Here is a 72,089-nt window from a genome sequence, read left to right as displayed (position 1 = left end):
AGACGAAAGAAAAAAGGTGGAATAAAGATGGAGAGAAAGGAAATAGGGTAGGTAGAGAAAAAATGGTAAATGAAAGAAAAAACAGAGATGAAGGAAAGGAAACACAACAAACAAGAAAAAAGAGAGAAGTGACTCATTTTTAAAAAGAGGATGAAGAAGGAAAAAAGAGAAAAACAAAAATAAACATGGAAAAGCAGCCTTCTGTCTTAGGCCCTTAGGGATCTTCTCATGCTGCTGATGTTCAATCACCCTGCAGCTTGCCCTCTCAGGTTTTCAACAGGCTTTTACTGAGTAAAATAAGGAAAGAATTTTAAAAGGAACCTTTAAAAAAGAGAGAGATCCAAGAACAGCTAGTAAAAAGAGAATGTATGTTCCCTGTCAAAAAGTTGCAGCTGGATGCATGATAATCCAGTGGATCACTTCTTAAAGACTGGGCCTCAAACCAGGGACCTCGAATATGCTAGGCAGGAATTCATCCACTGAGATAAATCTGTATCCTTAAGTTAGTTAGCCTTTCAGAAGGCTGTCCACTCCTTTTCCCTTGAGCAGGTTAGATTTCCTGCAATCCCCGTACTGATCAGCTGCCTGTCTCTGCCTCCTCTCTGAGGTAATTCCTCTCTTTACCTGGGCAGCTGGGCATGAGAACCTGCCTGAGGAGATCCTCCCCTCTCCCTGTTGAGTCATGGTCCCTTCCAATGTTCAAGAGGGTACCAGCTGGCTACATTTACCACAAAAAATCATTCTTCACTCTCCCAGATTCCTCTTCCTTCCAGGGAATCTGCCACCACACTCCATTTGGAGTAGGGAGCCCACAGCTCCACCTAGGCTATCCTCCCTGAGAGCAGGATACATGTTCTGCTTCCAGCCACTGGGGCAAGCAACCCACCATCTCCCCTTGGCTTCCCTTCCTGTCCAGTTCCCTCCTAGGTGACTCAGAGCACCTTCCCATTTTCTATACAACCAGGGAGCTGGCAGGGTGGAACATGTCTGCTCTCTGCTCAGTTACATAAAGTTCTCTAGGAGTTTTACCCTCACTTAATATCTCTGGGGTTGGGGAGGAGAGCCCTTCCCAGCAGCCAGGAGGTTTAATGACTCACAGCTTGTTGTTTGAGCTTCTTCATCTATGTCCCTCACTCTTCTTGCAGTTATGAAGCAGTTTCCTAGTCTATACCCCAAAGCAGGTCCCCAAGTTAGCCTCTGGCTCTTTCTCCTTTGTTTTCGTGAGAGCTGAGCCTTATCTATTTAATCCATCCCCCATGTTCCCAAGGTGTCTTCCCATTTTTAATTAACTTTGACTAGAACATTTTTCATCTCCCTTCTTCTGACTGCTATCTGGTTCTTATTCTTTAAGGCTAATTATAAATATTAAAACTTCAAAAAAACACTTCCACACAATGATTTTCCTTAATATCACATATCTCAACTTTTCAGTGTACATATTTGATATAATTCTCTTGCACTAAATTTTAAGCTTTATAATAGCAGAGATGAAGTCTGTTTTGTCCACTTCTCTATAAATTAAGTATAGAGAATCTAAGAATAAGAATCTAAGAATGTCTATATTGCCTCATCTGTCTAGTTGCTGAAAGAGAGAAATTGCTTAGTAAGAGTTTAAGTAAGTGTATGTCCCTATGAAGCATATAAAAATCAAGATTTCCAACATTTATTTCTACTTGAGCATTTCTTATCATTGTTACATGTATCCCAGAAGCAAATAAAAATACAGGTCTCCCAATGTTTTTCCCTCCTCTTTATTGTCTTTTAGTCACCATGTCTTATGTGAAGCTGATAGAAATTTGTAGTAAGGAACAAAACACTGCAATGTTGAGAAATAAATGCTCAGTAGTATGGGAGAGTCAAACTCTGAGATTCGAATTTAGGGGATAAATAGAAGTCAGAAATTGTATCTTTCTGGGCATATCCTAGTGCTCATTTTTCTTAAATAAAATGTGACCTATGAGGTGATGTGTAATGAGGTTTTCTGTTGATTTTGAAAATAATTTCAATCTAGATAATATTATTTTGGGAAGTGGATTTGGCTCAAAGGATATAGCATCTGCCTACCACATGGTTCAAACCCATGGTTCAAACCCAGGGCCTCCTGACCCCTGTGGTGAGCTGGCACCCACACAGTGCTAATGCACACAAGGAGTGCCATGTCATCCAGGGGATTCCCCCGTGTAGGGGAGCCACATGCACAAAGAGCGCACCCTGTAAGGAGAGCTGCCCTGCACGAAAAAATGCGGCCTTCCTAGCAGTGGCATGACACACCCAGAGAGCTGACACAGAAAGATAATGCAACCGAAAAACACAGACACAGACTCCCAGTGCCACTGACAAAAATACAAGCAGACACAGCAGAACACACAGTGAATGGACACAGAGCAGACACTCTGGTGGTGGGGATGGGGAGAGAAATAAATAAAAAAATAAATCTTAAAAAAATTATACTATTTAACTATGCATGCCATATTATACTATTTTTACCTTTAATCTTTTGAAAGAATGCAGATTTTGTCACATAATATGAAATGTGTTATTGGCTAGTGTGCCACCCTATTCCTCAAAGCAAAGCGACCATTTAGGTGAGAAAGAGACATTGCCATTTATTTGCTTTGGAGGGAAAATGAACCTTACTGTAAGCAGGTAGGTGTGGCCCTGGCTTCTTTGTGCTTTGGGAACATCAAGCTCAGCAATTCTCAGGCACAGTGCCCAGGAATTGTTTCTTCCCTGTCCACTGAATTGGGATTACCTGTGAGCTCTTTGTCCTATTGCTGTTGCCAAAATGAGCTCACTGCCCAATGCACACAAAAAGTGTATCCTGTGACACCAGGTTTCAAAGAAAGAAAGAGCTTTATTACAGAACAGCTGGGGCAGGAAGCAGGAGATTCAAAGCCTTTGCTTAAACTGAAGAGATTCTGAGGGTCTTATAACATTCTGGTAGAGGCCTGATTATGATAATGAGGACAGTGGTCTGATATTGATGGATGTAGGATGACCAAAAATCTGAAAGTAACTTGTTTCTCCCTGTTGCTAGGATACAAAGGAAAGAATTATATGTAAATTAGAAGGTAATGAGATGCAACCCTCTCTTGGTCCCAAATTCCATTTCTTGTGGTCCAGAATATACTGTTGAAGCAATGCAGTATGAAAACCAGCTTCAACCGGTTGGTTAAACTGCACAGAAGAAAGCCCTGGCTGTCCTCACTCCAACTTGCTTAATTAACATAATAAAATTCCCACCTGGGGGTAGAGTTATCTGCCCCATTTTTGATCATGCAAGCATGATTTCCTGAACATAATAATCATACAATTATATAACTAGCTATGTATGTTCATCCATATGCATAAAAGGTAATGCATTATCAAAACAAATGTTAAGTAGTAACTTAGGTATGTGAAGAAGAATAAAACTACCACATGGGGAGTCAGGTCTGAGTTTCTTTATTGACCTTGGCTCCTGTTTTCAGTCATAACAAATGTCAGTTTTCCCTAAACTCTCTTGGTAAAGTTTTTTTTTTCCCTTTACATCTCTGGTTATCCCCAAAGGCCCAGCTTTGGGACCTAACATGTGGACCTCTGCAAGGAACTTGTTTGGAGCAACTTTCATGACCAGCTTAGAATAGGGTGTATTTTTTTTGCTTTTTTAAAATGTTTTTAACAAATCAGTTTTATTGATATATATTAATAAAGCATACAATTCATTCAAAGTATGCAATGCATGGTATTTGGTATATGTGCATAGATGTGCATACATTACCTCAGTCCTCATTAGAAGGTTTTCATTGTTTCAGTAATAAGAAAAATGAATAAATAAGACAATTCTCCACCTTGTGTCTGTTTGCCCTGCTGGAAACCACTTCTGTTTCTGTCTGTTCTAGCACAATTATTTATGTATTAAGCAGTTTTATTGAGATATATTCATATACCATACAATCTATCCAAAGTGTTTAATCAGTGGCTTTCAATATAATCACAATGTTGTGCATTCATCATCATAAAAGAATAGGATATGTTTTGATCACAGGGTGATCTTGTGCCCTCTCTAGACCCATCTTAGAGGCAAAATGTGGAGAAGGGGTAGGGAGCCCTGAGAATCCGTATCTCCATAATGGGGTGTAGGGCCCTTGAGGAAAGGAAAGGCAGGCAGGTAGAAGGGGATGGATGAGATAAGGATAAGGAGGCCAAGTAGATACACTGGGGCACCTAGGAGAGGGAAAATGATCCAAGATGATGGAGGAGAAAGGAGAAGGAAGAAGCAGTGAACAGAGGGCAGGGGCTTGAGTGCCTAAGAACTTAAAGGAGCAAGGGAGAAGCCAGGGGAGACAGTGAGAAGAGGGTCTGGGAGTAGCTTCCCTGTGGACTGGAGACAGGTAGTGATTAGAAGGCATATAGCTAGGAAGGGAGCACTGGGACAAGGATGGAGAACTGAAGGGTGGGAAAGGTCAGTGGCATTTCCTGAGAGATGAGGCATCAGGCTGTGTGATGAGACCCATGTAGACCATGGTGTAAACTGACACAGCTGAGGGGAAGAATACAGAGTTTAGGTTAAATTGAGGGGAACAGCAGTGTATGGAACATGAAGGCATGGAGATGGGAACCAGGTCACAGCATTTTAGGAAGGTGAGATCTAAGGGTCTTCATAGAAAGTGGCATGACCCATGAGAGGGGAGAGCTGTGGTGACCTGAAGCAGGGGACTTGACGCCAATTTGGGGAGAGGGGCAAGAGAGAAGGAAAACAGAACCCCAGTGAGGATATGAGGCCTCTCTGCATGTTTGTGGTGGGGAGGGTTCAAAGGTGGAGCTGGGAGGGGTCAGTGGCTGAGGGGCAGATGAACTGGGTGAGGCAGAAGGAGAAAGGTGAGAGGGCCTAGGAGGATGGGGCAATTAAAAGGGCTGTAGGGAGCTGAATGAAGAGTAGTGAATGGGTGGGGTCAATCTACAGAGGGGGGGGGGACTTGCAGAGGGTAAAACAAGGCAGGGGAGGAGCAGGTTCCTGGGCAGGATCAGGGAAGGGAAGTGGGTGTTGAATAAAGGACAGAAACCAAGGGATGCAGGCCAGGCTGAGGGGTCCTTGTGGGATGGGTCTGAGGTATAAGGTGAGAGGCAGGAAAGAGGAATTTTATAAGGAGAGGGACTGGGGTAAGCCTGCCTGGAAAGGAGTAGAAAATGAGAGAAACTGGTGACTGATGGGACAAAGCAAAGTGCCTGGAGTGAACTGATGTAAGTTTTGGGGAATGTGCAAGGAGAGTTGACAGGACCAGTGTGGTAGGAGCTATGAGGGGCCATGACTAACTGGGGCACACAGTGCACAAGAACTGAGGCAAGGCTCATGATAGGAAGCGGACAAGATAAAGGAGCTGAGTCCAGGACAGAGATGAGAAACCAACCAAATATAAATGAAACATTCAGAAATTAAAGGAAATAATTCTCTTTGTATTGATGAAGAGATATTTGTGCATATAGTATACAATCAAATGATGTTTCCACTTATATTCTTTAATATGCATCTTGTCATTTGAATAATAGTGGACATTCATTTTTAATAAATCTGCACATAAGTATTGTCACAGCCTTCATTGAGCCTTATTTTGCCATAAAAATATTTCATATAATGTCACTATGCTTCCCAAAAATGTATTAAAATTTGGGAAGTGGATGTGGCTAAAGTAATAGAACATCCACCTACCATACGGGAGGATCTCTGGAGCCTCCTGGTGAAAAAGAAAAGAAAGTATGCCTGTGTGGTGAGCCTATGACCACATGAGTGCCCGTGTGGTGAGCCAGTGCCCACGCAAGTGAGTCACACAGCAAGATGATGATGCATCGAGAGAGACAAAGGGAGACTCAAGGTGAAGTGCAGCAGAGACCAGGAACTGAGGTGGTGCAATTGACAGGGAAACTCTCTCCCCATTGGCAGTCTCCAGGATCGAATCCTGGTGAATCTGAGAGGACAGAAAATGAGAAAAGAAGACAATGCAGGCAGCAAAAACAGAAGGGCAGGAGGAGGGGAAGGGGATAAATGAATAAATCTTTGAAAATTTAGTAAGCTATTTGTCATTAAGATTGCATATGAAGCAATACATGACCAACTCTAACACTTAGTTTTAAAAGATTGTAAAATTTTTAGCCAAAATTTAGAAAACAGACATAAATTTTTATAAAAACTATAAATAGGTCACCTAAGCTCATTTGAGGCATTAAGTGTTCTTTTCAGAATGATTCAGACCAATATATCCATTTTCACTTCCATATATCTGGAGTTCAAAGAATATTCCATTTTAAAAAATAATGCCATATGTGCATGAGCTTTTAGTTTGGTGGGTAGGAGACAGAAATAACAGCCCTCAAATATGGCTATGCACTCATCTCCATGTAGAGACATGAAATGCCCACCTCTTCCTCCCACTAGTTATTTGTGTAGATTGCTGGAAAGTGTTGGGGGTGGAATTGACCAGCAATCCATCCTGGAAGTTACTGCTACAGTACATACAGGATCCAAGGCATAGTAATCATTAACCTTCAGATGTGCTGACCCTCACTGTTCTGGGGATCCACACAATTACCCTTATATGTATACACTCACAGTTAATTACTTACTAAACTACCTACACCCTTGAGCTACTCTGTGCATTAGCTAGATGCCCTCTTTGTGCTGTCTAGCCCTATATAATCTTTGTTTCCCTACTGTGCAGTATGGTTGCTGCCTGATCACCATCATTGGGACATGTGAGTAAATAAATGGTGTGAGTGTTGCTGGCCTCCCGATGTGCTTTCTTTGGAATATCAAAGTATTCTGTCGGCCTTTCTGGGCTCAACCTCCCTTCATTAAAATTGGCATAGTTGGCAGGATATTCCAGAGAATCCCTTCGGGGAAAAGGTGGGGGAAACATGTCAGCCATTCCAGATACTGTAGAGTAGACCCTGCAGTACACAGTGAATCTGTGTGTGTGGGAGGGGAATCCTGGGGCAGCCATGCATGTCTATGTGGTATGAGCTCTCCCAGCCAATAAATACTTAGGGACCCATGAGGGAGCTGGGGCATGCCCCACACACTCCTGCTGGATTAGTCAAGTTAGAGAAAAGAGTAGAGGGAAATTTTATTAAGAAAAATGAGCAATGTGCAGTGGCTGCAGCCATTGCATGGCCCTTCTTCCTTGCCTTTTGGAGTACTACTAACAAGCAGTTAGCAGCTGAAGCAAAGGCAAGGTGACTGGACGAGGACTTAAAAGTTGGAACAGAATCTCCAACTGATAAATAAATCAAAAGGAGTATTTAAGAAATCAGAGGAATCACAAGAACAGGTGCAAACAATGAACTGTCTATGCTCAGGCTAGAGAAAAGAATTACAACTAGAAAGGCATTTGCAGACTTCCACCTCTGCATTAGTGATAGGTCTCGCTGAACAACTAGATAAGGAGATACTGATTCAGATGTAGAAACTATAGAAGAACCTTTAAATCATGTCAAGCCACTTGTGCAAGGGAAGGCTAAATCACAGATACAAAATCCCATACAAGTAGAAGTGCAAAAGAAAGCACTTTTCCCTGAAACATGCTTGTAAGAAAACATTCTGCTAACTCATTACTTAAGATAAGGAAAACATTCCTGCAGCAACTCTGCAAACCTCCTGCCACCTGAATGTTGTGTCTGTGGGCTAGTGAAGGCTGACAATTAAACTGCTCAAAAAGTAGGAAAACATAGCAACATTAATGTTCTCTGTTTTGTTTCTATAATTCTAATTGGGCCAGGAGAGCCACACTGATAAAATGAGTGCTGTCAAAGTTTAGTAACTTTTGAACTGGAAAACCCTAAATAAATAGATAAATAAAAAATATTAGCAGCTTTTGTAAGCCTGCAATTAAAATATATTACAAACTAAAAGAAAATGAAAACTTTAACAATATTTTAATTTTAGTCACATTTTATTTTGATCAGAATTTTTATCAAGATGTGAAAAAGAGCTTTCAGTTTTAAATCACTATCTTATTCCTGAATTACAAATCTATCAAAACTGTACTACTGAAGAGTAACCCAGAATATATGTGTTAAATGTCTGTCAATCTAAACTGCTATATTAGTGCTTAACTACAGTGATACTGTGTTGGAGATTTGGACCGGAAGTGTATTGGAAATTAAAGAAAGAGTAAAGGGAGAAGGAAACAAAGAGAAAGAGTGAGAGAAAAAGAATGAGAGAGCTGGGATCAGGGGGTCTGTGAGTAATAACTCCTCAGACAACTTTATTGCTTACAAGGGGCTCTATGTATACACCAGTGTACATGACAAGAAGCAGGTGTATGTAGCCTATGCACCAATAAGCATAAACACATAGCATACATGACATCAAGCAGCAACACGTATTAGCTATCAGCATTACCCATAGTCTAAGGAATTTTTAAAAAATCTTATCTCAAGGTACAAAGCCTAAGTGTTCTACTCACTACAAAAGGTATGTGCTCATCTTTTCTTTCAGCCTTGAACAGCTTCATCCCATTTGCCAGGAACTCTTAATTACTGCATTCCTTAGGTTGCAAGAGTGAGAGATGATGATGGACAAAAGTATCCCAAAGAACATAGTCTGCAACTGCAAGCAAGATAGTCCTGTCCATCTGCACCATAGGATCTAAGTCCCCTCTCAAAAAGAGGTGGAGTAGGCATCACAATGCCAGATTCCTTAGGATTGGAGAATGAATGATGGACTAGAGTAGACTTCTTGGTATTCTAGTATAGTCTTATTGTGATTCTAACAATGGAATTACTTTTATCTTTGATGTGGAGGCAGTGGTTACTGGAGGTTGTGAGGGGAGGGAGAGGGAAAACCAAGTGTAGTATGGGGACATTTTCAGACCTTGGGAACTGTCCTGAATGATGCTGCAATGACAGATACAAGCCATTATATATCTTGTCAAACTTACAAAATTGTGCAGGAGAGAGTGTAAGCTACAATGTAAACTATAATCCATTCTTAGTGACAGTGCTCCAAAATGTGTTCATCAGTTGTATCAAATGTACCACACTAAGAAGAATGTTAATGTGGACTAATGTGGGAGGGGTTGGGAGAAGGGTATATGGGAATCCTTTATATTTTACATGTAACATTTATGTAATCCATGTATCTATTTAAAAAATTTAAAACTCTGTTTTAAAAAACCCAAAGGGATATTTGTTTAAAAAGGTGCCTTTGCCACAAATCTCACCCAAAGTCAATGTTGGTGCTAGCCACATCTAATTCATGGGATAAGTCAAGGTCCACCCCCTTTACTGCTTGAGACTGTATTATTGCCCTCTTTATTTCTTAAAAAGCAGCCCACTTGGGAGATTTTCTCATTTCCATGTACAACCCTTCCTGATTAGCACATACATTGGTTCTTAATATCTGAGCTAAATGAGGAATGAAGGGTTTCCTGTACCTCAACAACCATGAAAAGGCCATTAATTGTTTTGGTTTGTGGTGTGGGAAAACATTGTACTTTAACAACACGTAAGAGTTTACTGGCAGCAGGGACCTTGCAAGTTTGTCCCAACTGTTTCCCCATTCCAGGCCCTTAAGATAAGATACCATTGTTTCTGAGGCTTGTTTTAATTCTGAAAAAGAATTACTAGTTAAAATAATACCATCAGTATAAGGAAATAGAGTTACAGCCACAGCTTTCTTCTGCACAGCTGGATCCTTTGCCACCAGGCCAGGACAGATGGTGTGGGCTCTGCACATGGCCTTAGGATATACTGCAAGATCCACCACTGGTCCCCTACATGAAGGAGATTGGATGCTGGCTTAACTTCCCTAAGGAGATAGTTAAGAAAGCCTTAGATCTAAAGAAAGAGGATAGTGACATAACTGATATTTTCAGCAAAGCATCAGTATTTGGAACTTTTGTATACAGCATTGATGTTACATTAATTTATGATAACCAAGTGTCATGTGTCACTCCTGGCAACCCCCAATGGCCACTCTCTACAGCCAGAGAACTGCTTCTTCAGTGGAGGTGGGGCAAATCAGATGAATACAAGCCCAAGCATCTGCCTTTGATGACAAGGTAGAGAGGTGGATTTTGTGACACAAACCATTTTTTAAAATAATTAAAACCATGATTAACAACATTATGCTTTTATTTAATATTTTGCAGAATGCATTGTTTAATTTGGGGGAATTTTATACAATCTTTAAATATTCATATGAACATTTTACCAAACAACTTTGGTTAACAGAATGTTATAAAAGACCTTTAATTTTGTAATAATTTCTAAACAATTTTCATTCAACTTGTAACATGTCAAATGGTCTTAACTCTTTTATTACTTTACTTTTTGCTTTTACACCTTTACCATGATTATATTAATTAACTGGTATTTTATTTTAGCAGTACAGGAAAAACTACTTTCTTCATTATTTTATGAAAACCTAAAATTCCCAGTGGAATCAAGATTATCTTCTTCCTACCACCACTTTCACATGCAGATTGAAATGGCCTCTGACAGGTTTTCCTGTTATGAAGTTACTTTTTTTATCAGTACCAATTCACTATTTAATAATGGTTTCCTGGATATTTCCATTTAAACAATGCTTTTATAAATGTCTTATAACAATCCATAACCATATAGACTGGTTACTTCATCTCAAGACAATTTTCACCTTCACAGAACACATTCCCTTAATCTTACCTCCTATATTGTCTTCTACAACTTGCCTTATGTGTTCAAAATTTGTCTTACATACTTCCATCCTGATTTTATGAAAACCAGCCATCTTATGTTATGGACAAAACACACTCCCTTAAGTAAACTTATCAAATTTGAGTTGGCAATTCCACAAACCTTTACTTCTTTCTGTATCCCTTTAGGTCATATCCCTCATTCTGTTCTGTGAAGCAAACACATTCATTTCAATTTAGGCAAAATCAATTTTTTAAAATGAGGGTTATAATAATTTTATTAGTCAAAACTTACATTTTCATCATTTCAAAAATTTAACACATATAATGTTAATTTATCTTATTAGTATCCATACTTAGTTATCAATGTAAGCACTTAGTAAATTTTCAGTCATTTGAATAGAGGTCTTTTAAGAATTGTCATTTGTTAATTGAATATTGCCATTAGGAGGTATCAAAATATACAGTGAACAAGCAGAGAAATGCAAAAAGATTTAAAACACACCAACAGAAACATAAAGCTCACTAATTTGACTCATTATTCTTACTCCTTTGCCATGGCTGTTACCAACACATTTTGGAGCACTGTCACTAAGAATGGATTATAGTTTACATTGTAGCTTACACTCTCTCCTGCACAATTTTGTAAGTTTGACAAGATATATAGTGGCTTGTATCTGTCATTGCAGCATCATTCAGGACAATTCCCAAGGTCTGAAAATGTCCCCATGTACCTGGTTTTCCCTCTCCCTCCCCTCAGAACCTCCAGTAACCACTGCCTCCACATCAATGATAAATGTAATTCCATTGTTAGAATCACAATAAGACTATACTAGAATACCAAGAAGTCTACTCTAGTCCATCAATCATTCCCCAATCCTAAGGAATCTGGCATGCCTACTCCACCTCTATTTGAGAGGGGGCTTAGAGCCTGTGGTGCGGATGGATAGGACTATCTTGCTTGCAGTTGCAGACTATGTTCTTTGGGATGCTTGTTGTCCATCATCATCTCCTTGTTAGTTGTCCTAGGAGACCCTGATAAACTACAGAGTAGGGGTTGCAACTCTGTTGAGATTCAGGGCTGAGCCAGAAAATGAACAGACCAAAGATTTAAGTCTCTTGGACATACACCATCAACTCTAGCACTAAATATAGGCTCAAATAAATAAGGAAACCAAAACTGAGTCTAACTCTGTCACACTCGGGAGCATAAGTTCCCAGGTAGGGCCCACTGGCAGGGCACCAAACTCCTGAGCTGTCTGTCCTACCTGTGGTGTCTTAATGCCTCCACTCTTTGAGGCAATATCTACTTTGGCAGTCAATGAGATCCTGCTGGGGTGTGCATAAGCATAACCTCTGGAATGACACCCTGACTCAAATTGAAGTCTCTTAGCCATATAAACTCATTTGTCTTTACACTTTTGCCCTTTCAGTCCATGTCTTTTTCCAGTTGCCTTGCTAGTTGGTGCCTGGTAGTAATCCCTCAGTGCCAGGGAGGCTAATCTCCAGGAGCCATGTCCCATGCTGTGGGAAAACCATTTATATGCTGAGTCCCACTTGAAAAGAGGCCACATTTAAGCAACAAGGAGGCTCTAAGGAGGTAACTCTTAGGCACCCTATAATACAAGGCTAAGTTTCAATTTCAAAATTAGAGGTTCATAAGTTATCCATCAATATGAAGGGCCCATCAATATTCCTTCCTCCTTCACTAGTCGCTGCCCCTGTATTAGGGGGATTCTTGCTATCACATTAGAGAATGTGGGGACAGTGGACTTGGCCCAGTGGTTAGGACATCCTTCTACCACATGGGAGGTCCACGGTTTAAACTCCAGGCCTCCTTGACCCATGCAGGGCTTGCCCATGTGCAGTGCTGATGCACGCAAGGAGTGCAGTGCCATGCCATGCCGTGCAGTGGTGTCCCCCGTGGAGCAGAGCCCCACATGCAAGAAGTGCACCTCATAAGGAGAGCTGCCCAGTGCAAAGGAGGGTGCAGCCTGTCCAGGAATGGTGCCACACACATGGAGTACTGACACAACAAGATGACACAACAAAAAGAAACCCAAATTCCCATGCCGCTGACAACAGCAGAAGCGGACAAAGAAGACACAGCAAATAGACACAGTGAACAGACAACGGGGGTGGGGGGGTGAAGGGGAAATAAATAATAAATAAATAAATAAATAAATAAATCTTTAAAAAAAATTAGAGAATGTGGTAGTTTCCCAGGATGAGAATTTGATATTCTTTCAGTTATTGTGTGAATCTCCACCCACCATGACAATGCCCCATGAACATTTGAACAAATTTATGTGCCTTTTATGAAGGTTTGCCCCAGGTGAACCACCTTCCATACATCCCCCATCACCAACTCCCCACACCAGTGATCCTCCCTGCCACAGTTCTATCCCTTCTGTGATCCAAAACTTCTTCAGAAATGAAACTAAGAAAATAAGCAAATACAATTGCTAAAAAAATGAAATGATGGTTTGAAAAAAAAGCAAAATACAAAAAGTTGGGAAGCAGACTTGGCCCAGTGGATAGTGTGTCCACGTACCACATGAGAAGTCCACGGCTCAAACCCCGGGCCTCCTTGACCCATGTGGAGCTGGACCATGTGCAGCAATGATGCATGCAAGGAGTGCCGTGCCACGCAGGGGTGTCCCCCATATAGGGGAGCCCTATGTGCAAGGAGTGCACACCATAAGAAGAGCTGCCCAGCATGAAAGAAAGTGCAGCCCATCCAAGAATGGTGCCACACAGAGAGGTGACACAACAAGATGATGCAACAAAAAGAAACACAAATTCCTGGTGGCACTGATAAGGATAGAAGTGGTCACAGAAGAACACACAGCAAATGGACACAGAGAGCAGAGAACTCGGGGGTGGGAGATGGAAGGGGAGAGAAATAAAAATAAAAAATCTTAAAGAAATTTACAAAAAAATTGGAATAATAAAAAATAATTAAAAATATAAAATTAGAAAAAAATTTATGAACTTACTGTGATTTTTGGGGGGGGTGCATTTTATTCCCCACATTTTAAATTTTTAAAATATCTAATTTTTATTTATTTCTAAAAGATACTTAGATTATATAAAATGTTACATAAAAAAATATAAGGGATTCCCCTATGCACAATTCCCCACACCTCCCATGCTTCCCCACAACAACAAGTTCTTTCATTAGTGTGATACATTTATTGCCATTGATAAACACATTTTGGAGCATTGCCACTAAGCATGGATTGCAGTTTACATTGTAGTATACTATCCATCTCACTCAATTCTGTAGGTTATGGCCATATATATATAGGCCCATACCTGTCATTGTAATATCACTCAGGACAATTCCAAGTCCCGAAAATGCCCCCATATTACACTTCTTTGTCCTCCTCCCTGACTTCAGCACCTCCAGTGGCCACAGTCTCCACATCAATAATTTAGTTTCTTCCATTGTAAAAAAAAATTGTTGACATTATGTCTTTCATCACTGTAAGATCTGTTATCTTGTGTATACAGTGACATTTTCTTTTGTTTATTACTCAGTGTCTGGTTTTTTCATTTTGTCTTCAAAGAAGTTTTAGTTTACAGAAAAGCCATGTACAGAATATAGGGTATTCTGATATATCCAACATCCTTCACCTTTTCCCCTTTCCCCTATTAATATTTTCTAAGTGTATGGTACATTTGTTTCAAAAGATATATAAATATGGAAATATTGCTACTAAAAATGGTCAACTATTTACATTGTGGTTTACATTTTGGACCATTCCCTTTGTAAATTTTGATGAAATTTAACATGGCCTGTGTCCATCTTTGTAAGATCACGTAGAACACTTCCATCACTCCCCAAATGCCCAATGTTCCATCTGTTCTGTTCCTCCCTCCCCCTCCCCTTGAGAACTGGGCAACAATGAAGCTTCACTCTTGAAGAGCAAGATTCATAGTTACTTGCAAGAACTTGGAGGGCTTATCATACTGGCCTGTCTCCTCCTATTAGGCACTGCCTATGTTCTCGAGAGATTCTTGCCCCCCAATTTGAGAACACAGGAGGACTACCCAGGATGGGAACCCAACACCTGCCCACTTATGTGGACCTCCAGACACTGATAAAACACACTATGACAAGGTGAACACACACACTCCTTAGAAACCTGCCCCAGGTGTGCCCTGTCCTAAATACCCCAGAAACATAACACTAAACCAGTACTGCTCCCCTGTCACACTCCCAAAAAACATTCCCAACATTGTAGTTTCAACCACATACTGCAAAGCCTCAGTGTTCACTGGCCCCTCCCCCACTTCCATGGACAGTCCAACCCACCTTCACCACCATCCTCCCCAACAAGCCAGCACTGCCCAACCCAATAGCATCATGCACCACTGTCATGCCCATCCACTGCACAACTACACATTTCCACCTTATGAGAGATTTTGCTCATATGGGCATCGGCTCACAATCTTCTCATTTCTGTCTCATGTAAATCCACCTTCCAGAATCTAGCTCTGTCAGTCTAAATTTGCTTAATTCATATCACTGAGGTACTGTAATATTTGTCCTTAGTGCCAGGCTTGCTTCCTTCAACATAAAGTCTTCAAGATTCATCCATGTCATCCCATGTATTAATGATGCTTTCTTTCTTACAGCTGAGTAATATTCCATTGTATGTATATACCACCATTTGTTTATCTGCATATCTGTTTTTGGACATTTGTGTTCTTTCCAACTTTGAGCAATACTAAATAATGCCACTATGAACATTGGTGTGCATATATCTGTTCATGTCCCTGCTTTCAATTCTTATTTTTTGTCTTTATTTTTTTAATGTTACATTAAAAAAATATGAGGTCCTCAAATACCCCTCACCTCCCTCACCCCACTTCTCCCCCCATAACAACCTCCTCCATCATCATAAGACATTCATTAAATTTGGTGAATACATTTCTGAGCACCGCTGTACCTCATGGTCAATGGTCCACATCATAGCCCACACTCTCCCACAGTCCACCCAAGGCCCCTTGGGTGGACATACAGTGTCTGGTAATTGCCCCTGCAGCACCACCCAGGACAACTCCAAGTCCCAAAAACACCCCCACATCACATCTCTTCCTCCCTCTCCCTATCCCCAGCAGCCACCATGGCGACTTTCTCCACACCAATGCCACATTTTCTTTGAATACTAATCACAATAGTTCATGAGTAGAATATCAATAAGTCGACTCTAATCCATACTCTATTCCTCCATCCTGTGGACCTTAGATTGGTTGGGTCCACTCCACATCTATATCAAGAGGGGGCTTAGATTCCACATAGATGCTGGATGCAATTCTCCTGCTTTCAGCTGTAGGCACTCTTGGCTCCTTGGTGTGGTAGTTGACCTTCTTCACCTCCATGTCAATTCTTCTTGCATATACCCACCAGTGGAATTGCTGGACCATATGGCAGTTCCATAGTTAGCTTTTTGAGGAACCACCAAACTTTCCTCCACAATGGCTGCAGTATTCTGCCTTCCCACCAGCAGTGCACAAAGGTTCCCATTTCCCATGTATCCTCTCCAACATTTTTATTCTCTGTATTTTTAATAGCAGTCTAATGGTTTAAGATGTAATCTCATTGTAGTTTTGATTTTCATTTTCCAAGTTGCTAGTGATGTTGATCATCTTTTCATGTGCTTTTTATTTTTCATTTTTAAAATGATTTATTTCTCTCCCCTTCCCCAGCCCCTCAGTTGTCTGCTCTGTGTCCATTCGCTGTGTGTTCTTCTGTGTCTGCTTGTATTCTGGTCAGTGGCACCCAGAACCTGTGTCTCATTTTGTTGCATCTTCTTGCTGCATCAGCTCTCTGTGTGTGCAGCGCCATTCCTCAGCAGGCTGCACTTTTCTTGTGCTGGGTGGCTCTCTTTATGGGGCACACTCCTTGCACTTGGGGCTCCCCTACATGGTGGACACTTCTGCATGGTATGGCACTCCTTGCTTGCATCAGCAGTGTGCATGGGCCAGCTCATCACATGGGTCAGGAGGCCCTGGGTTTGAACCTTGGACTTCCCATGTGGTAGGTGGATGTCCTACCTGTCGGGTCATATCTGCTTCCCTTCATGTGCTTTTTAGATTTGTATTTCTTCTTTGGAGAAGTGTCTATTTAAATCTGTTGCCCATTATTTAAATGGGTTGGCCTTTTATGTTTAAGGGGTAGGATTTCTTTATATATGCTGAATATTATGCCTATCAGATATGTGTTTCCTAAATATTTTCTCTCATTGAGAATGCTGCCTTTTTTATTTCTCAATGAACTCTTGAGGTGCAAAGGTTTTTAATTTTGAGGAGGCTCCATTGATCTATTTTTTCTTTCATTGTTCATGTTTTGGGTGTAAAGTTTATGAAACCATTTCCTAATACAAAATCCTGTTAAAATGCTTCTGTACATTATCTTCTAAGATCTTTATGGTCTTGGCTCTTATATTTAGATCTTTCATCCTTCTTGAGTTAACTTTTGTACATGTTGTGAGATGGTGTTCCTCTCTCATTCTTTTGGATATGGATATCCAGTTCTGAAATTCCTATTTTTTGAAGAAGCCATTCTGTGTTGAATTGTCTTGGTGACATTGTCAAATATCAGTCAATTTTATATGTAAGGATCTATATCAGATCTCTCAATTCAGTTCCATTCATCAGTATGCATATCCTTGGATCAGTATCATACAGTTTTTTTAATTTTATTGACTTTGTAATAATATTACATTAAAAATATATGTGAGGTCCCATTCAACCCCACCCCCCACCCCACCTCTCCCCCCCCCCAGCAACACTCCCTCCCATCATCATGACACATCCATTGGATTTGGTAAGTACATCTTTGGGCACCTCTGCACCTCATAGTCAATGGTCCACATCATGGCCCATACTCTCCCCCATTCCATCCAGTGGGCCCTGTGAGGATATACAGTGTCCGGTGATTGCCTCTGAAGCACCATCCAGGGCAGCTCCATGTCCCAAAGACGCCTCCACCTCTCATCTCTTCCTGCCTTTCCCCATACCCATCAGCCACCATGTCCACTTTTCCCAATCCAATGCCACCTCTTCTATGTGGACATTGGATTGGTTGTGTCCATTGCACCTCTATGTCAAGCTATATTGAAAAAGAAAAACAAAATCAGAGGAATCACACTACCTGACTTTAAAACATACTGCAGACTTTAAAACATACAGTGGTCACTGACCACGGTAGCTCTGCAGTATGTTTTAAAGTCAGGTAGTGTGATTCCTCTGATTTTGTTTTTCTTTTTCAATATAGCTTTGCCTATTTGGGGCCCCTTGTCCTTCCAAATAAATTTCATAGTTAGCTTTTCCAGTTCAGTAAAAAATTCTCTGGTAATTTTTACTGGGATTGCATTAAATCTGTAAATCTGTTTGCATTGGATAAACAAGTGAATGAAGTTTAGTCTTACTATCCATGGACAGGAAATATTCTTCCATTTGCTTAGGTTTTCTTTGATTTTCTTTAACAGTGTTTTTGTAGTTTTCTGTGTTTCTGTCATTTACATCTTCAGATAAGTTTACTCCAGGTATTTTATTCTTTTAGTTACTATTGTAAATGGGATTTTTTTCTTGATTTCCCCCTCAGATTGCTCATTGTTGGTGTACAGAAATGTTACTGATATTTGCACATTTTTTTTCACATTTATCTTATAAACTGCCACTTTATGGAATCCTTTATATATACTCTAGAAGCTTAGATTCTCAGGGCTTTTGAGGTATAGGAAAATGTTATCTGTAAATAGTGAAATTTTTATTTCTTCCTTTCCAATTTCGATGCTTTTTCCCCCCTAAATGCTAACGTGACTACTTCTAACACAAAGTTAAATAAGAATGGTGAGAGTGAGCATCCTTATCGTGTTTCAGATCTTATTGGGAAAACTTCTAGGACTTCAACAATGAATATGATGATAGCTGTGGGTTTTTCATTTTTAGAAGGTTTCCTTCTATTCCTATCATTTGAAGTGTTTTTATCAGGAAAGAGTGCTGTATTTTGTCAAGTGCTGTTTCTGCAACTATACAGATTTACTGTGTGACCTTTACTTGCGATCTGTTTATGTGGTGTATTACATTGATAGATGTTCTTATGCTGAGCCATCTTTGCCTTCTAGGGATGAAGCTCACCTGGTCATGGCACGTAATTCTTTTGATGTGTTGTTGAGTACAATTAGCAAGTATTTTGTTGATTTTAGCATTTAGGATCATTAGAGACATTGGTCTATAGTTTTCTTTTCTCATGGCATCATTGGCTTTATTGGCTTTGGTTTTAAGGTGGTGTTGGCATCACAGAATCTGTTAGGCAATGTTCCCTCAACTTCTATTTTTTGCAAGAGTTTAAGTAGGATTGGTGTTAGTTGTTTCCAGAATGTCTGTTAGAATTCACCTGTGAAGCCATCTGATCCTGGTTTCTTCTTAGTTAAGAGGTTTTTGATAAATTCAAGATCATAATTGAGATAGTCTTTGAGTTAATCAGTTTCTTCTTTTGACAATTAGGGTGCTTGTGTGTTTCTCAGAATTTGTCCATTTCCTCTAGATTATGCATCTGGTTGGCATACAATGTTTCAGAGTATCCTATTATGATACTCTTTATTTCTGTGAGGTCAACAGTGATATCCCCTTCCTCCTTTCTTATTTTATGTATTTGCTTCTTCTCTTTTTCTTTGGTAATCTAGTAAAAAGAGTTTAATGTTTTAATCTTGTCAAAAAAAACAGCTTTTGTTTTATTTTTTCTAGTGCTTTTTTCTTTTTCTTTTCATTTGGTTCTGCTCTAATCTTTGTTATTTCCTTCTATTTTCTTTGGGGTTAGTTTGTTCTTTTTCTAGTTCCTCCAGGTGTTCATATAGGTCTTTAATTTTAGTTCTTCTTTTTAAATATAAATATTTGTGGCTATGAATTTCCCTCTCAGTAAAGCTTTCAGCGCACCCTCTAGATTTTGAGACTTTGTGCTGTCATTTTCATTCATTTCGAGGTAGTAACTGATTTCTTCTACAATTTCCTCCTTGATGTACTGATTGTCTAAGAGTGTGCTATTTCAGTTCAATAGCTTTTCACCTAATCTGATTTTCTGCCCCTTACTATTTCCAGCTTTCTTCCATTGTGATCAGAGGAATTATTTTGTGTAATTTCAATCTTTCTGAATTCATTGAGAGATGCTCTGTGTAATAGTACATTGTCTATCCTGGAGAATGATTCATGTGCACTTGAGAAGAATGTATATTCTGCTGTATTTGGTTGTAATGCTGTATGTGTGTGTATATACATACATACACACACACACACACAAATATATATAATATTTCTCTCCCCTTCCTCCCCCCCAGTTGTCTGCTGTCTGTGTCCATTCACTGTGTGTTCTTTTGTATCTGCTTGCATTCATGTCTGTGGCACCAGGAATCTGTGTCTCTTTTTGTTGTGTTGTCTTCCTGCATCAGTTCTCCATGTGTGTGGCACCACTCCTGGACAGGCTGCACTTTTTCACGTGTGGCAGCTCTCTTTACAGGGTGCACTCCTTGTTCATGAGGGTTCCCTAAATTGGGGACACCCCTGTGTGGCATGACACTCCTTGCTTGCATTAGCACTGCATGTGGGCCAGCTCACCACACCAGTCAGGAGGCCCTGGGTTTGAATCCTGGACCCCCCATGTGGTAGGTGGATGCTATATTAGTTGAGCCAAATTTGCTTTCCTCTGTATATATATTAGGCCCAGCTCCTCTAATGATTACTCAAAGTAATTGATTCCTGTCAAGATGTTCTAATGATGAGAATGGTGTATTAAAATCCACCACAATAATGTAGTTTTCTAGTTTTTCCAACTTTGCCTTGTATCTTTTGAGGCACCCTGATTAGCTGCATATATTGTTATGACTGTTATTTCTTCTTGATAGTATTCTTTTTTAATATCTAGTGCCCTTCTTTATCTCTTAAAATAGTTTCACATTCAAAGTCTATTTTGCCCAACATAAGTATGGCTACTCCTGCCCTTTTTTGGTTATTGTTTGTATGTAAATTTTCTTTCCAACCATTCAATTATAGCCTCCTTGTGTCCCTGGATTTCAGGTTTTTTTGTAGTCAGCATAAAGATCAGTCATATATCATTATCCATTCTGCCAAACAGTTTCTCTTGATTGGAGAGGTTAAGCCATCAACATTCAGTGTTATTACTGTCAAGGAATTACTTACATTAGCCATATTTTCTTTAAATTTATGTATGTCATTTTTTTATTTCTATTTTTAAATTTTTAGTTTTTCTTACACTCTCCTCCAACAATCTCTCCTATTTTTTCCCTTTCAACCTGCAGAATGCCTTTTAGTATTTTGTGAAGGGTGGGTTTCTTATTGACAAACTCTCCTAATTTATCTGTATTTTAAACTTTCCTTCATTTTTGAATGTCAGATGAGAAATCAGCACTTAATCTTATCAAGCTTCCTTTGAATGTGATAGATCTTTTTTCTCTTTCTGTTTTCTCCATTCTCTGTCTTGAGCATTGGACAATTTGACAAGTATAAATTTTGGGGTAGGGATGTTAGGATTTTTATGGTTTGTGGTGCAATGCACTTGCTGGACATATACATCCATGTTCCTCAATAGAGTTGGGAAATTTTCAGCCATTATTTCCTCCAACACTCCTTTTGTCCCCTTCCCCTTCTCTCCTCTCTCTGGGATGCCTACAATGCATAAGCATTTTCTGTTGTCATTCAAGTTCCTAAGTCCTTGATGGACTTTTTCTATCTTTTTATCTGTCTGTTCCATGTGTCTGATTTTAGCTGTACTGTCTTCCACATTGCTGATTTCTCTGCCTGTTCAAATCTGTTATGCATTTCCAGTGTCTTTTATTTCTTGGATTGTGTCACTCATCACTATCATATCTTTTAATGTGTGTTTATAGTTTCTTCAGTATTTTTTCCCAATTTCTTCTTAATATCCATAATCTCTTCCTTCACTGAGGTAGATTCATGATATTTGTTTGGACATCTTTTATTAGTTGTTCCATGTTCTGCATCTCCTTTGTTTGTTCATTAGACCGGGCCATGTCTAGTTTGTTTTAGTTTGTTCATTAGACTGGGCCATGTCTTCCTGTTTCTTAGTATAGCTTGCAATTTTTTGCATCTAGACATCTTTATGTGGATGCGTTTGATTGGTTAGCTTTTCTTTCTACTCTAGGGTTTTATTTGTTGTTTTTGTGTGTTGTAAAGTTTCACTTGACACTGTGTTAAGTAAGGTTACAAAACCTACTTTTGTAATGTTCTTGTAGAAATAAAACCCTAGGGTGTTAGTTGCCCAAGGTCACATAACCAGTTACAGCAGACAGAAATGGACTCTAGGTTATTGGCCTCCAGTCTAGCGATGTTTCAATTACACCATGTTACATTAAACTAAGCTTTAACCTTGGGGTGTCTGTAACTACCTCAAGTTTCTTATTTCATTTTTATCCTTTTCTATACACATCCCACATCAGGAATTTGACTTTAGGATACAAATCCTAACTAAACAATACTCAGTGCTTTTTTTTTTTTTTTTCCAGTTCTGGGTTTTACCTCTTTATATTTGATCAGAAGTTGTGGATCAAATAGAAATGATTTATTACAACTACTCTAAAGTCTATATTATATATTTTGATGAGTTTGCTGACTGATGGCCACATCCCACTGACAGTCTATCCAAGAAACAACTTCTGCTTTGGGGGAAAAAAAATATATATATATATACACATATATGTATATATTGTGAAATGGGATAGTTTGAGTAAGGATTGTCACCTTTCCCTGAGACCCACCAATAAACCCTGTGCTTAGGAGATGTAGTAGCCTGGCTCCTGGGATTGGGTTATAAATATGGACTTGTGAGGAGTTCCTAGAGATAAAAGAGATTCCCTAGCAAATGGTAGCCTGATGAAACATTCATTCCCTATTTGCATAGAGCATTCTGTCAACATTCACTGGAGACTGCTTGGCTGAGTATATGCATTTCTTTATAACACCTTCTGTATCCTTGGAGTTACATCTGTTCCTGGTGGGGAGGGAGCCAGGTCCATTGCCTACTATACACACTATACACAAGAGGGGTGTGCATAGACCATTTCCCTGCATCAGCTTTGGAGTGGGACTCACTGGTGATAGGGGACCAATTCCCACTAAGCTAAACCTGCTATTTCTTCACATTGTGTGAAACTGATGGTCCATTCCATGCCTGAGTAAGTCATGTGTTTTCTTGGTGACCCCACCCCAAGAGCATGGACTCTTGTTATCTTCCATGTGGTGAGTCTCCTTCCATATAGGTGGTGTATTTGTCAGTCAAAGAGGTGCTGATGCGAAATACCAGAAACGGATTGGTTTTTATAAAGGGTATTTATTTGGGGTAGGGGCTTACAGATACCAGGCCATAAAACATAGTTACTTCCCTCACCAAAATCTATTTGGAGCAAGATGGCTGCTGACATCTGCGAGGATTCAGGCTTCCTGGGTTCCTACATTCCTGGGTCTTGTTTTTCTCTGGGTTCAAGGTTTCTTTCTTCCTGGGGCTGGCTTCTCTTGTCTCTGTGAGCTTTCTTCCTGATGCTCCAGCTTAAGACTTCAGCATCAAACTCCAACCGCAGAAACCCTCAACTCTGTCCTTTGCCATGCCTTTAACCTGTGAGCTGTACCCACGAAGGGGTGGGGACTGAATGCCCTAATCCTAACTCAATCATGCTCAGGTACAGATCAGATTATAAGCATAAGCCAATATCTATTTTTGGAATTCATAACTATATCAGACTGCTACACATGGTAATAGATATCTTGCCCCAACACTCTGTGTGCCAACAAAGCACTCCACAGCATGGTAGAGGCATAGTGATTTATCAGTAGTCATCCATGGGAGTTTCCAACTCTCTAGGGCATAATGGACTAAGATGCTGGCCTCCCAAGAGATGCATGAGTACAACTGAGATGCAAGCAATCTCTATGTCAACAATGAAAAAATGCTGGGGGGGATGGGCAGAGATGAGGAGGTGGATCCCAGGAAGAGCAAGGAAACTACCCTGGCTGCTGGCCACCTGTACACACCCATGCCACCTGCTCCACCATGTCTCAAGGGTTTTAAATTACTGCCCAGGGGATTTTCAGACCCTTTGTGGGAGCTGCACCAAGTCCACTCAGTTTTGAAGTCAAAAGTTAGGTTTAATACAGAATCACCCTCTCATTGGTTAAAATGGAACTTTCAAAATGAGGTATTTTCCTAAAAGTGAAATACATTAATTAAAAGACAAGATATGGGCAAAAGACAGGGAAGCATCACATGGCTTGGTTAATGTATCTATTCAAAGAGCATTATAGATTCAGTTGTCTCCTGTGGAAGCTAACCACTGAGCTCCTGGCTGCAAACTATCTTTTAAACAAGTCAGTTTCACTGATACATATTAATAAAGCATACAGTTTATTCAAAGTACACAATCAATGGTATTTGATACAATCACACAGTTGTATATTCATCACTTCAATCATTATCAGAGCATTTTCTTTAGTTCAATTATAATAAACAAAAAAAGAGAAAAAAGGAAGAAATTTCTTTACCTCTCAATCTGTTTCACCAGCTGTACATAGCTGCTACTTATGGTTATTCATGTGCAATTATTTATTATGCAGTTTTCTTGACATATTTAAATAACATATGATATATCCAAAAGGATTTTAGTATAATCAAAATTTTGTGCATTCATCACCAAAAAAATTTTTAGAACAATTTCATTACTCCAGGAAGAAAACTCGCTCCCCTTTAGCAGTTCTTCCCCAGGCCTGCAAAAACACTAATCTAATTTCAGCCTTACAAATTGATTCATATTTATGCTTTACAGAAATAGAACCATACAACATGTAATACTTTGTGTCAGTTTTCTTTCACTTAGCATACATTTTCCCCCTGCTAGTAACATCTTGCAGTATTTACATTTGTAAAAGAAAGAAAGAAAAAGAAACAAAAATAACATACATTTGTTCAGTTTCAGAGAAGTACGGCCCCATATATGTAATTTTACCTACAGCGTATTTCACAGGTGGTTTTCCTATGCTATACAGTCCCATGTTCCACATTTTTAGCTTTCCTTTTAGTAATACATATGACCTTACATGTTCCCTTTAAACCACTTTCATACTGCACAGAATAGTACTGCTAGTTACAAACATTATATTGGGCTTTGAAATTTTCCATTCATCTCCAATTCACATATGTCCTTCTTAACAATCCTGTACAAGTTAATCCTCAGTTTTTCATTCTCTAACTCCTTCTATTTTCTGGTAACCCATATTCAAGTTACTAAATCCACAAGATTTATTGTTCATCACAGTACATTCATGTAGTATTTGGCCTTTTGTATCTGGCTTGCATCACTAACATAATGTACTCCAAGTTCATCCATGTTGTTATATGCTTTGACTTTGTTTTTACAGCTACATAATATTCCACCATGTATATATAGCATAGCTGATGGACATCTGGGCTGTTTCCAAACTTTGGCAATCAATAATGCCATTATGAACAGTGGTGTGCTGCTGTCGGTTCACATCGCTGTTCTCAATTCTTGTGGGTATATATGTAGTAATGACACTGTTGGGTAACATGGCCAAGTCTATATCCAAATTTGTTAGGACATGCCATTCCTCCACAGTGGCTATACAATTCTACAATCCCACCAACAGTGAATAAGCATTTCTATCTCTCCACATCCTCTCCAACATTCACAGTTTCACAATTTTTAATAAGTGAAGTGATATTACATTGCACTTTTTCATTTGAATTTTCATAATTGCTTGTGAGGCTGAAAACTTTTTCATGTCTTTTTTCACAACTTGAATATCTATGGACAGTTGCCTTTTAAAATGTTGAACACATTTTTTAATTGGGTAGTTTGTCTTTTTATTGTTGAGCTGTATGAGCTCTTTACATACCATGGATATTAAACCCTTACTGGATATGTGATTATCAAATGTTTTCATGGAATGTAGTCAGCTGACTTTGCAGCCTTTTGACAAAGTTTCTTGACATGCAAGTACTTAATTTTGAGAAAGTCCTATTTATTTATTTGTTGAGCCAAGAATCAAAGAATGGCAAGGTGCAAGTCTCCTTCTAATCGCTACGAAAGAGAAATTGAGCATACAAGTACACTCACCATCCTAATCAGATGCCTAGACACCAGGAAAAAATTACAAGGCATACTAAGAAAATGGAAAAAAATGGCCCAAGAAAAAGAATATATCAAAGGTCCAGAGGAGACGCAGGAATTCAGACAACCAGCCAATGAGATGCACACAAATTTCCAAAGTCAAAATAATAAGATGAAAGCCAATATGACTAAGGAGGTAAAAGACATCAACAAGAAAGTGAGAACAAAGAATGTGAAAACCTGAAAAGTAACAGAGCTCATGGGAAAGACATAAGTGGTATCAAAGCCACATTAGAGGCATACAACAGCAGTCCTGAAATGATAGAATAAGTGATACAGCAGACAGAACAGTTGAAATGGAAGAAAGAAATGCTTATAGCAAGACAACCAAAAAAAGAGATGAAGACAAATGCATCTACTCTGTGTCAGAGGCTGAGAGCATGAAAATGATAATTCTAACCATAGCAAATGTCCAAAAAAGAAAAAAACCCTGAGTGCTCAGGAGGCAATAAATTTACTTTAGGTAGAGGAAAAACAACTGGCTACACCATCCCACTCATGGTCAGGATATGGATGAGGTGGTCCTGCCTTGGAGGGCACTGGAGGCATCAATGAAACAAGGCCTTCCCAGGGACATAGACTTGTACCAAAATTTCAGTGAGAATAATTGGTAAGTGGTAGAAAATATTCACAACAATGTTCTGTTTTGGCCTGGAATCGGAAGCCCAGCATCTGCCATTTTCATTGAAGTGGCCCAGAAGGAGAGAATGGGAAACTGTGCTAGAAGGGCTAAAGAATGAACACAAAGAACTACCAAGAGAAGAAAACTGAGGGGCAGGGCTGGCCCATTAAGGAGAGCAATGTGGCTTTATCAAAGCAAAGCAGTGTGGAGACACATCAGAAGATGTGATCCCTAAAGAAAAACTGCGGTTAGGGGCAGAAGGTGGCCCCCTTAATTAATGAGAATAATACCTTACTAAAAGCCAAAAAAGAGAAAGAGGGCTCTCATGTGGGAAAAAGTTTCACCTGTTCTATTGTAGATGTTGCCTTATTGCAGATGTTGCAGTTATTCCCTATTGTAGATGATGTTGCTGTTCTGACAGCAAACAGCTGCTTGGTAGTTTTCAAACAATATGATGTGGAAACTAGGGTCGAGGCTCTCAGTTCCAGAAGCTGTGAGTCCTCTACTCCCATCTTTCTCTCCTCTCTTGTCTTTCTATTTCTTTAAGTTTTATTCCACCTTCCCTTTGAGCGAACCAATCAGTGAGCTGATCTCAGCAACTGGCACCCAACATGGGGCACGAAGGGAAGAAGGCTTACAGCAACTGGTGCTGAACAGATAAAAGTTAGTGTAATGGTGCAGAGCCCCCAGTGATTTGGAAAGCCTTTGAAGTACTCAAGAGTTTGCTTGTATTTCCCCAAGAGACAGAGAGCATCCTGTGTGGGTGCCAGATACACGGATTGAGCCATGCCATGAATGCCAAGAGAGGACGAAAGTTCCTGTGGAATCCAGAACCTTTGGTCATGCAGATGGAGAGACGGATGCTGGAAACTGCATGGCTGGGTCTCATTCTGAAGACTAGAAAGGCTCTACATCAAAGAATTTAAACTATAGAACTTGTTCAAGCATGGCATCATAAAGCAAGTAAGTATAGCTTGGGACAGAAAGAGATTAAGAAGAAAATTGAAAGGAGTAAAACTGGAAAAGAAATGTTGAATTATAAAAGGAAGCAATGAAGAAATTCTAGATTAATAGATTTGGAACTGCTTTTGTTTGATGTCACTGTGTGTGTTGTATGTTTCAGGGTGTGTAATTGTTCAAAAAAGAAAAAGGTAAAAAGAAAAAAAAGAAATGAGAAAGGAAGAGAAAAGGAAAGAAAAAGAAAGAAAAGGAAGGAAAAACAAGATAGAAAAGAAAAAGAAAGGAAAAAAGAAAAAAAGGAAGAAAGAACAAGAAAGGAAAAGGAAGAAGAAAGAGAAAGGAAAAGAGAAAAAGAAAAAGGATTAAAAAAAAGATATAAAAGTTAAGTGAATATTGCAAAAGGTAAAAAGTTTGTGGGAATGTTAACCAAGATGTTATAAGGTGTATTTTTTCCTAAAATAAAATGGTTAATATGGAGATATATGGGACAGAACTAGTATGCATAGAGGAAATTGTAAAAGTATTGTGGTAGCATTCAGTGAGATAATGAGTTTTGCAAAATTAAAACAAGCCTAAATGAATACAAAAAGTGCAAAAACTGTGGGAAAAGGTCAGCAATGGACTTTTGCAGTTCTTCAAGGCTTTTTGCCCTGGCCTGATGACAATCAAACTGGCTGCATAGAAGAAACCTGTGGCAGTGACCCTACTAACATCAGAGACAATGGTATCTTAAGGGCCTGGAATAGGCAAAAAGATTGAGACAAGCTGTAGGGTCCCTGCTACTCTATCAAATTCTTACATGTTGGGTAAGATAAAAGTATACTCTCTGCTGTAATTGATAGAGTACAATGTTTTCTTACATTTATAGAATTTGTAATATTGTTGGAATACTAAAAACTCTTATCCCTAAGATGTGTTAATTAGGAAAGGTCCTTCCTGGGAGTAGGAGAATCTCCACAGGCTTCTTCAAAAAATAGAGGGAGAAGATGGATACTGACTTAGCCTGTGAATTGGATGTGGCCCCAGGTCCAGTGAAGATGCTAAGAGCACTATACAAACTGTGGAAAATGAGATGTTTTCGATCAAGTACTGGCCTATATAGCCTTGCTGGTTGGGAATATTAAGCCCATGAGTAATGAAAGTCTAGTCATTAAATGTCTTCTAGGTGAAGTGTTATTTTTCATTGCTGCAGTTATGGATTATGTATAAAATGCTTGAATAGTGATAAGAAATTTAATAATGAAACATATTTCATACTTAGGTGATCTGATGAACTGTAAGTGATACATAGATGTACCTTGTTGAATGTTTTGAGAAAAAATTTAATGAGTATTGTTCAAATGTAAAAGTGAAAATATCATCCAGGAAGCCTGTTCATCAGTAAAATGTCATTTGCATAGACTTACCAAAAACAAAAATGGGGATATGTGGGAAAAAGAGTTTCACCTGTTCTATTGTAGATGTTGCCTTATTGCAGATGTTGCAGTTATTCCCTATAGTAGATGATGTTGCAGTTCTGATAGCAAACAGTTGCTCAGTAGTTTCCAAACAATACGATGTGGAAACTAGGGTCAAGGTTCTCAGTTCCAGAAGCTGTGAGTCCCCTGGTTCCATTTTTATCTACTATCTTGTGTCTTTCTCTTTTATTTCTTTCAGTTTTACACCACCTTCCCTTTGAGCCAACCTATCACTGAACTGATCTCAGCACTTCAGAACTGGAAAAGCATAGAGTTCTGCAGAGTTGCCTAATGAGCCCTTGATGCACCCCAGAAAACAGGAACATACAGGTTGCTAAGGCTTCCTTGTACATGGTACAGGTCAGTGAGGAAGACACTTCTGACTCTAGTGAGTCAGATAGGAAGGACACTCACATCACTAGTGCCCCACTCTTACTCTCTTTAAAAAGAATCCTTAGGGATGGAGATAAGGATTCCAGGATCCCCCTAGGGAATGTAAGTCCTTTATTGGCATAGGATGGATGGGGAAAGGAGGGATGCACACCTTCATCAGTCTCTTAAGATACAGGTGCTCAAATGGCAAAAAAAAATCCAGGTGTCTGCAGTGAAGTCAATATAGGGGATGACAAAAATCATTCCTACTGATGGTGTGGTTTGGTTAATGAAGGAAACTTGTAAAACTAAAATGAGATGAGTTTTGTCATAGAGAAAACCATTGTAGATAATCTGGATATGGCACAGCAATTCTCATGCATAATGTTGATTGTAGAGACACTTCTGCAAAGTGTTCAGATATCTGAATGGATTCCATGCAGACCTAGGTACCTCACTATAGCAAAAAATGACCCAATAGGAACATTTCACCCCCAACAAAAATGGGGTGAGAAGACGATGAAATGGAGAACTCAAAGAACAACAACATGAATGCCATTTGGAAGAATAAATGCCATTTGGAAGAATAACTGACCCCATGTAAAGGTATCAGGGCACTGAACAGTGCAGTGTAAGGAAAACAAGGCATTGGAAAGTATGTTGGAGAATGCACAGCTCTGAGGGAATGGAGAACTAGGAAGTTTTCTCTTGAAGTTACAAAGACAAAACCCAATCGCAATATAGCCAACTGCTTTCTACTTCTCGAATGGAATGTACTCCCTAAAGCACTCCCCAGGGGTGGTTTCTGTTCTGGGGTAAAGTGGTATTTACAGGCCACCTAATTTAAACTGGAGATGATACAGATGTCATCCTCCTGAAAACTGTACATTCTGAAAATGGGATACTCCCTATGTCTTCAATGTAATTTCATGTGCTTGCTTGATGTTACCTTTATATTCTTGTTGGAAAAGCCTTTTTATAATAAAATGCTAATGCATGGAATGACACACTAACAGATTCTGCTTTCTGGGGACTTCTCTAACCAATGAGCCCACAATTCACCATGACTGACATGTTTCATTTTATTTAGTTTCATTTACAATTCCTTTTTAAAGTGTGAGGGCAATAGTAAATGATACTTCAAAAGGAGTATGTGTATACCATAGACACTACTTCTAAAGTGTTTATCCATGACTGTTTTTAACCTTGCCAAAAGCACATCTTAGAATACTAAGGTAATAGATAAAAATCATAAATTTGTGTTCTAAATGATTAACACAGTGATTTTCTGCTTGATGCAAGTCTTTTGTGTTTAGAACTGCAGAAAAACAAAAGTAAAATGTAACCTAACATAAAGGATTTTCAGCAACAAGATCTCTTGCTTGGATATATGCATATATTGATCCCTTGAATCAATCTCACTTTATATCCATCAGTATACCTTTGTCATTTCACAGTTCTATATTGTTATCCCACTTAATTTAAATATTGAGACTTGTTCAAGCTCTTGACTATTTTCTGAATTGTATGCTAAATGGTCTATATAAAGCACTTTACTTTCCACTGAATGTTCTGATGGGAAATCCAGCTGAAGATTTTCCTAAATGACTTCAGGATTGTTACCTCAGCATAAGAATATTAATGCTCAGGAATGACTCATCACTGAAGGCAAGTCTTCACTTGTGGCACTGGTAAGAGTTGTATACAGTGTGAATTCTCACTTGCCATCATATGTTAATGTATGAATAAATGATTTTGTGTGGTTTTTCATGAATACCATCTTCACCATAAATTATCTGGCACTCAATCAAGGGGTTTCATCTTGTGAAAAATAAGTTTCTCTATGAGTTGGAGCAGTGGATGAAGACTCCTCCAATTTCATTACATTTATGTGTTGTCTAGAGCTGTATGTCTACACTATATCTTCTATAAGCTTTCCTACAAAGGTGGCATTTCTATCAATATGCTCCAAGGTGAACTGGCTTAAATTGATGGAGGCTCTGAAAGATTGAACATAAACACAGTTTCTTCAATATTTGAGTGCTTTAGTATGTTTGAAGGTTAAGTAGAAGACTGCACTACCTTCCATAATTGAAACATCTAAAGTATGAGTTCTCTCTTGTAATGTAGGATTAGAACACTGACCAAAGCCTTTCAGGTGTATGGCAGTCATAGGGTTCCTCTCTAGTTTCAGTTCTCTCATGTTGTCTAAGTTTACAAAATTACCCTAAAGTTTCCCCAAACAGATGCTATTCCTACAGTATTTTTCCAGTGTGATATTTCTCATGTCATCTAAGTGCAGAAGAATGAGTAAAGGCTTTCCTACATACTAGACATTCATAGGGTTTCTCTCCAGTGTGAGTTCTTTCATGTCTTCTCAAGACAGAAGACCAAGTGAAAGCTTTCCCACATATAAGACATTCATATGATTTTTCTCCATTGTGAGATCTCTCATGTTCTTTCAGGGAAAAACAATGATGGAAAGCTTTCCCACATAGGTGACATTCATATGGTTTCTCTCCAGTGAGTCCTCTCATGTTTTCTCTGGGCAGAAAAAGAGGTGAAGGCTTTCCCACATACATGACATTCACTGCGTTTCTCTCTGTGTGACCTCTAATGTTTTCTCAGGAAAGTAAATGAGTTGAAGGCTTTTCCACATGTAAGACATTCATAGTGTTTCTCTCTAGCATGACTTCTTTTGTGTTCTTTCAGGCCAGAAAGATAACAGAAGGTTTTCCTACATGAGAGATAGTTACGTTGTTTGTCTCTACTGTGAGTACTATCATGTCTTCTGAAGACATAAGAGGTGAAGGCTTTTCCACATATGTGACATTCATAGGGTTTCTCTCCAGTGTGAGTCCTCTCATATTGTCTCAGACCAGACGAGAAAGCATAGGATTTCCCACATACATGGCATTTGTAAAGTTTCTCTCCAGTGTGAGCCCTCTTATGCTGCCTCAGGCCAAAAATCTATGGAAGGCTTTCCCACATAGATGACATTCATATGATTTTCTTCTTCAGTGATTTTGCTTTTGTAGATTAGAAGATGACTTGTCACTGATTTTCCAAATAGACAGCTGAAGTAGAGTTTCTTGATCTTTTGCATAAAAGACATATGTTTATTCACTCTGGATTTGTGAGTAAAATCTGGTAATTCATTACATGTAATGCCATTCTATTGAGTATGAGATTTCTGCTTCAGAGAAGTAGATAAGAGACCACAGACTTTACAAAAATCCATTCGTATACATATGAATCCTAGACTAATCATTTAGTGACAGTCTCCAAATAACATCTTCCTTATGTTAGTTGGAATATCAAGTTATTCTCCTGCATGCACAGAGATCTTCTCCTCTTTTGCTTCCCAATTGCAGAACAATCTAATCCACTTTAGAAGACTTCATAATGTTTCAAAGATTAATCACAAGAGGTGTGTTTATGCAATTATATCTATATAAAAACCCAGGTTATACCTTTGTGCTTGAGTTAATTTTTCCCTAACTGCAAACTATCACCCATTTATTCTTCATTAACACTTAAGATCAACATACCTACAGTTAAGTGGCTGTACTGAATTCCTAATTCATCTACTCTCAAGTATCTATTTGGAAGACAAGGGTTCATATCTGTGAAGCTTACCAATGACATGACGGTAGGTGTGACTTTCCTGCAGATACACTGCATGGAGAGCATTAGTTTTTAAAGACAACTTTCTCTGCCTGTAAGAACTGGAAAAAAACAACAGTAAAAAAATGTTGGTAGACTAGGATTATGGAAATTAAAATGTTGAAGTCACATTATTCTATATTTGTTTCATATATGGCAAATAATATCAAATTAAGCAATATTCTATGCAGAAACCTTTATACCACATTGACAAATAGAAAATATTTTCAAAATGGAAATATAAGAAAAATTATTAAAAAGCTGGTATGTTGGGGAGGTAAAAAGAATAACCATCCAAGAGGAAAAAAAGAATATGTCCATTAAGTGTATGGTAAATCTTTACAGTATAAACATATCTATTATGTACAATGTACTATGTACTATTACACTACAGTAGAGATTGATAAGTCAATGGAATCATGACAATATCCAAGGAAAATTTTCCCAATATTGACAACTGTGTTTCAGAAAATTTAACTCACTTCAGGAAATCTACAGTTGTTATTTTCAGTAACCTATGTACCAGTCAACAGATTCCTCATTAGCATGAAGCACAGCATCTGAGAGCCTACCTGAATTCTCATTTTGGAGGAATCCATTTCCTTCTCTCCACAGTTCCTCTCCTTGCTCCAACTGGGAAAGTACATGTGATTTGCAGACCTGATATCCTGGTAGTGGTAAAAAACAAATGAAATTTTGAATTCTGTGCCATTAACAGTGCTTTGCCATCAAATCCAGGGAAGGTGACTGTTTTACTTTCTTAGACTTCTTAAGCAAATACCGTGAATAACTTGGGTTAAACAAAGGCAATTTATTATGGTTTTCAGACCAGGAAAATGTTGAAATCAAAGCGCCATCAAGGCACTATCAAGGCGATGCATTCTCTCCAAGACTGTGAGATTCTCCTAATGGCTGCTGGTGACCCTTGGTCCTTGTCACATGGCAAGGCACATGGAAATATCTCCTGATCACTTTATTCTCTTCTGGTGTCGCTGATTTCAGATTACTTCTAATGGCTTTTTGACTGTCTGAATTTTATTCTCTTATAAAGGATTCTTGCATCAGGATTCAGTCCCTCCATGAACGAGGTGAGACACACTATAACTGAAGTAATCTCATCAAAGGGCCCTACTAACAGTGGGTATATGCATACAAAAATTGATTCTATTTAAGTACATTTTTATGGAGTACATAAAACATCAAACCACCATACATCACCCTCTAACCCTAAAAATGACAGGTTTTTTCTAGATGCAAAATAATTTCAACCAATCACAATATCCCAAAAGGCTTAAGTTGTTTCAGAAAAAATGTAAAGTACAAAGTACAATCAAAATTGATGATGGGTGTGGTCAATCCTAGGGCACAATTCCCATCTGTGGATGTGTGCAGTCTACAGAACAAGTTATCTTCTTCCAACATACAATGGAGGGATAAGCCAAGGACAAATATTTCCACTCCAATAGTGAGAAATTGAACAAAAACAGGAGTTCCAGGTCCCAAAGAATTCTGAAACCCTGCAAGGAATGTTTCATTAGATTTCAAAGTGTGAGGTTCAGCTCTGGACAATATTTTAATCTCGAGGACTGTTGAATATGCAGCCTCACCCCTTCAAAGTGCTTGTGCAGCAGCCATGTTCTCTCCAAACCCTGGCATGAAGGCCCCACTCTCTGTTAACACTGGCATAGTGGCCAGACTCTGAATTCCTAGGAAAAAGGCACAACCCTCTCAGAACAGTGGGGTAGTGGCCAAACTCCACAATTCCACAAGCACAGGTTCTAGCCATCCAGAACATTAGGGTGGCAGCAGTATTCATGAACAATGGGACAGAGAGTTGGCCAACTCTGAGCATGGGGCAGACTCATCCTTTCCACATAAATGGGTGGACCTGCTGTCTTGCCTTGATAACATGTCTACAGTCCAGACTGTAGATTCCATAGCTCTGACCTTGAAGTGATTTTTCCTTTAACAGGTTCCTTTTCTGTCCATTTTAATATCAGCTCACAGTGGTTTCATTCATACACATCTCACAAAAAACTTGTACATTTTCTATATGGTACACAGAGATCCAAACCATCTTAGAGGAAACTTCCCACAGATCTTTCCTAGATGACTGCTCTTCTAATACTGACTTACACAGAAATTGATGATTTATTCATGTTCAGTTAAACCCTCACATAGAGCACTCTTCTCGGAGGACTCAGAATCTCAGAATTTTCCAAACCACACCCCATTCCTCTACATTTTCCTATAAGCTACAAAGAGAAACCAGGCTATTCTCTTCACATTTAGTTTGGAAATAGCCTCAGCAAAACGTAAAACTTCACCACTTTAAAAGTCTGCCTTCCATCTGACTTCAAAACTCAATTGTGCCAACTTCTCTGCCCCTTTAAAACAAATATCTCATTTCTTAAAGCTTCCAATTCATTACTTCCTTCTGTCTTCATTGGGAGACTCTTTAGCATCCATACATACCAATGATCTCTTCAGAGCAATCTAGGCCTTTTCTAAGAAAGCATTTGCACTTCTTCAAGCCTCTACCCATTAACTAATTCAAAAGCTCTTTCCACATTTTTTTATATTTGCAACAGTAGCATCTCACACTTGTGGTTCAAAATTTTGTTTTAGTTTCCAAGGCTGCTGAAGCAAATAACCTGAGATGGGTTGGCTGAAAAAATGGAAATGTATCACATTATGGTTCTAAGGGTGGGAAGATGGCCAAATCCAGGCATCATCAAGGCAAGAATGTTCCCCCAAGACCATGGCATTCTCAGTTGGCTGCTGGCAACAACTGGTCCTGAGGTGGTCATTTGGCAAGGCACATGGCATCTCTTGGTCTATTTCTTCTCCCCTGGGTTTTATTGATTTCAGCCTGTTACTTCCCTCAGCTTTCTCTCTGTCTGAATGTCATTCTCTTATAAAGAACTCACAATTAATACTCATCTTGATAGAGTTGGGACACACCTTAACTGAAATAACCTCATCAGAAGATCTGATACACGATATTCATACGTAGAGGAATGCTTTCATTTTAAGAATATGTTTTTGGTGGTATGAACAGCTTTAAACCACTTTAGTGACTGAAGAAAAATAAGATAAACATTGAAGATCAGTCAAGGGAAAAGAACTTGCAATAGAGAACATTGACAATTTTCACCACTAAAGATTAACTCTTAATCTTAACCTACTACCCAAATACATAAGGACTTTTGGTTATTGATGCCCAGGTTCAAAGACACCCTTGAGAACTCTTTATATTTTCAAGCAAGGAGAAATTCTAGGTTTCTACAATGGTTCATTATTATTTTCAGAAAGAAAACTATAACATAAGCTCCCTAGAATAATGTGTAAAAGGAAATGCATGTTGTTTTTATGAATATAATCTGAATCCACGCTAAATCCCTCGAGTAGAATATTAAGATACATATATTTAACACACATATTCTGTAAGAAAATAATCACTGAATTCCCAGCACTGCTCTGAGCACTGGTCATTGAGTAGAAGACATGATATTTGTGTTGAAGATGATTACAATCTAGTTGTGTGAAAAACTAGATGTAATAAGAAACAAATTTCTTTTAGGTATTTGTGCATGTTATAAAATAATAAAACATTATGTATATAAAGTTTAAAATTAAAATATAAAATAATATACAAAACAATATGGACAAGCAGTTCTAGACACTTCTTGAGAAAATAACAGAAACTGATATAGATAAGTACATTTGAGATACTCACCCATTGAGATCAGATGACTGATATTCTCCAGCATCACATCTCTGAACAGCTTTCTCTGAGATGTGTCCAGCAAGGCCCATTCTTCTTGAGTGAAGTCTATAATTACATCTTTCAAGTTCACTAACTCCTAAAAACATCATGGACATAAGGATTCAGAGAAGGCAGAGAAGGATGTTTGAGAGGACACAATGAGAAAGTGGCGACTTTTCAGAAATCTCATACTGACTTTGAGTTTCAAGTCAGATCATTCTCATTGCTGAATGGTCACCTGCTTTTCACACCCAGAGACACACAGACACATTGAATTAAAACTCCATTATAAAGAATATCACATTTATGTAAAGTTTATGTAATCTATTTTTAAAAAAATAGGTGTAATATGGTGGCATTTTCTAGACACTGGAATCATCCTAAATGATGCTGCAGTGAAGGATACAGGCCATTACATATTTTGTCATAAATTACAAAAATGTGTGGGAGGGAGCTTAAACTATATTGAAAAGTAGAATCCATACTTAGTGGAAATGCTCCAATATGTGTTCATCAATTGTAACAAATGTACCACACTAATTAAGGATGTTGTTGGAAGCAGACTTGGTCCAGTGGATGGGGCATCCATCTACCACATGGGAGGTCCACAGTTCAAACCCCGGGCCTCCTTGACCTGCGTGGGGCTGGCCCACGCACAGTGCTGATGTGCGTAAGGAGTGCTATCCCATGCAGGGGTGTCCCCCATGTAGGGGAGCCCCATGCACAAGTACTGCACCTCATAAGGAGAGCTGCCCAGGGCAAAAGAAAGTGCAGCCTGCCCAAGAATGGCACTGCACACATGGAGAGCTGACACAAGATGACACACACACACAAAAACAGATTCCCAGTGCTCCTGATAAGGATAGAAGTGGTCACAAAAGAATACACAGTGAATGGGCACAGAGAGCAGATAACTGTGGGGCAGCGGGGTGACAGGGAGAGAATAAATAAACATAAAGCTTAAAAAAAAAAGATCCAATGAGCTAATGTGTAAAGGGCTTCCAATTTAAACATAAGTCAGAGATCTATTATTCATTATAATAGCAGAGAACCTTACAGCAAAGTCCAACATTGTGCTGAACTAAACAGAAATCATACAAAACTCTGGATCAATGGATGCTGATGAACCCAACTCTACATAACCCAAGTGTTCACCATACAAACAGTTCAGCAGCACATATCACAGACTCCTGATGTACTGAACAAATTCACTAATCCAGGGGAATAAGACCTTCTGACCTGCACTCTCTTTGGGACCTCCAAATACCCCTGTTCATTGCCTCTCTCGTATCTTTACTCCCTCTGTATGGTCAATAGTACAGGAAGTATCTTGATCCATTACGGTCTCTCAAGTTATTCAACAATTCCAAAGGGCCATAAATTTTACTCTAAATACTAAAGTACTCCTAAATGCATGCCAAAATAAAAGACAAGGGAAGCAGACATGGCTCAACTGATAGACTGTCTGTCTATCATACGGAGGGTCCTGGGTTTGATCCTGAGGGTCTTCTGACCCGTTTGGAGCTGGCCCATGTGCAGTGCTGCCGCATGCAAGGAGTGTGGTGCCATGCAGGCGAGCACATGTGTAGGAGTACCCCAAGCGCAAGGTGTGCACCCCACAAGGAGAACCGTCCCGCGTGATAAAAGTACACCCCACCCAAGAGTGGCACTGCACACACGGAGAGCTCATACAGCAAGATGAAGCAACAAAAAAAGAGATGCAGTTTACCAGTGCCACAATGCAAGCAGACGCAGAAGAACACACAGTGAGTAGACACAGAGAGCAGACAATGGGCAGGAAGGGGATAAAAATAAATAAAATAAATGTTTAAAAAGTAAAAATAAAAAACAAAATTAAAAATAAAAACAAGACATTACTTCTTATAATTACTTCAATCAATAACGTTTGAAGAACAATTTTCTACAAAAGTGGAATTTGAGCATTTTGGGAGAAGTGGGTAAGGAGAATTTTAATGATCTTTAAGTTTTCAAAATGCACAAATAAAGAGCAATACATTAAGAAATTAGAAACTGGGAGAAATGAATTATTCCTCTTCTATTATCTAACCATAACTTTTACTCTTCTCAACAATGCACAGACCTTCACCTGAGCACCTGTAGCAATATGCTGTTTGAACTCACCTGCTGACATGTCAGTCATCCTATTGACTGCAAACTTCTGATCTTACTCATCTCTATCAGCTATATTCAACTACTAATACATGTGAAAGCCAAATGCAGGGATTAAAATGATCAATGAGTGCATTACTACTCCAATGAAGAAATAGGCTCACTGAGAAAAAATCTCTCCAGTGAATACAGAGACTTAATGGAGTCTGGAACAAATCTGTGTAATGTTGGAAATGAAATTACGTACTAATGAATCTGTAACCTATCACCAGTGTCACAGACACCTAGGCAACGTAATTGCAGCTCAGATCATTAAATATCTCCTAAATGAGCTTATAATATCCATGCTAATCGAAGAAACCAACCCATCTGCTGACAACACAGTGGTAATATCAGTAGACTATCCTACTCATTGGTGGTTGCATTGTAAATAATTCAATTGATAACTGACTTCCTCTGGATTTTCACTCCATGAAATAAGCACTAGATAAACAAAGTTGGCAATGGAAAAAGAAGCTATGAAAATCTGGTCTTGCCCCCAATTTCCAGTCTCAACTGTCATGAATCCCAACCCTTCACTTCGAAGTAACCCCATCCCCATCAATAGGAAAATGAAGTGTGCTCCAAGAGAAAGAGGGGAGGACCGTTCTCTCCACAAGTCAAGAGTGAGAAGGCCTTGGCTACTCTGGAGAACAAAGAAGGTGTGAATACCTAGCTTCACTGTACAGAATAGAACATGAAAATAATTGAGTTCTATATATTCATTAGCCAATGGTGTTCAGAGATTTCCAATTCCCTCCCTGAGTCTTAAAACGTTGGGTCTCCACTGTCAGAATAACCAAATTAGAATTTCTCATATAGAATTCCTGGGCTTATGAAACATCTATCCCAGTTTCCTGGACTTTCAAACCCTTTCTGCTTTACTTTGCATCTATCCTTGAGTACACTTGCCCTAAATCATCTTGGTTCTTCCACACAGGTGTCTAATAATATCACTTACCAACACTGAGTTCTATATCTTATCCCACTGGAATTGGACATCACCCAAGATACTGAAGAACGTATTTCATTATGAGGTTGATCAATTCAAGGCTTGTTCCATGTGGAGACATCAATAGCTCCCATCATGCAATTTTAGCCCTTAAAATTTCCTGCATCAGAAAGAAGTAGAAGTATATGCCCTCAATCATCATTAGAGCACTTTCATATTTGGTTATGTCATCTTCAAAGTAACCCTGCTGAGTAAGTCTAAATTACCCAATCAACAAATGAAATAGAGGTTCAGAAATCTTTAGTAATGTTTAAAATTACATGACTAGAAAAAGACAGCCAGAGTTTCCATTATTTCTGCTTGTCTCACAATTCAAATTCCTGAAGTGTTCCAATGAGGATTTATCTGGAATGTCACCTTTCATTTTGATAATCAGAGTTCCTAACTTATTGCCCAAATCTCTTCTTCATATATTTTATTCACACAATTATGACCCCTATCCAGGTTCTCCTACCATACAGGAACTGATTCTACTATCAAAACATTAGCCTCTAACTCCACCTGATGTTCATAGTCCAATATATTGGACACTTACTCATTTCAACAGACACCTATTCAGAACGTTTCTCATGACCTTCAGTGTATTTACATCTGTCTCCAATCACATGCCTTGTCCATGACGCATGGACAAAGAACATGGAGTAATATGCTGATCTAGGGCTAAATATAGTTTATTTCCTTCAGTTCACTCATGTATTTTGTCAGTATACATTTATTTCTTTGTCTATCCTTTATTGGTGCAATTGCATAAAACAAATCCCTGAAAGATTTTAAGGAAATTTCACTTTAAGAAATACAAATGAATCATGAATTCAGAAAAACTGCATGTCCACAATAACATAACCAGCCCTCAGACTGCCTGGGTCTCAGTGCCCAGAGTCAAATCCAACAATTACGGTTCAAATAACAAAATCATTTACAAAATAAGTAAGGACTGTCCCTTCTGGTTAAAATTCTCTTCTTTACTCAACAGAATCTAAACAGATCAAACATGCAAGGAAAACAAGACACTGATGAGGCTTTCACCCTCAGTCCAGTACTAAGAGTTCCTTTCTCACTGTAGAAAAAGGACCATTTTCATGAAGGGTTTTTCTTGTATGCAGCTGATTGCGTTACAGTCCTGTAACCTAGAACACACACCCTGATTAATTCAGATGGCAATGAAGATACTTTTAATCAAGTCATGCCTTCTTTATCACAATCTTTATGCTCAAATTAGAGAAATCATGCAGACTCAATTAATAAAAACAGACTGTACCCTTTAATTCCTCCTCAAAGTCTCTACATCAGTCTTCATATCATTCCCCACAAGTTTTGTAGATTTTGTCCTAGGTAAGGATTCTAGAACAGTCACAGGAAGAACATCTCTACTACTCTTCATTTTAAGAGGACTTGTAACCAACCAACGTTCAAAGGATGTGGGCATCAATGTAGTTTAAATATTTGTGTTGAAAATATATATTCAAAGAAAAACATTTTCATTTTGAAAAGTGTGCATATATTACTACTAAACATAGGAAATACCATCTCACGTCTGTTCATGTCAAATTTTGTTGATGTTCTAAGAACTGTAAAACCCCATGAACTTCAAAACTGTAGAGATTTCCAGAGTAAATTAATCTAGTTTCATTATTGATTTTCCATGAATAGAATGTGCAATACATTTTTATTATTAGATCCATTCCAGGATCATGTGTTACATTAATTTTATTTATTTCTCTCCCCTCCCCCCCCAGTTGTCTGCTCTCTATGTCCATTCACTGTGTGTTTTTCTGTGTCTGCTTGTATTCTTGTCAGCAGCACCAGGAATCTGTGTCTCTTATAGTTGTGTCATCTTGCTGTGTCAGCTCTCCATGTGTGCGGCCCCACTCCTTGGCAGGCTACAGTTTTTTTGCATGGGTGGCTCTTGGGGTGCACTCCTTGCACATAGCTCTCCCCTACATAGGGGACACCCCTGTATGGCACAGCCCTCTTAGTGCACATCAGCACTGTGCATGGGCCAGCTTCACCCACCACATGGGTCAGGAGACTCCAGGTTTGAACCTTGGACTTCCCATGTGGTAGGAGGATGATCTATCCATTGAGCCAAATATGCTTCCCATGTGTTGCATTTAACTGTCACTCTCTTTAGTTACTCTTTTTATAAATTGTGGTAGCATGTATGCAACAAACTTTCCAATCTCAACCATGTCAAAGCACATGAGTGGAATTAATCACATGCAAAATGTTGTGCTTTCCTCACCAACATTCATTACCAGAACTTTCTAATTGTCTCAAACAAAATCCTACAACCGGTATTCAATATTTTTTAAAACTAAAAGTATGAAAGCTTTCAGGTGTATCTTGACATATGGAACAAAAACTATTTCAAAAGTGAAATCAAGCAATGTATTTTCATTTTAGGTATGGATCCCTGATCCCAAAATAATATTTTCTATTTTCTTTTTAAATTCACAGTTCTGAAATTTAAAAAATATACTCTGTTTAATTTTAATGCTATGCCATTTAGGTAATCATAACATCATTTTCATGGTTTTCTGATGTAATCCTATGAAATTACAGCCTAGTTACACAACATTCTTGAGGCAAGCAATAATTTCTTTTTGTCAAAATTTTGTCTATGCTGTAGATCAGTGCTGAGCTAGGCTTGTCCAAGTGCATGAAGTTATATGAGCAATTAAAATAGGCTGCAAAAGAACCACATTAGAAGAACTCATTTAAAGGAAAAAATGCAAGGATGCTCTATTTGTCAGCCAAAGGAGTGCTAATGCAAAATTTTCTACCAGGAGAGTGGGGTATTTCCTGATGCAATTACCAAAAATTCTGGAATAGTTTTATAAATGGTTAAGGGGTGTTTTTTAGAGGAACTCTGAGATGCTTGAGAAAAGGCCTAGATTGCTTTGAAGAGAATGTTGGTAGGTATGTGGAGCCTAAAGTTATTTCCAATAAGACCTTAGAAGGAAATAATGAAACTATTATTGGAAACTGGAGGAAAGGCTATCCATGTTTTAAAGTTACACAGAACTTAGCAAGATTGAGTCCTAATATTATTTGGAAAGCAGAATTTTAAAATGATGAGATTGGAAACTTACCCAATGAGATTTCCAAACTAAATGTGGAAAATGCAGCCTGCTTTCTCCCTGCAAATTATAGCAAAATGCTGGAAGAAAGAGATAAGCTGATAAATTCTTCAGCAGAAAGGAACCAGAAACTGATTCCAGAAATTCCAAGCCTCCAGACAATAGGGCCACATTTGATCAATTAACTTGGAAATTGTAAGCCAGGGTTGAACATCTAATTATCAGGGAAAGACTTGTGGAAATTATTACTGTCTGAAGGCTTGGACCCCTGCTTCCTGCATGCTAAACCAACAAGTTTTCTGAGTGCTGTATAAACAAAACCACTGTCTGAACTAAAAGGGACGCAAAGAGAAGAGATGGAGGGGAAAAGGGCTTTAAGAGGAAAACCATGGAAGCTGAAGTCTGGAATTAAGATATTTCCTTGGGCTGAGAGCAATACCTCCCATACGTATGGTGAGAGTAAGTTTGCCCTGGCATTTGAAGATGGTATATGTTTGAACCTGCTGTTCAGGGAGAGTTTTGCCACCCCAGGCTACTGAGAGGTTGATGCACATTCCACAAGGGTTGCAGAAAGTGAGGTCAACACCCCGTTGCTCTGAGGGTTTGGACAGTTTCTCATAGATTAGGGAAGGCCCGGTCACCAACTCACTGTTCTGAGATGGCTGGGCATGTACACCAGAGATGAGGGAGAATGTTTCCACTACCTCATTGTACTAAGGGGGTGGAGACTATACCCTGAGATTGGGAAAGTGTGACCATCACCTCAACATTCTTGGAGGGTGAGGCCTGGAGCTCAGTCACCATCCATATGCTTGATGAGCATGGAAGAAGGAAAATGACTGTTGTGCATGCCTGTGGGAAAGCATGACCTCATGAGGCACCAAGGGGAGAAGAAATCATAGTTTTACTTTGAAATCTAATGGAATATGCCCTGCAGGGTTTTAGATATGTTGGGGACCTCTGATGCATGTTTCCCTCCCAAATTCTTCTAGTGGTAATTCAAATGTTTATCCTATGTCTGTCCCTTTGTATACTGGAAGTTGACAAATTGTTCTGTAAGTGTCACAGTTATACAGCCAGAGGGGACTTTGCCCCCAAGACAAACTCTTTCTATAACTGATTGTGATATGATTTTGTACTTAGCACTGTTACTGATTGAAGCTGCACTTTTCAATATTGTAATATGTCTTCTGAAATTCAGAGGATACAGTGTAGAAGTTTCATATTTATGAATTCCAAAAAAGGATGATTTAAAACTGTACTTCTCCTCTGGGTTGATCACCTTTGTTTGCATTAGATTCAACTGGCATGTTTTTATTAAATTAAACTACCTGTGAAGATTAGGGTTTTGATTCAATCTGAGTCCCCAGCCCCCTTGCTGGGTTCCTATAAGTGGACTCTCACTCAAGAAGACACACAGGGAGAGAGTATGCCTCATATAGTAGATACCAGAGGAGAGAACTTTCTCAGCTTTGATCCTGTGGCCCCAGGAGGAGAGATGAGTCATTTGCCTGATAGCTTACAGCTAACATTTTGAAGAAACCAGAGGAGCGGAGAAGTCCTGGAGAGAAACAAGCCCAATGCCAGCCTGTAACTGAGAGAGAGGAAGGCTGAACCCTCCCAAAGATTGGCGATCATCTTTGGTGTGAAAGTACCTCTTATGGTACCTTGAGGTGGGCCCTTTAGGGCCTTTTGTCTGTATGCTTTTATCCCCAAAATGTTTTAAAAGGCCAACTGATTTCTAGTACTTTGCATCAGTACCACTTTGGCTGACTAATACAGATGCTTCAATAATAAATCTAGCACTATTTCATTTTTAGAGATGGAAAACTCTTAGAAATGCAGCCATACAAAGAATTGCTCTTTGAAAACATCCTGAGAAATATAAGTGTAGGCTAATCTATATGACGATCATTTTCTTTTTATGAAAACTACGTGTACTTTTTGTGCTGGGGGTTATTTATAGATATTAATACAAGAGTTTTCCATATACTAACCATATCATGTCATATATGCTATGGAAGTGGATCTCAAATGTCTCTCTATACAAAATTCAAATGGGAGCTTTAAATAATTCTCATGTCTGGGGTGGACATACAAATTTAACTGTTCCTTTGATTGGCATGAGAAATCCTCAGGTGATTTCAACTTCTCTAAGGAGCTGAGACTCTGGGCAGGGAGTCAGGGCTCACTGTGTACAGTTACTGAATCTGCAGCATGAGCATGTCTGAGAGAGTGGCAGAACAGCAGATTCAAAGTCCTCAGCCCAAACTACCAATTCAGGATTTGCATTTTAACACAATCCCAGAGGATTCATACCCCAGGGGATACACTGAAAAAGCAGCAGCACTGGTTCAGAATTCAATCCAATGTCCCATTTCACCATGCTTAAAACCTGGGAGGAATAGTGCCTCATTCAATTCTCATCCAAACAAAGACACTGTCAAGAAAGTTTATCTCAGGAACTCATTCACCTATACTGTAATAACTCAGTCACCCTGATCTTAGTGCTAAGTCCCCTGGTTTCCCACAGTTTTTCCTTGCTTTTGGTATAGGCTGAAAATAAAGTAATCTTCATTTAAAATAATGAATACAGCCATCCTTGGAATGACAAACAGGAGTCTATTCTGTTTCTCTACATACTCAGTCACACTTTCCAGATATAACAGTGTCAAAATATTTTAACTCTTGTTGTATACATGTCCAAGTTTATATTACATGCATTCATTTTTATATTTCCCAATTAATAGAATGAGAAATAGATTCACTTCTTTCTGGCACCCTCAGAGCACATCTGTTAATCCCAATACTTCTAAAATAATTATAACAATTTTAATTAAAATAATTCATTTTTGCATCATCATGCAATATTATTTATTGCTAAGTTAAGCAGTGTACAAATTTCTTGTTTGTATAATTTTCTTCTTTGCTTTGTTTTATCATTAGCTTCATTTTCTTTGACTCAAATATTTAACAAAAATTTTCCAAAATAATGTTGACGTGACTGCTGACTCTATAACATACAAATTCATCTCACAATCTACGGTGTCCAAATTTTTCCCCTTGAGGTGTCTGCTGTAAAATAAGGTACATTCAAACTTTGTCCTTCAGATGCCCTGTAGCAGCAAGGAAGAGAAAGGTTACTTTTCATCTCTTTTGCCCTTTACCTTTACTACTGAATTAGGTAAAGATGTCATTTCCTGTTTTCCTCAAATCCATTAAAAACAGCAATATTTTTAGAAATTTTTATAGTTCTAATAGTACAAATAGTATTGCTGCATTCAGCTCACAATAGGTTGGTTGGAAGGGAAGGCAATGCAGAAATAAAGGTAGAGACACAAGAGGGGAGACAAACCTGGGACCAGGGGACTCACAGCTGCTGGAACTGAGAGCCTCAGCCCTAGATTTTCCATCGCATTTATTGGGAAACCACCAAGCAGCTGTTTGCTATCTGAACTGCAACATCATTTACAACAACAGGGAACAATGCAACATCTAAAAACTGCTACAGTTAACAGGTGTAACATTTATAACAAACAGGTAAGCCAGTTTCCCACCTTTCCCCCTTTTTGTTTTTGAGAAGACTACACAAATGATGTTTCACTGATCAACAAAGCTTCCTGCATTATATTTTCACTTTTAGGTTTGAACAATATTTTTCCCTTTTTCCCCAGTATATTCAGTCCCAGGATTGTTCAAACTTAAAACAAGAGATTTACATCAAGACACATTTATGCAGTTCATCAAATCCCTTAAGTATACTATGTTTCATTATTAAAGTTCTGATAAGTATTCAAGCATTTCATACATAATCCATAACTACCATAGATTATACAACAAACAATAAGACTTCCAACTAGCAGACATTTAATGGCTAAACTTTCATTTCTCATAGGCTTAAGATTTCCTACCAGCAAGGCTATATAGGCCAGTACTTGATCAAAAATGACCTCAGTTTCCCCAATTTGCAGAGTTTGAGGCATAGGCAATGGCAAATTCTTACTTTCCCATTTTGGGCTGTGGGGCAGCTGGGAGTTTATCACATAATTTCAATGTCTTCCTTGGTCCTGCTCTTAGCATCTTCACTGGACATGGGGCCACAACTCAGTGCTGAATATAAATAGTCCACTGTGAGCACTCATTTTTCAGGCAGAAAACAATAGCTGGCCTGTTCTAAGAGTCCCAATGCAGGGTCTGTAGCAGTGAAAGCATATTTTGCCCCTTCCAGGAGCAGGAGAGTGCTGATGTCAGTCATTGACATGAGCATTAAGGCCGCAAGCTGTTGGTGAATAGCAGGCAGCATGAACTGCTGCACTAGGTACCACAAGGTCTGGTACTCATGATGTTCACTTTTACAGTGGAGCCACTCTGCTTCCTCTCAGGTCCCAATTCTATGGCTCTGGATCTTCATGAGGCATCTGCCTCAACAGTCCTGAGAGGGATGTTAGAGGAGTGGGCAAGGACATGACAGTTACCTGTCACTGCTGGCAGGTGTCCCAGATGTTCTTCCACAGATCTCTCCCCCATGGAGAGTGATTCACAACAGTCCATTGTTTTCAGTATTTGCCATCCACCTCTGGATAGGGATGGCAGTCTTCAGAGTAACCAGACACTATTGGGTTAAGACTTTCACTTTCAGCAGGGCTTCCTATGCTGCACACAATTCCTTTTTTATATTGAACTTATAAGCCCCTTCCCACAATTGTGACTGAACCCAAGGGGTACTCAATTAGAATCTTGCCTTTGCCTCATACCCCACCCAAAGGCAACATTGGTACTGGCCACATCCAATTCAAAGGCTTTTTTTTGTTTTTTTTTTAATGTAGCCTGCTGGAGGTCCTCCTACTCCCATGAAAGACCTTTCCCAATTAACACATCTCAGTGGGTGATAAAATATTTCTAGTATTCCAACAATATTACAAATTCTTTTAACATGAGATAACATTGTACTTTACCAATTACAGCAGAGTATAGTTTTGTCTTACCCAAACAAACAACATTTAAGAATTTGATAGAGTAACAGGGACCTTAGAGCTTGTCTCAATTGTTTGCCCCTTTCAGGCTTTTAAAATACCGTTGTCTCTGATGTTTCCCAGTAGGGTCACTGCCACAGGTTTCTTCTATGCAGCAGGATTCATTGCCATTCGGCCAGGGCAGAAAACCTTAAAGAACTTCAAAAGTCCATTGTCAACCTTTCACATAGTTTTTGCACTTTTTATATTCATTCAGGTTTGTTTTTCTTTTACAAAACACATTATCTCACTGAATGCTACCACAATACTTTTACAACTTGCTCTATGTATACTAGTCCTGTTCTGCATATCTCCATTTTCTGATTTTACAAAACTAACCATTTTATTTTATTTTATTTTTTTCTTTTTTTATTTTTTATTGACTTTGTAATAATATTACATTAAAAATATATATGTGAGGTCCCATTCAACCCCCTCCCCCCACCCCCCCTCCCCCCCCCCAACAACACTCGTTCCCATCATCATGACACATCCATTGGATTTGGTAAGTACATCTTTGGGCACCTCTGCACCTCATATACATTGGTTCACATCATAGCCCATACTCTCCTCCATTCCATCCAGTGGGCCCTGTGAGGATTTACAATGTCCGGTGATTGCCTCTGAAGTACCATCCGGGGCAGCTCCGTGTCCCAAAGACGCCTCCACCTCTCATCTCTTCCTGCCTTTCCCCATACCCTTCGTTCCACTATGTCCACTTTTCCCATTCCAATGCCACCTCTTCTATGTGGACATTGGATTGGTTGTGTCCATTGCACCTCTATGTCAAGAGGAGGGTCAGATTCCACCTGGATGCTGGATGCAATCCTCCCATTTTCAGTTGTAATCACTCTAGGCTCCATGGTGTGGTGGTTGTCCTTCTTCAACTCCATCTTAGCTGAGTGTGGTAAATCCAATAAATCAGATTGTAGGTGCTGGAGTCTGTTGAGGCTCAGGATCTGGCTATCACATTGTCAGTCCAGAGATTCAAATCCCCTAAATATATCTTAAACCCCAACATTAACTGCACCTCCAGCACATTGGCATGAAAGTCTTATGAAGGGAGATCCCATCTGAGTCCAGATTCATCACACATAAACACCATTTCCAAAGAGGGGCCATCTGACCTGGTAGTTAACCCCATCGGCCATGACCATAACTCCCGTGGGTCTCTTTAGCCCTCAAAGGAACCAATATCTGGGGGTTGTATCTGCTTTATCTGTCTCTCTGACTCTGCTCAGTTGTGCATGAGGGCAAACTTTCTGCCAGCCTCCAGACTCTTTTTTAGAAACTCGTAGCCATATAAACTCATTTCTCCTTTCCATTTCCCCCTTACTTTAGGTCAAACAGCATTTTAAAGTCATGGTATTTTATGTAGACATGGATATTCTGCTGATCCGCATTGAACCTTCTGTATAAGGTCATTTTCCAGTTGCATCATCAGTTGGTAGTTGATAGTGGTCCCTCGTTGCCAGGGAGGCTCATCCCCGGGTGTCATGTCCCACGCTGGGGGGAAGGCATTGCATTTACATGCTGAGTTTGGCTTCGAGACTGGCCACATTTGAGTAACATGAAGGCTGACAGGAGGAAATTCCCAGGCACAAAGTTGTTCTAGGCCTTGTTCTTATTTTGGGTTTATCAGCTCACAAGCATAGTCATTAGCATCAGGGGCTCACTGTTGAACCCTCACTCCCTCCCGGTCCCCGCCACTGTACCTGGGAGACTGTCGCTGCTCCCCTAGGGACCACGACAGAGCACCACTGGCCAGGAACCCAGTACCCCCCCTACTGTGGTTTTTAATTGTTGCCACTATGAGTATATCCAAACATTACCATGCACCCTGGACATATGTTCTGTACAGCTCCCTGTCAGCCATATATCACCTGTCACTGGTACCCCATACCAGTATCCCTCCATTGCCATTGTTGAAACACTCTGTGATCCAGAACTCCCCGAAATTTGAAGCCCAATATAATTTCATGGTCCCTTACTAGGGAATGGCATATAGCGATGAGCTTAAAGGATAGATAAAGAACTTGGATAAAGTTAGATAAAGAACTTAGATAAAGAATGTTGACTTGAAAAAATTCCACATCCTATCTTTTTCTTCCCCCCCCCCCAATTATTCAGCTTTTCTTCATAGGAGTCCTGGACCACAGCAATGTATATATATAATATACAGCACTCCCACACATCCACCAGAAAACCTTTTCCCTTCCACAGTGATACTCTTACGCCCTATTCATATCATATTTACTTAAAGTGATGTACAGAGTCTGAGACATTAGCTTTCTAACAAGGTGACATCTGTGCTTACATTGTGGTGCATACTATAGGATACACAGTTCTTTACATTTTTAGTTATCCTATGTTTTACATTATGGTTTACATTATCAGTCTGTCATCTCCTATATGTTATAGTGTAATATTACATGTTTTATATCCATCCTTGTGTACTCTCAAGAAACTCCTCTCTTACCCCCCATTTACTTTGGTTCCACACATTTAACGTCCATTTTCCCTTCCACCTTGGTGTCCTCAGTGATAGCCAACCTCCTTTTCCTGAGGAGCCACTTCCAGAGATAGATGGAATAGTGTTCAGGTCCTAACTTACTCAACTGCCCCATTGCCCTGGGAGCCACCCTTTCTCTCGAGGGATACAGTTCCCTCTATTTGATGGCATTAGTCCTCCCCAGGATGTGGGTCCACCCCCACTCTCACTACTTGGGTTTCTACCCCATGGTGTCACCCACTCTGGCAGAATGAGTATTTAGACATTCCCCAGGAGCCCGTCCTGCATCAGACCCTCCCCTCCGAGCATTCTAAACAGGTAACCCTCTTTATTATATTTTGATATGATTTTCTCGGCATTTTACTCTCCACCAACACCTGACCCTCTCCTGGTTCATATGCTACCCCTCCCTCCCCCCACTTTTGGGCAACGTTACCCATCCGTCCCTCCCCAGCCACCCTCAAACCCGCAAAGCCCCAAGCAAAGGCAACCCCTTGCCCCCCTTTTATCTCTTCTTTGTGTTCATACTTACCACCATTTCGTCTTAAATTCGACCCCTGCAGACATCGGCTCATATCCTTCCTCCACCCTCCGATTTCCTGTAAGCCTATCGTTCAGTCTCTTGCTATCTAGGGCAGCTTGTTTATTTCATATCATTGAGGTCATGTAGTATTTGTCCTTCAATGTCTGGGTTGCTTCACTCAACATAAGGTTCTCAAGATTCATCCATGCTATCACATGTGTTTGTTCTTACAGCCGAGTAGTATTCCATTGTGTGTATATACCACATTTTATTGATCCACTCATCTGTTGATGGGCATTTGGGTTGATTCCAACTTTTGGCAATAGTGAACAATGCTGCTATGAACATTGGTGTACATATATCGGTTTGTGTTCTTGTTTTCAGTTCTGCTGGGTATATACCCAGCAGTGGTATTGCTGGGTCATATGGCAAATCTATGGCTAGTTTTTTGAGAAACTGCCATACTGTCCTCCAGAATGGTTGGATCCTTCTGCATTCCCACCAGCAGTGGATGAGTGTTCCCCTTCCTTCACATCCTCTCCAGCACTTGTATTCTTCTGTTTTTTTCATAGCTGCCAATCTTATGGGTGTAAGATGGTATCTCATTGTAGTTTTGATTTGCATTTCCCTGATAGCTAGAGATTTGGAACATTTTTTCATGTGCTTTCTTGCCATTTGTATTTCTTCTTCGGAGAAGTGTCTGTTTAAGTCTTTTTCCCATTTTTTAAATGGGTTGTTTATCTTTTTATTTTCAAGATATAGAAGTGCTTTATATATGCAAGTTATAAGTTTCTTATCAGATATATGATTGCCAAATATTTTCTCCCACTGTGTGGGCTCCCTTTTTACTTTCTTGACAAACTCCTTTGAGGTGCAGAAGGCTTTAATTTTGAGGAAGTCCCATTTATCTATTAGTTCTTTTGCTGCTCGTGCTTTTGGTGAGATATTCATAAATCCATTTCCTATTACAAGGTCCTGTAGATGTTTCCCTACACTGCTTTCTAAGGTTTTTATGGTCTTGGCTCTTATATTTAGGTCTTTGATCCATCTTGAGTTGATCTTTGTATAAGGTGTGAGATGGTAATCCTCTTTCATTCTTCTACATATGGCTATCCAGTTCTCCAGACACCATTTGTTGAATAGGCCACTCTCTCCCAGTTGAGAGGGTTTGGTGGCTTTATCGAATATTATGTGGCTGTATATGTGAGGTTCTATATCAGAGCTTTCAATTCGGTTCCATTGGTCTATGTGTCTCTCCTTATGCCAATACCATGCTGTTTTCACCACCGTGGCTTTATAGTATGTTTTGAAGTCAGGTAGTGTGATTCCTCCAATTTCGTTTTTCTTTTTCAGTATGTCTTTGGCTATTCGGGGTCTCTTTCCTTTCCAAATAAATTTCATAGTTAGTTTTTCTAGTTCCTTAAAGAAGGCTGCATTGATTTTTATTGGGATTGCATTGAATGTGTAGATCAGTTTTGGTAGGATAGACATCTTAATAATGTTCAGTCTTCCTATCCATGAACAAGGAATAGTCTTCCATTTATTTAGGTCTTCTTTGATTTCCTTGAACAATCTTGTATAGTTCTCGGTGTATAAGTTCTTTACCTCTTTAGTTAAATTTATTCCTAAGTATTTGATTTTTTTATTTACTATTGTGAATGGTATTTGTTTCTTGATTTCCTCCTGATCTTGCTCATTATTGGTGTACAGAAATGCTACTGATTTTTGCTTATTGATCTTATAACCTGCGACTTTACTAAACTCATTTATGAGTTCTAGAATCTTCGTTGTAGATCTCTCAGGGTTTTTTATGTATAGGATCATGTCATCTGCAAATAATGAAATTTTGACTTCTTCCTTTCCAATTTGAATGCCTTTTATTTCTGGTTCTTGCCTCAGTGCTCGAGCAAGTACTTCTAAGACAATGTTAAATAGGAGCGGAGACAGTGGGCATCCTTGTCTTGTTCCTGAGTTTAGAGGGAAGGAGTCTAGGATTTCTCCATTGTAAACAATATTGGCTTTAGGTTTTTCATATATACTCTTTATCATGTTCAAAAAATTCCCTTGTATTCCAATCTTTTGGAGTGTTTTTATCAAGAAAGGGTGCTGTATTTTGTCAAATGCTTTTTCTGCATCAATAGATATAATCATGTGATTTTTTTCCTTCAATCTGTTTATATGGTGTATTACGTTGATTGATTTTCTTATGTTGAACCATCCTTGCATACCTGGGATGAATCCCACTTGGTCGTGGTGTATCATACGTTTAATGTGTTGTTGAATACGATTAGCAAGTATTTTGTTAAGTATTTTTGCATCTAGGTTCATTAGAGAAATTGGTCTGTAATTTTCCTTTCTTGTGATGTCTTTGTTTGGCTTTGGTACTAGGGTAATGTTGGCATCATAGAAGGAGTTGGGTAACGTTCTTTCTGTTTCGATGTTTTGGAATAGTTTCAGCAGGATTGGTGTCAGTTCTTTCTGGAATGTTTTGTAGAATTCACCTGTGAAGCCATCTGGCCCTGGGCTCTTCTTAGTTGGGAGATTTTTAATAACTGATTCTATCTCTCTGCTTGTGATTGGTTTGTTAAGATCATCAATTTCTTCTTTTGTCAATATGGGCTGTTTATGTGTTTCTAGGAATTTGTCCATTTCCTGTAGATTGTCATTTTTGTTGGAATATAGTTTTTCAAAATATCCTCTTATGATAGTCTTTATTTCTGTGGGGTCAGTGGTGACATCGCCTTTCTCATTTCTTATTTTGTGTATTTGCATCTTCTCTCTTTTTTTCTTTGTTAGTGTTGCTAAAGGTTTGTCAATTTTGTTAATCTTCTCAAAAAACCAGCTCTTGGTCTTGTTTATCTGTTCAAGTGCTTTCTTATTTTCTATTTCATTTAGTTCTGCTCTTATCTTTGTTATTTCCTTCCTTCTTCTTCCTGTTGGGTTGCTTTGTTGTTGTTTTTCTAATTCCTTCAAATGTGCAGTTAGTTCTTCAATTTTTGCTCTTTCTTCTTTTTTGATATATGAATTTATGGCTATAAACTTCCCTCTCAGTACTGCTTTTGCTGCATCCCATAAATTTTGGTATGTTGTGTTATCATTATCATTTGTTTCAAGGTAGTCATTGATTTCTTTTGAGATTTCCTCTTGACCCACTGTTTTTCTAAGAGTGTGCTGTTTAATTTCCAAATCGTGGTGTGAAATCTGGGCTTCTGTCCCTTGCAAATCTCCAGCTTGACTCCCCTGTGGTCAGAGATAATGTTTTGTATGATTTCAATCTTTCTGAATTCGTTCAGCCTTTCTTTGTGGCCTAGCATATGATCTATCTTGGAGAATGATCCATGTGCGCTTGAGAAAAATGTATATCCTGCTGTGTTTGGGTGTAGCGATCTATATATGTCTATTAGATCGAGCTCCTCTAACATACTATTCAGATGTTTTGTTTCTTTGGTGATTCTCTTTTGAGATGTTCTGTCCAGAGTTGATAGTGGTGTATTAAAATCCCCCACTATAATTGTAGATGTATCTATTCTTTCACTTAGTTTTTCCAGTGTTTGCCTGACATATTTAGAGGCACCCTTGTTAGGGGCATAGATATTTATGATTGTTCGATCTTCTTGACAGATTTTCCCTTGGACTAAAATGTAGTATCCTTCTTTGTCTCTCACAATTGTTTCACATTTAAAGTCTATTTTGTCTGATATTAATATAGCTACTCCTGCCTTTTTTTGGTTATTGTTAGCTTGTATGATTTTTTTCCAGCCTTTCACTTTCAATCTCCATGCGTCTCTGTGTCTAAGATGTGTCTCTTGTAGACAGCATATGGATGGGTCATATTTCCTTATCCAATGTCCCAGTCTGAAACTTTTGATAGGTGAGTTTAATCCATTGACATTCAGTGTTATTACTATCAAGGAATTATTTGTGTTAGCCATACTTTGATTGGATTTGTGTTTGTCATATTTTGTTTGTATATTTTTTTTGTCTTTTTTGTTGTTGTTGTTGGTCTTATACTCTCCTCCAACTTTGCCTTTCCTGTTTTTTCCTTTCTTCCTGCAGCACTCCCTTTAGAATTTCTTGAAGGGGAGGTTTCTTGTTGGTATACTCTTTCAATTTCTGTTTGTCTGCGAATATTTTGAACTCTCCATCATATTTGAATGCTAGTTTAGCTGGATAAAGTATTCTTGGTTGGAAATTTCTTTCCTTTAGTACCTTGACTATATCATACCACTGTCTTCTTGCCTCCATGGTTTCAGAAGAGAAATCAGCACTTAATCTAATTGAGCTTCCCTTGTATGTGATGGTTTTCTTTTCTCTTGCTGCTTTTAGGATTTTCTCTTTGTCTTGAGCATTGGATAATTTGACAAGTATATGTCTTGGGGTGGGCCTGTTGGGGTTTATGACTTGTGGAGTGCGCTGTGCTTCTTGGATATGTACATCTGTCTCTTTCAGTAGATTTGGGAAGTTTTCAGCCATTATTTCCTGCAACACTCCTTCTGACCCCTTTCCCTTCTCTTCACCTTCTGGAATGCCTATAATACGTATGTTTGAGCGTTTTGCATTGTCACTCAGGTCCCTAAATCCTAATTGGATTTTTTCTATCTTCTTATTGACCCCTTCTACTATCTGTTTGATTTCTGATGTACTGTCTTCCACATCACTAATTCTCTGCTCTGTCTCTTCTAGTCTGCTGATATTTGCTGCAAGTGTATTTTTGATTTCTTGAACTGTGGTTTTCATTCCCATCATATCTGTTATGTTTTTGCGTATGTCTGCAATTTCCCCTCCAAGTGATATCTTCATGTTGTTAACCTCTTTCATTACTGCGTCAAATTTGTCGGTGATAAATGTTCTAAGATCTTTCATTGCTTGTGCCAAGTTTTGCTTCCCTTCGTGATTATTGGTTTGTTGATTGGATTCAGCCATGTTTTCCTGATTATTGGTTTGATTTGTAGATTTTTGTTGCTTTCTGGTCATCTCTTTATTTTGATGAATTTAATCAGTTCCTTAGCTTCTTTGTCTGCTCTTGGAGGTTAATTAGTTGTTATTTTTGCATAGGTGTTATATCTTCTCTTTGTCAGATTTTTCTTCTTATTCTAGTTACTTGTTGTTGGTTAAGTTCACTTTAGAGGAAAGTATTAGTGTTGGGGAAAGGCAATTGTGTAAGCAAGGGAAAAGTGTAAAGTTGTATTGGTGATGTATGTTAACAAAGCAAGAATATGAGATCTGGAAGGATGGAGGTTAGATTCATGTAGATTGTATAGAGTTATAGCTGTAGGTAGAGTACCTTTTATGAAGTAGATGACTGAATTTGGGAGGAATATGGTATGAACTACAAAGCTATTGTTTTCATGAGAGAGGGAGAAAGAAAGGAGAGGTAATAGTTTCAAGAGTGGATAATAGACAGAAAACAGAACAAAGGTATTAAAAATTAAGAGTTAGACACTTTGTGGATCAAAGAACGGGAGGTTGGGGGTGGAATATAGGAGAGACAGTAGATGATAGTGGATATCAAGATGCAGGGGAAGGGGAATAGTGTAGGTAGCCTAAATCAGTTCACACAGAAATGAGGCAGTGGAGGATCGGAAAACCCAGCAAATGTGAGGTGTTCCCTGTAGCACCTATTGTATACTTGAATTAAAATAAAAATAAGTGGAAGATGAGGGACAAGAGGGAAAGAGAAAACCGAAAAAAAAAAAAAAAAAACCAAGGAGGGAATCCTCTACAGGTAGCTGGGATCTCCGTGTATCTTTCACAGACAAATCCTCTCTGTTCCCATTTTATTTTAGGACAAAATACACCTTATTAAATTTCAGTTAGCATTCCCACAAACTTTTTACCTTTTTCAATATTTGCTTAACTTTGACATCTTTCATTTTATCCTATGAAGAAAAATAAGTTATTCATCTCAATTTAAGCAAGAACTATTTTTTATGAAGAGACTTATAGTAATTCTATTAATCAACTATATACATATTCTATTATAATAGTTGTATACAACTATAGAGATCTCATTAACATTTCAAACTTAGGTAATATTATAAGTGCTTATTTAATTTTTTAGCCATTTCAAAAGAGCTCTTTCAGAAGTATTTATTTATATCATCCAGAGGTATTAAAATATACATTGACATTGAACAAACAAACACACAAACAATTACAACACACCAATAGAAACAAAGCTTATGATTTCACTCATAATTCTTACTTTTCTGGTATAGCTTTTTTTTTTTTTTTTTGAGCTCTCCATCATTTCACATCTTAGATTTTACTGCTTTTAGGATTTCTTCTGGAATAATGTTGCCTGTAACAAGCAAGCTTGTTCTTGGAAACACATTAGTAATCAGCAACCAGTTAGGATAACCTGAGCAGCATAAATGCACTTAAGCTCTTATTTAACAGTTTAGACTGACAGTTAACACATATTTTTTGGATTACTACTCTTTAAGACTACACTAAGACTCGAAGTTCAGGAGTAAGCTATTGATTCAAACCTGAAAATTCCCTTTAACACCTTGATAAAAATTTTGTACTAATTTTATTAATTTGGCTAAATAGGCCCCATCAGAATTACCATGAAAACAAAACAATCTCTCCTTGATAGTCACAGTCATTTACTCCCGTATGCACTCTAACTCCCTGTGATATAAGACCGCTTCTCTCGAGAAGTCCAACCATGCCAGTTGGAAAAGGTCCCCTTATTCCCATTTGTACATGGATGGGGGTGTCTCTTGGAAGCAGAATAACAGGTTCTGCCATAGGAATATCTACGGCTTCACTTCCCGTTGTGGTGGGGTATAAATCCAGGACACTGCGGAGAATTGGGGAGTGCTGGGAATTCTCTGCTGAACCAGGAAAGCCCCCTTTTTGAGCAGGGCTGGAAGTGGGCCAGTTGGAAGTTTCCTGACAAGGGGGTGCCGTTCTTAGGATAATTAGGACAACATAGGCCAAACCCAGTCATTTCCTTTACCAAAGCATAGACACAGCTCAGGTCATTTCAGAGCAGAAGTATTCTCTCCAAGCAGTATTGTTTTCCCTCAGATCTCTTCCGACAATCCTTTCTCATGTGACCAATTTTTCTAGAATTAAAACATTTTCCAGAGAATTTCTTATTGATTTTCATCCCTGCCACAGACTGAGCCATCATTGTAGTGCGGTGGCCCTCTGTCCCTACATTCTGGCACAATTTAATATATCCAGCCAAACCCACTTTACCTTTCATAATCCCAATAGTTTTCTGACAGTTCTGATTGGCATTTTTGTAAGCCATTAGCTGCAAAATAGTATCAGCAGCTTCTAAATTATTGACCTGTTTCTTGATAGCCTCTTGTAACTGAGTGATAAAGTCAGGGTAAGGTTCTTTAGGTCCTTGTAATATTTTTTGAAATGACACCAGAGGCTGGCCTTTAGCCGCAATTTTTCCCATGCCCTTAAGCAACAGCAACAAACCTGTGCGATGGCTTGATCATCCATTGTTAACTGCTGTTCTACTCCTGCCCAATTCCCCACCCCCACTAACTGATCCAAGGAAATGGGAATATTATGGGCTCTATTATGAGCAGCCTGAGTCTCTACATGAGCTGCCCATCAGGTTTTGAACTGTAAAAACTCTCTAGACCCTAGGGTGATGCATGGTCCAGTCAGCTGGAATCAACCTAGAGCCTCCAGCAAGACCTTGCACTGCATCATAGGTAAAAGGAGAATTTAGACCATATTGTTGCACTGCTGCTTTTACTCTTTCAAAATTTTACATGGGAAGAGTTCATGAGTGAACTCGTAAACTCCCTTCAGGTTTTGAGGATCAATTCCAGGAGCTACTCTTTCTTGTATGGCAACCAGAAAGACCATTTGAAGCGCCCCAAGTCACCCTCCTTATAGCCTGTAAAATGCCCTCTTGTAAAGCTGACAACTTTGGCTGAGCATCTCTGGGTATTGGAGTGGGAGGAGGTGTTGGTGGGGAGGAAAATGACTTTCTAAAGTCAGTGAATGAAGGAGCTGAAGGCAAAACAACTTCAGGTTTAGCATCATCAAAAAATTCAGTAGGAGAAACTTCCTTGCATTCTCTACTTTCATTTTTCTCTTCCTCATCTTCTGTTTGTAAGCGTTCTAAAATGTAAGGGTTCTAAAAGTGTGTTTTGTCCAAGGATGGGATGACTAGTTTTCATAAATCAGAATGGAAGTAAGTAGGAGAAAACTTGAATGCATATGGCAAGTTGTGGAAGGTACTGTGGTAGCATTAAGTAAAGGTTTGTGTTCTGTGGAGGCAGAATTTGTCTTCAAGTAAGGATGCGCTACATGGTTATGAATAGTTATTCTATAAGAAGTTTGTAGAAACATTGCTTAAGCTGAAATATTCAAATGGCTAATTTCAGAAAATGATTATTTTTTTCCTATAATCTATATTTTAAATGTTACATTCAAAAAATATAAGAGGTTTCCATTTATCTCCCACCCCACCCCCCACCCCAATCCTCCCATATCAACAACTTCTTTCATCATTGTGGCACATTCACTGATTTGGTGAATACATTTTGGAGCACTGCTGCACCACATGGACAATAGTTTACACTGTAGTTTATACTCTCCCCCAGTCCACTCAGTGGGCCATGGCAGGATATATAATGTCTAGCACCTGTCCCTGCAATATCGGTTAGGACAACTCCAAGACCTGAAAATGCCCCCATCACATCTCTTCTTCCCTCTCCCTGCCCTCAGCAACTACCATGGCCACTTTCTCCACATCAATGTTACAATTTCTTCCATTACTTGTCACAATAGTTCCACAGTAGAATATCAGTAAGTCTACTCTAATCCATATTTTATTCCTCCATCCTGTGGATCATGTGAGGGTGATGTCCACTCCAACTCTATATTGAGAGGGGGCTTAGATTCCACCTGGATGATGGATGCAATTCTCCTGCTTGCAGTTGTAGACACTCTTGGCTCCCTCGTGTGGTGGCTGACCTTGTTAGCTGGCCTGGGTTACATCCAATGAACCTGAGGGTAGGAGTTACAAGTCTGCTGAGGCTCAGGGCCCAGCTGGCACATGGACAGTCAAGAGATTCAAATATCCTGAATATACATCAACCCTAGTGCCAATCACAGGTTCAGTAAAAGTGACAGAAGAGGCATGTGTAGAAAGGTCACATCTGAGTCCGACTATACCACACTCAGGAACACAAATTCCAAAGTAGTGCCAACTGACACAGCACTGAATTCCAGAGCCATTTGCCATGACCATAGAACCTGTGGGTCTCCATAGGTCTCAGGAGAACCAGTACATGGGGATGTTTTGACTTTGGTTCTCTCTGGGACCCTGCTGAGGCATGTGAAAGCACAACCCCTCTGATGACCTCCTGATTCTTTTGGAGACTCATAGCCATATAACTCATTTGTCCTTTCCATTTCACCCTTTTAGTCAAGTTCAAAAAGAAGTTTTTAACACCTGATATTACATGTAGGCTGAGCTATTCTGCTGGTCTGAGTTGACCCTTTTATTCAAGGTCTTTTTCTAGTTACATTATTAGCTGGTGCTTGGTAGTAATCTCTCTGTGCCAGGGAGGCTTATCCCTGGGATTCATGCCCATGGTGGGGGGGGGGGTGGATTAATGCACTTATGTGCTGAGTTTAGCTTAGAGAGTGGCCACATTTGAGCAATATGGAGGCTCTCAGGAGTTAAACTGTTTGGCACCCTCCAGCTCTAAGCCTAATTCATATTTAAGGCACACAGGCTTATAAGCATAGTCATCAATATCAAGGGCTCATTGTTGGACCAACCTTCTTTGTTGGTCTTTGCCAGTGAACTTGTGGGATTGTTGCTGTTCCATTGGGGAATGTGATAGAGATCCCCTTGCTAGGAACTCAGCACTCCCTCAGTTGTCCTTTGTAACTGTAACTACTATGAAAATATCCAACATTTATCCAAACATTTTTATGTACCCTATATACAAGTCCTGGAGAACTCCATCCCAACCATGTGCCCCCATCAATAACACCCCACACCAGTGTTCCTCCCCTGCCATAGTTGTACCTCTCTGTGGTCCAAAACTTCTTAAAAAATGAAGCCTAATACATTGCCATGTTCAATTAACAGGAAAATGAAATATAGTGATGGGTTTAAATATTAGAAGTAGAATACCTAATTAGGAAAACTAAAATAAAGTAAAATAAATTCGGGTATTAAAAAATGAAAAATATTATAAAGCTTTGTTTTTGATGTTTTGTCTTTCATCACTGCAATAGGTGTTGCCTGTATGTACAGTGGCAAGGCACTTTCATTTGTTTCTCAGTGTCTACATCCTTTTTTTTCTAATTTTTAATTTTGTCTTTACAAAAGCTTTAGATCTCAGTAATTCACATGTACAATATAGGGGACTCCTATATATACAACATCAAACCCTTTTCCCCCTTCCCCAGCAAGGATCCTTTTAAATGTTCATGTTATATTTCCTGCAGCTGATGAACAGATAGTGAAACATAGCTTTCAAACATGGTTCCATTTTGGTTTACATTAGGATTTATATTTTAGACTATATAATTTTCTAATTTTTAGTTACCTTAAGTTTTACATTATGGTTTACATTTTAGCCTATACACTTTTACACATTTTTGGTATAATTTAGCATGGCCTATATCCATTATTGCATGATCTTGTGGAACACATCCATTCCGCTCCCCCCCCCCCCCAGTTACCCTGATTCCATCTATTCTAAACCTCTCTCCTCCTTCCCTCAGAGCCCACAGTGACCGGCAACCTTCATTACTTGAAGGACCAGGTTCACAGATACTTGCAACAATACTGAGGGCTTGACATTTTATACTGCCCTAACCCACTGGGAGCCATCAATTCTCTTGAGAGACACAAGTCCCTCTGTTTGAGAAATCAGTTCTTCCCAGGATGTGGGTACACCTTCACACTCATTGTATGGGTCTCCACCCAATGCTATAATACACTATGACAACACTCACACTCACACACTCCACAGAAGCCTGCCCCTGTGCCAGACACTCTCCCTTAAGAATCTTAAACAGGCAATCCTTCATTATATTTTCTAAAGAGTTTTCCCAACATTATAGTTTCAACCACATACTTGACAATCTTCCATGTTCAAATGTTCCCCCAAGCATTCCCCCCAGTTCCTTGAGCCATCTAACCCTCCTTCCAACCCTAGTCCCCCTCAAGCCCACAAAACTCAACCCAAAGTTATCCCTATGCCCTCATCTTATCCCTTCCCTGTACAAATACTTACCTACAGCTTATCATTGATTTCACCGATGTAGGTAGGCATCAGTTCCCAACCCCCCCAACTTCCTTTAAGCCTATCATCCAATCTCTAGCTCTCTGAGACAGCTTGGTTTACTTATTTCATACCAGAGAGGTCAAGCCGTATTTGTTCTTCAATGCCTGGCTTGCTTCATTCAACATAAGGTCCTCAAGATTCATCCATGTTATCCCATGTGCTTCTATTCTTCTTATAGCTGAGTAGTATTCCATCATATGCATATACTACATTTTATTTATACATTCACCTGTTGATGGGCATTTGGGCTCATTCCAACTTTTGGCAATAGTGAATAATGCTATGAACACTGATGTGCATATATCAGTTTGTGTCCTTGTTTTCAGTTCTTCTGTGTATATTCCCAGCAGTGGAACTACTGGGTCATATAGCAAATCTAGAGCTATTTTTTTTGAGAATCCACCAGACTGTCCTACAGAATGGCTGGATCCTTCTCCATTCCCACCAGCTGTGGATGAGTGCTCACATTCCTCTCCAGCACTTGTAGTTTTCTGGGTTTTTTTGATAGACACCAGTCTCATGGGAGTAAGATGGTATCTCACTGTAGTTTTGATTTGCATTTCCCTAATAGCTAGTAATTTGGAGCATTTTTTCCTGTGCTTTTTAGATATTTCTATTTCTTCTTTGGAGAAGTATTTGTTCAAATCTCTTGCCCATTTTTTAAATGGGTTGTCCTTTTATTTTTGAGATATAGGAGTTCTAGAAAGTCATTATTAAACAGAAACTGAATTCATGATTAACCTCATAACAGGAAAACCTGTCAAGTCATCTCAATCTGCATATTAAAGTTGTGATAGAAAAAAAGATAAGTTTGATTCCATTGTGAATCATAAGCTTTCATAAAATAATGGGGAAAGTAGTTATCCTGCACTGCTAAAATTAAATACCTCTTACTTAATGTAATCATGATCGTTGCATGCTGTAAGAAATTTGTTTTGAGACAGTTCCCAAAATTATTTTAGTGACTTATGTATGTAGGGTGTATAGAATGTGTTACACCATATTGTTAAGGAAAAAAAAACAGTAATTTTGTCCTAAGACAAAAGAACTGGTTATCAAGAAAAGTTAAAATATAAAACAAAACCTGAATGAATACAGAACGTGCAGAAGATTCATGAAAAAGAAATTTTTGTAGTTAAAGGTGAGCAAAATTTATTATGTCTATCTATGAAGTTTTCAAAGCTGTAATATGAAAGAATATACTAGTGGTCTGTTTTAGCTAAAAGTTTGCAAAAAGTTTTTCTCCTGACTAACCAGTATATAAAAGAAAAATCTCTTTTTATCAGAACAGCTACATATCCTATCATTTCCTTGGCTGTTAAAAATAATAATAATAAATCTTATCACTTTTAAAAAAACATAATGTGCAAAACTGTCTTCCCAGAGTCAAGCCCTGAAAAATATCTTTCACCTTGGCAAAAAGTAAAATAATAGAATACTTGAGTTCAATTGATGTAAGTTGAATGGAAAGTGTTTAAAAGTGTTATGAGGAAGTGGACTTGGCCAATGGATATGGCACCCTTCTACCACATGGGAGGTCCATGGTTCAAACCCAGGGTCTCCTTGACCCGTGTGGAGCTGGCCCATGCATAGTACTGATGCATGCAAGGAGTGCCATGCCACAAAGGGGTGTCCCCCATGTAGGGGAGCCCCATGTGCAAGGACCCCTCCCAGTAAGGAGAGCCGTCCAGTGTTAAAGAAAGTTCAACCTGCCCAGGACTGGCACTGCACACACAGAGAGCTGACACAGAAAGATGATGCAACAAGAATAGACACAGATTCCTGGTGCCACTGACAATTCAACAATAGAAGCAGATACAGAAGAACACACAGCGAATGGACACAGAGAACAGACAACTGGGGCAGGGTGGGGGGGGAGGGAGAGAAATAAATAAATAAATCTAAAAATAAAAATAAAAGTGTCATCAAATTAAAAGGAATTCTTTAAACCTCTGTTAATCAACGTAGTATCACTAAAATGCTCACTTCAAAAGAGCGCATAAAATTCCTGAAAATCTAAAAGATGTTTCAGCATAATATTAAAGTATAATGTTGTTAACCATGGCTTTAATTATTATTATATTTTTGAAGATTTATGTTTTATTCCTCTCCCCTTTCCCCCTACCCCCCACTCTCTGTCCTTCACTGTGTGTTCCCTGTCTGCTTCTATTCTTGTCAGTAGCAAAGGGAATCTGTGTCTGTTTTTGTTGCGTCATCTTGCTGTATCAGCTCTCCATGTGTGCGGTGCCACTCCTAGGCAGGCTGAACTTTCTTTGACACTGGGTGGTTCTCCTTATGGGGCCCACTCATGCATGGGGCTCCTCTATATGGGGGACACCCCTGCATAGCACAGCACTCCTTGTGTGCATCAGCACTGTGCATAAGCCAGCTCCACATGGATCAAGGAGACCCTGGGTTTGAACCATGGACCTCACATGTGGTAGGTGGATGCTCTATCCATTGAGCCAAGTCCACTTCCCTAATTATTTTTTAAATTGGTTGTGTCACAGAAACAGCCTCTCCATCTAGAAATCAAGAGACATGCTTAACCTTGTGTTCAACTGGTTTGCCCCACCTCCACTAAAGAAGCAGCTCTATGGCCGCAGAAAAAGAGTGACTTCGAGGGGCTGTCAGGGTTGGTGCATAAGAGTAGATTATCATGAATTAAAGTAACACCACTGCTGCCTGTAGCATTCCTAAATATTCCAAGTGTGTTAAAAAAATTAATATCCAGTTATGTCACTATCACTTTGTTTAAGACTTGTTAAAGCTTGCTTTAGTATCTCCTTAGGCAAATCAATCCAGTCTACATTCATCTTCATGTGAGAAGGCCAGCTGTGATTTTACAGTGCTTCCCCAAGGCTATGTGCATAGGCAAATCATTTGTCCTGGTGGCAAAATTTTGGCTGTGTGGAAAAAAAAAAACAAACAAACCAGTGGTTGTAACCTTCTTGATGATATGCCAATCAGTAACCTTGCTTTTTTTTTTCAGAATTAAAAGAAACATCAAAGACAATTTTATCTTAAATGGTGTTTAGTTAAGTAAAACAAAAAACTGTATCCTCTGTTGTAACTGATAAAGTACATTTTCTTATATTGCTAAGGCTTATAATATTTTTGGGATCTTGAACACCCTTCAACCCTCACTTAGCTCAGATATTAGAAGTTATCTCATGTGTTAATCAGAAAAGGTTGTGCTGGGAAATGGGAACCCCATCCCCCACAGCCCCCAGCAGGTGCTTTTAAAACAATAACACAGGCTCAAGCGGTAAAGGGGTAGGTCTTAACTTGTTCTGTATATTGGATGTAGCCAGTACCAATCTTGGCTTTGGGTGGGGTGAGTGGTAGAGACAACTTTCTAAACAAATAACACTTGAGTTTTAGTCACAATTCCTAGAAGAAACCAAAGCATGAGACAGGAACAATGCACTGCTGTGGGCTGCCCTCTGTGGGGAAGAGAAGTCTGTGGAAGAACATCTGGAACAACTGCCAGCAGTGACAGGTAACAGTCTATCATGTCCCTGCCCCCTCCTCTAACATCTCTCTTGAGACTGCTGAGGCAGATGCCCTCAAGTAGATCCAGAGCCATCCCACTGAGACCCAAAGGCAGCAGAGTGGCTCCACGGAAAAGGCAAACACCGTGGATACCAGACCTGGTGGTGCCTAGTCTAGTAGTTCCAACTGTCTGTCACTCATCAGCAGCTCAGGAACATCAACCCCAGGTGTCCATCGTGCTCACCCAATGACTGACCATTACCTCACTGGATGAGACACACTGGCTGAGCAGAGACTCCAGGAGCACGATGGCAAGTGGATTACATCAGCCCCTCCCTCTATCAGAAGGGGCAAGGTATGCTGTCAGTGCTGCAGATACTGCAACCCAACTCTTGTAACTTTGTACCTGGATCCGTCAGCAAAGGACTAAGTCTAAATTACAAGTTAAAGTGCCAGCTGCCCCAAGCCCAAAAGGGCAAGTAATAATACATTGTTGTTGCCTGTGCTTCAAACTCTCTAAAGTGGGAAAATGTGGTCATTTTGATCACCATCCTGGTCTATGCAGCTCTGCTGGCTGGGAATCTTAAATCCATGAACAATAAAAAATCACTCAAAAATGCTTTGAAACCAAAGGTAGTAATCTAAAGTCTCCTATGACAATACTAGGCCCCATCCCTAGCCACCATAACAGCTAAGACTTGTAGAAGCTGCAAGTTTATTATTAACCTGCCATATCATGGAAGTGGGAAGTTTCCTCAGAAGGAGCCATGTCTCATGAAATAGAACAGATCCCCTTCCTGAGCCAACGTGTCCTGATACAGTTCATTTCCTCACAAGAATACAAAAAAGCCACGTGACCCCACCAACCCTTCCCACACTCCTAGAATTCACTGCCCTTCGCCCACCACACCTAGCCAACCTATACGCCCTCAGGCCTTACCTAAGCCCACACCCACTCCCACTGTCTAAGCACGTTCCTGCCTGTAGATGTACTGGATAAATTCATGATTGACTCTGCCAGGGGCAGGCTGAAATTTATTCTTCAGACCCCTTCCATTAGGAGAGTTTCCCAATAAATCCTTGCCTGCAATCGCTGGTCTCTGCATCCCAACTGTCTCATCCCAACATCTAACATATTTTCCTGGAAACCCGGGATCCAGGAAGAGAAGCCCCCCACCACCACACCTTGCAACCTGGGAAACATTGGGCAGTGGCAGCTCACCCCGGGTTACTCCTTATTCTGGTCATGCAACTCTGAGTGCTCTCCTCCTTTTCACCCTCTCCTGGAACTCCTCACAGTGAACCTCAGAGACAGAGCAAGCCCCAGAGACACTTGGGATTGTATTGACACCAGCAGAGTGGTGAGAGAACTGCCCTTGCTGCTGCTGTAGCTTCATCCAACACGGGACTCCCATCACCAGCTGGGTGAGTTAAGGGAATTCTCCTCTGGAGGATCTTGTCTTATGTCTGTTGTTTTAGACAACCCCACAGATCCTGGCTAGGTTAATGATCATCTCCATTTCTAGGGACCACAGCAGATGCCTGGCCTGCATTCCCAGAAGCCCCTCAGGAGTCAGAGATGTCTGGTCCTGGGTGTGGACTTCCTCTGCTAATGTTCTCTGACTACCTTGGGGATGCCTGAGGTGCTCAGTCAACCCTGGAGTGTCCCTGACCTCATCCCAGCTTCCAAAAATGGGAAAACTCCTTCAACTCCTCTCTATTACTCCACTACAATCTGGCCTCAGTACAAATTAGAACATGAAAGTCAACAGCTGGAACATGGTACCATTGACACACAGATCCTCAGAGATCTGGAAAACTTCATCCAGTGCAATGCCCAGTGGTTAGAGGTCCTTACATTCAGGTCTCCCTATTTCTCTGAAAGCGTCTTTCTCTGTCAGTCATGTTCCTCTTACCAAATCCTATTGCTCCTTCAGAAACTTCCATCTCCCTCTCACCCACCTCCCAAATCTCCTGAAAATCTCAATGTTGATCCAGCAAACCAAGTTCCTCCTGTACCCCTCCTTGTGCACCTCCAACTTTGCCTCCATCCTCATCCTTGCCACCACCTTCTTCCCCTCCGCCCTCTGCTGTGCCCTCTTCTGCCCCTCCATACTCCCCTCCTCAAAGTAGTTCATGAGGACTACATCCTCCTCACTCCCCACTGCCCACCTCCACCTCTGTAAGCACAAAGATTAACCCTCTCCACCTCTTAATTGTACACAAATACCAACACTCCTCTCAGAAAAACAAAGTTAAAATACACATTCCCTTCTCACTCTACATATTTTATGTCATAACAATTTCTTCTACCAGCTCCATGGAAAAAAGCTGCGTTTGGGCTGCAGCCGCTGCCTTTGCCGATTCCCTGCACACACAGGGCCCTCCCTGATGTGCTCCTGGTGCTGTCACAGTTCCCACAGCCTCCCTCTGTGGGAATATCAGGCAGATTCCAGAGATTTAGATAGTGAGGCTCACTTCATAACCTGCATACTAGAAGGCATGAAAAAGGCAGCCCTCAAAGCAGTAAATTATGATAAAATCAAAGAAATTTCCCCCAAATCAGATGAAAATCCTGCTGCCTTTATGAAAAGATTAAATTAATCACTCCTCAGATATACTAATTTTGACCCAGATTCTGAATCAGACGACTACACTCCCATAGCCACTGTATCACTAAGACATATCCAGATATCAGAAAAAAAAACAAAAACAAAAACAAAAAAAAACCGGCAGAAATTACAGAAGGCCCCTCAAACCCCTCAGAAAGACCTAATTAAAGCAGCCTTCAAGGTCTTCAACAATAGAGAGGAGGAAGACAAATTAGAAAAACACAAGCGAGATCAAGCTGAAGCCTCCCTCCTTGCTGCTGCCCTCAGAGTCAATTTCCAAGAACCCCATCCCTCTTCTTCCTTGAGGCCGCCACCTGGACCCTGCATTGGGTGTGGGAAGGAAGGACACTGGGCATGTGCACACCCCAATCTAGGACCCTGCCAGGGCTTCTCTGGTGTGCTGACTTATTAGAGACCATGGAAAGTCGGATTGTACTGAAAACCCAGTTTCTGAGAAAGACCCTCCAATACACCTTACCGGCCTAGATCATCTTGCCTTCCTGGCCTACTCAGAATAACAACAGAAGACTGACAGGTCTGGATTTGGAGGGGCCCCTCATCAACATCAGTAGGTGGGAACTGAGGGTTATGATCAAGGTTGGAGGTAAGCTGAGCTCCTTTTTAACTGACACAGGGGCCACGTACTTGGTCCTTTCAGAACGTTCAGGATATTTGACATCTTCCTCAAACTCTACTGTGGTTACACATCCCCTTGATTACACAGCCCCTCCCTTGCACTACAGAAAATCTCACATTCTCACACCAATTCCTAGTTATACCATCATGCCCCCCCCCCCCACTCTTAGGAGGAGACATTCTATCCAAACTGCACTCCTCTAGCTCCTTTTCACTACCTTCCCCAGCTGGCTTCCTTCTCCTTTTTTCTCCAGCCCCAGCCTTAACTTCTACTTCCCCTCCTACTGACATCCCTTTTATCTTACAACAGAAAGTAAATCCCCCAGTCTGGAACACTGAGTCTCCCTCAATAGTCTCATACCTCTCCCCTGTAAAAATCACCCTAAAAGACAGCCCTTCTTTCATCAACATTCCCCAATAGCCTCTCTCCTTCAGTGCCAAATGTGTACTTAAACCCACCATTGACAAACTGTGCCACAGTGCTGTTATGCCCCACCAACTCTCGTATAATACACCTATCCTAGCTGTTGAAAAACCTAATGGCAGTTATTGTCTAGTCCAAGACATGAGAGCTGTCAACCAAGCATCCCAGCCTATAGTCCCCTGAGTCCCCAACTCCTATAGCCTCCTTTCACATATCCTTCCCCAAACCACACATTACACAGTAATGGACCTCAAAGATGCCTTTTTCACAATCTCCCTAGATGGAAACTCTCAAAACATTTTTGCTTTTACATGGCTCTCCTATTTTTCTTCATCTTTAATGCTATACTAATACCTCTAATAAGCCCACTAATAATTTTTCTCCTTCTCATGTGTGGTTTTTATCTCCTACAGCTTCTTACCTGATTCATCCACCAAGTTGTTCAAACCACCCAAGAATATGTAAATGAAACCTTCCTATTACAAGAACAGTCAATAACCACCTCACAATGCAAAACCCACCAGTTGCAAGAAAAGAGAACCCCTAAAGCCCCCAAACAGCAGAAAGGAGCCAGAATGAGTCGATACCCTCTTTCCTCCAATCATGACTGCCTCTGCCAGAGCTGGGCTGTGGTTTATTCCTCAAACCCCCTCTGTTGTGAAAGTTTCCCAATACATCTTTGCCTGCAATCGTCCTTTCTTTCTGCCCAGTATTCCCATTACTTAGGTCCTTCATCGTATACATGTAATCTAAGAGGAATGTTAGAGCTACAAGGTTTGCACTGATTAACAGATCATAAGGCAGTAACTCCACCCCTATTCATTGAGCAAAGCTGCTTACTGCAGAGGACAGCACAATGGAAATGGAGCCAGTAAGGACCCATCCCTTCCAGGCCCCTGCATTCCAAGAATACCCTGCCTCCTAGTCCACTACCCCCAAGCCCTGCATGAGAATAATTCACTTTTACAGAGGCTATACTCAGAGTCTAACACTCTCTCCTTGAACTAATGCTTTCCTGCCTACTGATGTACTGTATAAATTTACATCTGCACCTTCCATGAGCGAGCTTAAGCCTCATCTTCAGACCACTCCGCTGGGAGAGCTTCCCAGTAAACTCCTGCCTGCCTGCAATCCTCAGTCTCCATGTCCCAGTGAGCACCATTTTTTCTCTAACATAGTCAACAGTATAGTGTTATTGGTCACAATTTCACAGAAGCAACTAAATCTTCTCAATTGTATTACTGTTGTAATGAACTTTCACCAGAACTTTCAGTTTCATAAATCAGTAATAAGTTAACTGGGCAGTTTTTGGTGTTTTGTCATCAATGGACAATTTCAATTCTGAAGCTTCACAGAAAACACATGCCATCAACTACAGGCCACAGTGCATCACATTAAACAAAAACCCATGGAAAGGAATATGCCAGGTACTGTGGGGCACAGGTTTCTAAGGACATTGCTTAAATAACTTTGGAGAAAACACCACTGGGCTCAGTCAAGATTCCAGAATTGTAGTGAAGAAGCCAATGGGTTCATGAAATTGAGAGGAACAAGGTCTAATTTTACTTAAAAGAATGAGTCACACACCAAAGATAACAAAAGAATACAGAAATTTGGAAGAGACAAGTACCGTGTCATGCACAAGGGAGCCCCAATAACATTAAGTGCCAGTTTCTCATTAGAAATGTTGGAGGCAAGAAGGCAGTGGGAAGAAATATTTACACAGTACTAAAAGAAAATGATTAGAACCAAAAATTTTTATATCCAGAGAAGTTCTCTTTCAAAACTGAGGGGGAGATTAAGGCATTCTTAGATAAACAAAAGCTGAGGGTTCCTCACCCTTTACCAGATTTTATTTAGGTTCTTGGCTATGCTGCAGAAATGCATTTCAAGAGCAGGCTGGGTGAGTTAGGCTAGTAATTTATTCAGGCAGGGGGGGGAAGAGAAATGGGAGAAAATAACAGCAGGGCCCCAGGTAGAGAGGAAGTGGCTGAAAAGTGATAAAGAGGGCTGATTTATGGGCTACAATTTCCCATTATAGGTTATAAATGCCCAGGTTTTACTTGCACTGTGATTCAAGCAGGGAGGCAGGCAGCTGCATTCCAGGTCCAGAGGCAAGAGAGCACACTAGAGCATGATTAGGCCCCATGCCTGCCTGCCTTTTGACCTGTTAATTATCCCACTTCTTTGTTAATGGCAAGGAAGGAGTTCCAGCTGTTGACTGTTCTGATTGCTTATTTCCTCCATCCATGCCCCAAGAGGGCCAAATGATAAAGTCCTTGGGGAATATCTGGGGCTTCTCCTGGCTTCTGGAGGAAGCCTTCTTCTCAGTGGCAGAATCTTGGGAAGAGTCTTCCAGCAGCATCTTGGGGTTGCTGATGTACACATGGACTTCCTGTCAGGTTCCAGATCCATCTATTGATTTTCTATCTTACTAGCCTGGTACAACCCCTTGACCTAACCCACAAGAAAAACTAAAGGGTGTTCATCAGATGGGGAAAAAAGATCAAAGCAGCATTAAAAAATGAAGATCTCCAGTAAAGGTAATTACCTGGGAAATTATAAATGCCAGTACTATTTTACTGTACTTTT

At 39.7% G+C, this 72,089-nt stretch overlaps 1 protein-coding gene across 1 annotated transcript; it reads right to left on the bottom strand.

The window, feature by feature from the left end:
- Positions 1 to 31,578: 31,578 nt before the first annotated feature.
- Positions 31,579 to 58,456, bottom strand: LOC139438232 (zinc finger protein 705A-like). Its single transcript, XM_071213390.1, is given in 6 exon segments — positions 31,579 to 31,813; positions 31,815 to 31,901; positions 33,480 to 33,624; positions 36,696 to 36,822; positions 57,303 to 57,394; positions 58,246 to 58,456. Coding segments are annotated over 6 exon segments (897 nt in total).
- Positions 58,457 to 72,089: the final 13,633 nt, after the last annotated feature.

This window comes from Dasypus novemcinctus, chromosome Y, assembly GCF_030445035.2.
Source record: "Dasypus novemcinctus isolate mDasNov1 chromosome Y, mDasNov1.1.hap2, whole genome shotgun sequence".
Lineage (NCBI taxonomy): Eukaryota > Metazoa > Chordata > Mammalia > Cingulata > Dasypodidae > Dasypus > Dasypus novemcinctus.
This window is presented reverse-complemented; position numbering and strand designations above follow the sequence as displayed.